General features: G+C 35.7%; 2 protein-coding genes and 1 non-coding gene across 3 annotated transcripts; 1 reads left to right on the forward strand and 2 right to left on the reverse strand.

The window, feature by feature from the left end:
* Positions 1-5087: 5087 nt before the first annotated feature.
* Positions 5088-6554, reverse strand: LOC132313988 (aldehyde dehydrogenase family 3 member F1-like). Its single transcript, XM_059812916.1, has 3 exons — positions 6273-6554; positions 5927-5995; positions 5088-5171 (listed from the first exon to the last, which is right to left on the reverse strand). Exons 1-3 carry the CDS (start codon positions 6468-6470, stop codon positions 5088-5090), a joined length of 351 nt encoding a protein of 116 aa, XP_059668899.1. The 5' UTR covers positions 6471-6554.
* A 21349-nt stretch (positions 6555-27903) lies between these two features.
* Positions 27904-28012, reverse strand: LOC132315272 (small nucleolar RNA R71). Its single transcript, XR_009483611.1, has one exon. It is a non-coding gene; the product is annotated as a small nucleolar RNA R71 (small nucleolar RNA).
* A 41824-nt stretch (positions 28013-69836) lies between these two features.
* Positions 69837-70241, forward strand: LOC132313990 (uncharacterized). Its single transcript, XM_059812917.1, has one exon. The coding sequence runs from the start codon at positions 69837-69839 to the stop codon at positions 70239-70241; it is 405 nt and encodes a 134-aa protein (XP_059668900.1).
* The last annotated feature ends 1848 nt before the right edge of the window (positions 70242-72089 follow it).

Here is a 72089-nt window from a genome sequence, read left to right on the forward strand (position 1 = left end):
CAAGCAAACTCCTAAACTTGTGAAAATCTGCAAACTTGAGGGGCTTAGTGAAAATATCCGCAACTTGATCTTGTGACTTGATGAACTTGAGCTCCACCTCCTTCTTAGTTATACATTCTCTAATGAAATGAAATCTTGTATCAATATGTTTGCTTCGTTCATGAAACACCGGATTCTTGGCCAAAGCAATTGCTGATTTGTTGTCCACAAAAATCTCCGTTGACTTTTCTTGTAGCATGTGTAATTCCTTCAACAAATTCCTCAACCAAATTACTTGACAAACACATGAAGTGGCTGCAACATATTCTGCTTCACAAGTTGAGAGGGTGACAATGGGTTGCTTCTTTGAACACCATGTAAAAGTAGTATTTCCCATGAAAAAACAATAGCCCGAAGTACTTTTTCTATCATCCAAATCTCCGGCCCAATCGCTATCACAATAACCCACAAGCTTGAAATCATTAGAAAATGAATAGAATAACCCAAAATCAAGGGTACCTTTGATGTAACGAAGAATCCTCTTAGCCGCCTTGAAATGAGTTATGGTGGGTCTTTCCATAAACCGACTAACAAGCCCAACCGCAAATAATATGTCCGGCCTTGTGCATGTTAAGTATCTCAAGCTTCCAATAAGACTTTTGAAAAATGTTGGATCCACCGTCTCTCCATCTTCATCTCTTGACAATTTAATTCCAACTTCCATGGGTGTGTTCACCAATTTACAATCTTCTATCTTGAATTTCTTAAGAATTTTCTTAGCATAGCCTTCTTGGTGAATGAAAATTCCATCCTTCATTTGCTTGACCTCAATGCCAAGATAATAAGCCATGATGCCAATATCTGTCATCTCGAACTCTCGAGCCATAACCTTCTTGAAATCTTCAAACATTTTTGGATTGCTACCTGTGAAGATTAAATCATCCACATACAAGCAAACAAAAAATACATCTCCATTCTCACTTACTTTGGAGTAAAGAGCATGTTCATATGGGCACTTTGAAAAATTATTATCTTAAAAATATTTGTCAATTCGCTTATTCCATGCTCTTGGTGCTTGCTTCAAGCCATATAAAGCCTTCTTCAATTTCAAGACTCTGTTTTCTTGACCCTTTACAACATAGCCCATGGGTTGTTGAACATACACCTCTTCTTCAAGAAACCCATTCAAGAAAGCCGATTTCACATCCATTTGGTGGATTCTCCAATTGTTCTGGGCTGCCAAAGAAATTAACAATCTAATTGTTTCCAAACGAGCTACGGGTGCAAATACCTCATCATAGTCAATTCCAGGCTTTTGGTTGTACCCCTTGGCGACCAATCTTGCTTTATATTTTTCAACTTCACCATTTGCATTATGCTTTACTTTATACACCCACTTGACACCAATTGCCTTTTACTCTTTTGGAAGTGTAGCAAGCTCCCATGTGTCATTCTTCTCTATGGATTTAATTTCTTCATCCATAGCATTTCTCTATTTTTTATCTTGTGCCGCCTCTTCAAATCCTACGGGTTCACAATCCGCAAAGAGACAAAAAAGTGTTAGATCACCTAACCTTTCCGTTACCTCATCTGTTTCGTCATATATGTCACGAAGACTCCTCATGCGAAGTGGTGGTGTGTCACTTGAACTTGATGATGATGGAGTTGATTGATCTTGAATTGATGGCGGTGGAGGTGATGTTGGTGGAGAAATGGGCTGCTCCATGCCTTCATTTTCTTGCTCCTCATCAGAAATTGAAAAAATATTATAATCTTCATTTGGAGTGTTCCAATCCCATATGGCTTCCTCTTCGAATTCAACATCTCTACTAATGACAATCTTCCCATTGCTTGGATTGTACAACTTGTAGCCTTTGGAATTTGCATCATAGCCAATGAACACCATTTTTTCACTTTTGTTGTCTAACTTGGTCCTCCTTTCATCCGGCACGTGCACATGGGCAATGCTCCCAAAAACCCGCAAATGAGAGACACTTGGCTTTCTTCCGCTCCATGTTTCTTGTGGTGTTTTGTTTTGCACACTTCTAGTAGGACACCGATTGGACAAGTACACCGCACAATCAACCGCTTCAGCCCAAAATTCTTTAGGCATTTCCTTACTTTTTAACATGCTTCGAGCCATATTGAGAATGGTTCTGTTCTTCCTTTCTGCAACTCCATTTTGTTGGGGCGATCTCGGAACCGTTAAAGGATGGTGAATTCCATTTTCTTCACAAAATTTTTTGAAATTATTTGATGTGAATTCACCACCTCTATCGGATCGAAGAGCCTTTACATCATAGCCACTTTGTTTTTCAACAAGTGCTCTAAATTTTTTAAAAATTTCACACACCTCCGATTTTTGTTTAAGAAAATACACCCATGTTTTTCGGCTAAAATCATCAATGAATAATAAAAAATAATTATTCTTACCAAATGATGATGGAGAAATTGGACCACAAACATCCGAATGGATAAGTTGTAGTTGCGCCGTAGCTCTTGTGGTAGCTTCTTTAGGAAAACTTTTCCTTGATTGCTTTCCAACGAGACATCCTTCACATAATTGATTTGGATTGCTAATGAAAGGCAATCCCTTCACCATCTTCTTTTTGGCCAACAACTCTAATCCTCCAAAATTCAAGTGCCCAAATCTCAAGTGCCAAAGCCAAGTTAAATCATTAACACAAGCCTTCAAACATTTAGCCTCGTCGGCTTGAATATTTAGCAAAAACATCCGGTTCTTTGTCATTGGAACCTTGGCAATCAAATTACCCAATGGGTCTCTTATCGAAAGACTACAATCCTTCATGGATATATTGTAGCCTTTTTCTAAGAGTTGTCCCAAACTCAAAATATTGTTCTTCATATTAGGCACACAATAAACATTAGAGATAAATTGATGATGCCCATTCCTCAAACGAATCAATATTTTACCTTTCCCTCTTACCGGAATTTGTGATAAGTCTCAAAATGTTACCTTGCCATTTATTGATTCATCAATATCAACGAACTTCTCTTTGCTACCACACATATGGTTGCTAGCACCGGTGTCAAGATACCACACATCTTCTTGATCACTCCTTTCACATTTGTATGCTAACAACAAAGTAGGCTCCACTTCTTCATCAACATAATTCGCCTTTTCTTCAACATCGTTAGCAACATTTCTACATTCCGAAGCATAATGACCATACTTTTGACAATTATAACATTGAATTTGAGACTTATCATACCTCCTTCCATATGACCTTGAGTAATTTCCTTTACCACGACCTCTTATTTGTTGTGAGTCATGGATTTTTTCTTCATTGTTGGTTGTGTGTTGACCGCTTCTTTCTCCTCTTCCACGGCCTCTTCCTCTTCCTCGGCCACGTGCATTTCCACGTCCTCGGCCCCTTTGATTTCCTCCATGTTTTTCGTCTCTTTCATTCAACGAAAACTTTGTTTGTAGCACTCGCTCCAATGCTTCTTGTTTCTTCACCACCTTTTCTTCATGAGCTTGCAACGAACCCATGAGTTGATCAACAGTCATGGAATCCAAATCCTTTGACTCTTCAATGGCTACAACAATGTAGTTGAATTTGGAATCCAACGACCGAAGGATCTTTTCAACGACCCTTGTATCAGTCATGGTGGTTTCGCCATATCTCCTTAGTTGATTTACAATAGCCAGGACCCTCGAAAAATAATCTGAAATTGATTCAGATTCCTTCATATGCAATGCTTCAAATTCACCCCGTAATGTTTGGAGGCGAACCTTCTTCACTTTGTCAACTCCTTGGAAGGAATTTTGAAGAATCTCCCATAGTTGCTTTGCATTTTCTGCACTATCAACTCTTTGTAGCATTCCATCATCCAAACATTGATGGATGGTCATCACCGCCTTTTGGTCCTTCTTTCTCATGGCTTGTAAAACATCTTTTTCGGCTTGAGACAAAGTTGCCTCATCTTCTGGCTCATCATAACCTTTGGAAACAACTTCCCACACATCTTGTGCTCCCAAAATTTCCTTCATACGGATACACCAATTTTCATAGTTATCTTTGGTGAATCGAGGTATTTGAAATGGAACCGAATTGTTTGCCATTTCTTCTCTCTCTCACAAACTAGCTCTGATACCACTTTGTTGAAAATAGTGGCCTAGTTACACACACAACACTATACTATTTGGAAGAGAATAGAAATGGAGGAAAATACTTTTTATTTCACTTGATTGAAAATGAGTACAATGCATGGGTTTATATAGGCTTCAAAACATAAATGTAAATGAAACTTAAAACCCCACTAACATATCATTTAGTAGGCAAAACTCCCACTAACCCACTAACATGACCATTTAGTAGGCAAAACTCCCACTAACCCACTAACATGACCATTTACTAGTTGTAACTCTCATGCCCCCCACTAACTCCAATAAAAAACTCACATAAATATAAAACACCAAATAAAATAAAGTTTAATTTCTAACAGGTTTAGAACTATTCTTAATGCTAGGTAATGGGCAATGCGATTTGACAGGCAATGAAGGCTGCGAAAGATGAAAAGGTGTATGGTGAGGGGTTTGGTCACATTGGGTAGTAAGTATAGGGGTGTCTTTGACAGGTAATGTATGGTGAGGGGTATGGTCACATTGGGTAGTAGGTATAGGGTCAGTAGAAGATGAGCTAATCTGACAAGGAGAAGCATAGTGTGTAAGTGAAATACCTGGTGGTTCATAGGTCTGCGAAGAATTCAAATTCAAATTTGAATTCAGCTGTGCATTGCCCTCGAGGTGGTTAATGTGACAGCTATGGTTGCTGGTGGAGGCAGTGGTAGTGGTGTGATGGAGATGAGGCGCATCAGTGGCTTTAGGATGATTGCAGAGTGAGGCACCTTGGTGATCAGAGTTCTACATTTCAGAGCAAGGTTTTAGAACCACTACATTTCTTGCAGCTATTACTCCAATCAATGGTTCCAAGGATAATCCTACATATATATATATATATATATATATATATATATATATATATATATATATGCATATGGCGCTCTCAACTATATGTATATATATTGGCTTTGATGTATCAACAAACTCTCTGAAGTGTCACTTTCTTACCATAGGGGAAATTTCAAGACGAGAAAACAAGGACAAGGCCAAGAGGCTCAAGAACCAATTCTGCTGTAGCAGGAAATGCTGCTAGAGGTAATTTAGCCTGTAAACTAAAAAGATACATGATGATTAAAAATCAAAATAGATATTCAGATTTGGTTCAAAATGTTTTTCTTTTTGGGTTATGAAAAATCAACTCAGCCGCTAGCTATGAAGCATGGACGCTCCTTCTGACACATGCCCGAACATTTCTGTGAAGTGTCCAGAAATTATTTTTTATTAGACGTGGGGTGGAAACAGATGGGACACGCGGAGGACACGTACTGGACACGGCGGAGTATATTTTATAATTATTTTTTTATTTTAAAAAAAGGAGTACCTAATGTAATTTTAAATGTTTAAAAGTAAAATTTTGAAAAATTTGAAAAACATACACTGATGAATGAAGAATGTTAAACTTGTTGGAAATGTATTTGATCTTATTTGGCTAGTTTTGTTGATAACTTTGCTAGGTTTTTAATTGCTTAGATGATGAATTGAAGTATTTCTTTTATTGCAATATTTTTTTGGGAAAATTAGATTTATAGTATTGTGGATTTTGAATGTGTACATATATATTATTTTATTGACGTATCCCTAAGACCATGAGCAGAAAGGTTACGGAGCTCAGCGTGTTTGTGTCCAATTTTTTTAAAATTTGTCATGTGTGTAGTGTCGTATCTGTGTCCCGTGTTCGTATCAGTGCTTCATAGGCCGCTAGTCATTTTGGACTATCACATAGTTTGGAAATTCCAAATACGCACAATATGAATATTATCTAGAAGAATAACATATAATTAAAAGAAAAAAAAAGCTTACCTTTTTGCTTGACATCCATTCTTTTAAGCATCCCAAGGCATAATTTATAGATTTTGTCAACGTCCCACTCTGCAGAAATTCACATAAAATAATGAGAAAGTAATAATTATAGTGCCGACATGCCATGTTGAGCTTTCTTTGGCACAATCAGATCAAAATGTAGACATCTCAATGTGCTCTACAATTAATGCCTTGTTTCTTAGTACAGTATCAGTCATGGACTTGTCCCGCCGAAAACTGTTAGTAGAAGTTTGAGAGTTTTGAGTCTCAATGGAACAAATATATTATCAGTGCATGTTTCTGACTTATCTACCAATACATATATATGTATAACTAATTCTCTTACCTCATCTCTGTAGGCCTCAGCAGGATGTTTCCAAATATCTGGATGAAGAGCCTTGAAGATATCATCTTCTCTTTCCTTGAGGAGAGTGAGCAAAGCTTCAAGCTGTGACCTCCTCCATGATGCTTCTTTTGTCTTCCCAGACCTAAAAGTCTCTCTCAACACCTCTAATTCTGTCTTCAAATCTTTCACACCTTCCATTGATGAAGAATAATAGTAAAGTATGTTTCAGTTTATCAAGAATTTTTAGTGGTCCAATATATATATATATATTCCTACTACTACTAGTATTATCACGTTTGTTCAACTGTCCCCTTATTTGCTAGTTGGGCTTCATAATGGTGCTTACCAAGCACAACTATTCAATAAAAAACATAAACACTTGTTTTGATTATTATTATTATTATTATTTGCCAAAAGTGATATTTTGCACATAGATTTTATTCTGTTATGTATACTTTATTTGATTTTTTTAAAGAAGATTCTTATTGTAAACTCTAATAATATAAAATAAAAACGAATAGATAATAAATATGGTGCAATGTGTTTTTCTTTTTTTGCCCCCTTTGTACTAATTATAGTGGATATATGCATTCACTCACAAATTACACATATCTTTTAAATCAGAGTGTTTTTATATCTTATGAGAGTCGAACTCCCGACCTCTAAATTTACAACTTGTCTCTTGAGATCCCTTAACCACTAGATCACCCGTGCGGTTAAACATTTGTATTTTTTAACATTGTGCTTGTGTGTTTCTTTTATTTTTTCCGCCTTATATTTGCGTTAATCTTGTGACAATATTACTTAACCTCTCTTTTATGTATTTGTTTGATGTTATTCACTTTATATTAAAACTTGACTTTTATAACAAGTTTTTTATTTTTATAATTTTATCTTGGTAAAAATTCACTCATTTGTGTTGGAAAATTCTAGAATATCGATCCTGGGGTATCGTACTTTCGAGACTTTCGGACATTAGATATGATGGTGAACCCACTTATTGGATGAGTTAATGACTGAAAGCTTCTGAGAGTATGATATTCCATAGCATTGCAGAACTTCTCCATTTGCGTGAACCTCAACATTTTATTTTGAACGACGAAAAAATACCATCGGTGATACAATTGGATAGTAAACTTTGATACAAGTAACACATATCGTTATTTTATACTCCCTCTTCCCAAAAAAAAAAATGTCCCGTTTGGGGAACTGTGACAACGTTGTCACACCAAAAGGGACATATATATATATATATATATATATATATATTTGGGATAAAGGGAACACAATTTACTCGGATAATTGGTTCACATTAATTGTACTAACTGCGGCAAAATGACTAGAATACTAACTACATTTATATCCAAATTATGAATGGAGAACGTACAACAAAATATGAAGGGTCAAAACATGAACGGTTAAAATTATACCATTTGAAAGCACTGAATGAGCAATTTAGGATTAGAATTCAAGAAAATTCAATTCAAATTTTGAACTAAGTTACTTCAAATTTTGAATTTAGGCTCTGTTTGTTTTGACGTAAAATATTTTATTTGTAAAATATTTTCATGTATCAGCTTTTGTGCACAATTAACTCTCTCTTTATTTAGTGTTCCATGAAAGAGAATAGAAAATTAACAAAGAAAGAAGATGGACAGAACTAGGATGGCTTCGACTGAAAACGTGAAGAAGCCATCTAAATAGTATATTATGTGAGATATAATTTTTGTAATTGGCTAATTTCGGTGTCAAAACAAGTCCAATCGAGTTGTAATTTTCAAGTTACCAAATCAAGATCGAGATCAACTATGAAATTGAAAAGTTGTTCAAGTTTGATAAACTATGATCTACGAAAAAGTTATGAGCATCACTTTAGGAAGTTGTTTCCCACTTAGGACATTATACATACATGATATGTTCTTCAAAGTTACCAAAACATGATTTTTCCAGAAGTTTTAAACCTTTCCATTTGAAACTATCTTTTGGGAACTGGTACTAAGTTTGGCTATCGGTTCAAGAACATGTGCTTCAAAGAATTGCATTATGTTCTTTGGGAACCGGTTCCAAAGTTGGCTACCGGTTCCACTTGCTGATATAGTTTAGGATTTTAGTTTCCTATTCTGTTTAAACTTTCTATTTAATATAGAATACTTTCTGTAAGTCCTATGCACGAAAATTACCTTTTTCCTATGCATATCTAGGTCTTTGAAATTCTATATAAACCTTGATTTTCATTAAGGTTAATTTCGCTTTTGCATTATATCTTCTGATTCTTAAAAAGTCTATTTGAAAGATATTTTGTAGAAAATCAAATCTAATTTTTCTATCTTTATTTCTAGAACATACACATAAACACAAGAGTGATTTTAGAATGTTTGTTTAAATCCTGATCGTGTTCAAAGTTTATTGATTCTTGCATCTACAACGATAACAGAAGCATATCTGCTTCTTCTACATCAAATTCAGATCTTGAAGAACAAAGGTGAAGCAATCACACTTTGAAAGAGTCAAAGCATTCAAGGAGTGTTGTTTGATCTACCAACAATCTTTCTATAGAGATCAAGAGTAATCTAGAATTTAAATGTATATTAGGCATTCTGGGATTTTAATCCATCCATGATAATCATTTAAATTGATTAAACTAAGTTACAATGTCATCTGAAATCCAAAAACATAGAATTCAACTTCCAGACTAACTAAGTCGACTCATTCTAGAATGAATCGGCTTAGTTCCCAACTGAGTTGACTCATTCTAGAATGAGTCGGCTTATTCTACAACTGAGTCGGCTCGTTTCTGCTGTGGGTCGTCTTCTCCATTTTCCAGCCTTTGCAACTCCTTCGAACTCCATTGATATGGGTCCCAATGATTTATTTAAGACGATTATACATGTTTACAACAAGATTAATCAACAAATCATGCTTTCAATCACAAAATCATACAAATCAAGAATACACACATATACACATATTTAGTTTCTATTTTGATCCGATTAAAGCATGCAAACAGGTTCATTAATCTTCTATAATCATCCCAAAGTTGTCCTAAACATGTATTGACCCCTAGATCAAAGAAGAGGAGTAGAATATAGAACTTGCCTTTAAGGATTTCGGATTGAGACCCAACTTCTTATTCTCCAGTCAACTCCTTGACACCTTTGGATGCCGTCGTCCTCCACTCTATTGTTCTGGTTAGTCACCCACAGTAGCCTTCCTCCTCATGGCCTCCCTTTTCCTTCTCTCAACTCTCAGCTCTCTGTTATCTCTAAACTTTGTCTGCTTTTTGTCCCTCTCCCTCTAAATCTCATGTAAGAAACCTTCTAGCAGACCCACGTATAACATATATATAGGCTACACCAATACCTAATCCAAATCCTACCCCAACTTAACCTTCTGACTTAATGGAAAAGAAAATAAAATGCAAATGATAATAGTTAGTATAATTATTATTACTTTAATTATTTTATTTTCTTTTCCATTAAGTCAGAAGGTTAAGTTGGGGTAGGATTTGGATTAGGTATTGGTGTAGCCTATATATATGTTATATGTGGGTCTGCTAGAAGGTTTCTTACGTGAGATTATATATATATATATATATATGATTCCTCCATTCCTCCATTATATAAAAATAATAATAATAATAATAATAACAACATTATATATATATACCATATATATACAAAACTTCCATGTATTATTAATAATAATAAATACTAATAATAATACATATCATAGTAATACATGTATATACATATATACACATTAATATATATATAGCTGCTCCATCCATTATTATTAATAATAGTAATAATCATACTAATAATAATGTCCATATATCTATATATACACACATACACACATTAATATATATATATATATATATATATATATATATATATATATAACTAATATCCATGGGTCGTAATCCTTACACATTTAGGCTTCCTATAACTAATATCCATGGGTCGTAATCCTTACACATTTAGGCTTCCTATCTAAGTAGTACATGTGACCCATTTGGTTGGTCCATTACTACTATCCAAATCCATTCCTTTTAACATAAAATAAAATAAAATAAAATAAAAATAAACAATTAAACATTTAACTAACACATAATTGCAAACAAGTACACAATCAAGTCACATAGATCATATCACACAAATACACACAAACAAAACCCATAATACACATCAAACAATTAAATCATATAAGCATATAACATAAAAACATATAGCCATGTAAGCACATTGCTAGATAATTAAATAAAATGCAATAAATAAATAATGAAATCTAATTTATATCTTTTTGAAAATTAGGGGTACTACAGTTGTGATGGAAGGTAATAGTGGTGGTTTTTGTGGCGGTAGTGATGGAAGGTGGTGGTGGAAGTGATAGTGGAAGATGGTGGTGACGACAGTGGAAGGTGGTGGTGGAAGGCGGTGGTGAAAGATTCTTGTGGCGGTAGCAGTGGTGGTGGTGGTGGTGGCGGGTGGTGGTGGTGGCAGTGGTGATGGAAGGTAGCGGTAGTGGAATATGGCTATGGCAAAAGGTGGCGGTGACCGAAGACGACATGGAAAGTGGTGGTGAAAGGTGGCGATGGTGGTGGTGGAACTATGGTAGTGGCTGTGATACCCCTGGATTTCCAGATGCGAGTTGGCAGGCCCACGCCCGAATACCTGAGGATATAAAAAACAAATCGGTAATAATTGAGTACAGAATACAAATACGATAACTAAGAACAGATAAATTGTTGAAAGAAACTAAAATGATAATCCATTAATTGAAACCTCAGAATAAATTTTCATAAATAATAAAATATTCTGGTACATCCAATCCTCTAATAATAATACAACTCGGGAATCCACACTATGTGGACCCTTAGAAAAACCCAACTGAACAAGTGACAGCATAGACTATTTACGTCAGAACACTGAAACATAAAGGAACTCCTACGTAGATAATCCGGAGGAGTGAAGTAGATTGATCCTTGCTCAGCACGAACAACCTCTACTCCTGACGAACACCTGAAAAATAATGGTGGGTCAGGCCCATAAACAAGTTCTACTCTACTACAGTTCAAGCAGAGATCCGATACACGTATATATCCTAGTTAATCCAACAATAACTAGTAGTTCGTATATATATATAGATACACACTAAGGGACTCTCACTGGATTACAATGCGGTTTAAACCTGACTAGTAGGCAACATGCAAAACATACTTGAAGTGGGCATGAGTACCTAGGCCTAATAGGGTACACCACTAACTATCATAGCTAGCTATGCATCCCACTGCATATATGCAACCTAACCATGATCTTGAGACTCAAGCTCATATCATGGCATCATAATCATATATATATATAATCCATCCTAATCCAGAACATAAAATAAACATCCAGTATGTCATCCAACTGATTCTGTTGGATTGACATGAATATATGTAGGATTTAACATTTTAATTAATCCATTCCATTATACATGAATAGGTAGGACTTAAAGTTTTTAGTTAATCCGTCTTTAATATGCCACTGTCCTATACCTGTAACACCCCCACAATTTCCACGCATAAGTTGATCAGACTTATACACGAAAAATGAGAGATATCAAAAACATTTGGTAATATACAAGCATGGAATACAAAATGATAATAATAAAAGAACTTAGACAGGAAAGGAAAACTCGATAATAAAACATCCATCCATCCTTTATTAAATACAATACTCTGTTATACAACTTGGAAATCCTATGTCAAGGATCCCTATATAAAAACTTGAAAGTTCAACGTCGGAAGTAAATAAAACTGAAAACTAATTAATACATGAAACTTCTACCCTGAACAAGACCGTAAGAGTAGATGAGTTCGGATAGTGGTCCCACACTGCCAAGCCTCAACCTGGAAACGGGTACTGACCGTGTCCTGAAATAACAACAATGGTGGGTCAACCCCACGAGCAAGTCCTCTCTACTATGACCCAAATCAGAGAATCAAATAAATTAATCATTAATATTCGGCAGTATACTATACCTGTATACACCCTAATGAAACTATACCATGTATAATATGACCTTAACCAGAATAGACGGTGATCACTTAAACTCACACGAGGTGGTTAAATGTCTCCTTTCCCTACCTGGGAAATCAACTATTAATACAAGGTGCAACGATACTGACAACACAGACTATAAGTCATACACAGTGGTAACACATCTCAAGGCACTAATGCATATACTGAGCATATCACTTAGGCAACACATGCCAATAATATTAAACCACATACCCCGACAGCCATACATCTGTCTATCGCAACGAATGCATAAGATATAAATGAGTCTCAATTTATTAGTCAGCTCACATGGTTCTATATGGCAACACATCCATATAATATAAATGCGACATAAATTTATTTAGCAGTCCATTTACCTCCTGAAATGCACACAGCATGGTAATAATTATTTGTATATCATTAACAGCATAAATAATCCCGTAATGTATACTGGACAATTTATAAAACCATGAAATCATTTAATTGAACATTAACGATTAATACCATTTAATAAAAGAAAAACACAATCAATACTTAACAATGTCATTAAATTAATTACATCTGTTTAATAGCGACCCGTACAGAAAATGATACAATTAATATTTAGAAATAGTAATCGGACATAATAATAATTAACGGGTAGTACAATAATAATTTAATGTCCCACTAACCCCGAAAATACCAACTCGAGGCCCAAAAATGCAAGTTGAAGACTCTGGAAATTACAAATCAGTCCCTAGGGGTATTCTGGACTTTTCCAGCAGCTGCAGAGACCCCACACGCGCCCTCATGCGCCTCCCAGAGCTTCCTACACGCGCCGCCACCTTCCTCACACGTGCACATGCTTACACGCGTCACCACGTGCGTCTGGCATCAGCCACGCGCGCGCACGCGTTGCCACGCGCGCCCTAATGCGCCCTGCTGATGTGGCATGTCCTGATTGGTCTGTTGTAACGAACTCCCATGTACGCGCTACACTGGATCAATTTGTTGACCAAAAACTAATCTAAGGGCTGCGGATGTAAGCACACACTAACTACAGTGCGCCACATCACACCGGATCACTCTGGTCATCTTCCTCACTGCCGGTGGCTGGAAATACCGCCGGAGTCTCGCTGGAAATTACAGAAAATTCCCGAAAAATTCTAGAAAATTCTTAAAAAATCCTTAAAGCTTTAAATAAATATTTTAGCTATAATTAATTATATAGGCTAATAAAATAATATCTAACCCTTAAATAATTAATATTTCACTAATTTAATAAACTAAAAAAATGATAATTTATTAAAATCCTAGCATGCTTTCTATGCTCCAAAGTAACCGAAATAAATTAAATAATTAATTTATGGATTCAAAGGGGAAAAGTAGATAATAACTTACCTTATGGATTTGAAACAAATCCGCCGGTTGCACGTAGTCGGGTAAAATAACCTACACCGATCCAAGCTTCCTTCTCTCTCCTTTTTCCTTTCACTCTTATAAAATTGCTCACTGTTATCTTTTTGTTTCCTATCCTACTTACGTGAATCCCCTTCCTTTGATAAGTTAACTAACATAAATATGTATACTAACTTATATAATATAAATAATACAAATATCTAAATTTACATTAACTATCAAAACTTCCTACCTAATTTAATTCAAGGCAATTAAATCTAAGTCAAATAATTGGCATAAAATTCTACCGTAGTAAATGAAATTCTATCCTAAGATTAAATTGACATCATGACATTGTTTGGATAATATTATTATTATTATTATACTACAATACAAATGTCATACTTTAATTAACTAATATTAATTAATATAAAACATAACCAATAAAATATATAAATCAACATTATAATAAAAAGAACATACAAATAATATTACATGCACAAATAAAGAATATTATTTTAATAATTTAGCATACACAATTAAAAGGTGAATAAATCTACAGATTAAATAATTAACCTAATACAAAATTAATTTAAATAAACTCTTTTAAAAAATACGGGGTATTACATTCTCCCCCCCCTAATAAAGGAATTTCGTCCCCGAAATTCACTACATACCTGTATGAAAGAGCTCGGGATACTTGGCATGGATAATATCTTCTCGTTCCCAAGTAGACTCTGTCTCACTATGATGACTCCACTGCACACGTACTAATGGAATAGTCTTCGTGCGCAGTATTTGATTCCTACGATTGAGAATACAGTAAGGTTGTTCTAAATTGGTTGCATCGAGTTGTAACTCAATCTCACCCATATCAATGTGTTGATATTTGTCTTCTTCCCGTAGAAATTTTCGCAGCATGGATACATGAAAGACATTATGTACCCTATAAAGATTATCTGGTAAAGCCAGACGATAAGTTACTGCCCCAATCCGATCTATAATCATAAAAGGACCCACAAAACGAGGCGATAACTTACTCTTTGATCCAAACCACATTACGCCCTTCATGGGAGAAACCTTAAGTAAAACCTGATCACCCACCTTAAACTCCAAGACACGAGTTCGACGGTCAACATAGCTTTTCTGTCTGCTTTGAGCTGTACGCATCCGATCCCTAATGATAGCGATCTTTTCTGACGTGTCCTTAATAAATTCAGGACCCAAAAAGCTCTTCTCGCCAACTCCAAGCCAACAAACTGGAGACCTACACGGTCTACCGTACAAAGCCTCAAATGGTGCCAAACCAATAGTTTTCTGATAACTATTGTTATAAGCAAACTCTGAAAGCGGCAAATATTCCTTCCAATTGCCCTTAAAATCAAGAACACATGCCCGCAACATGTCTTCTAAAATCTGATCAACTCACTCAGTCTGTCCATCTGTCTGAGGATGATAGGCAGTGCTAAGATGAAGTTTTGTACCCAAAGCCTGCTGAAAGCACCTCCAAAATCCTGATACAAAGTTCGGATCTCTATCTAATACGATGGACAATGGTATGCCATGAAGTTTCACCATTTCTGCAATATAAAGCTTAGCATACTGTTCTGACGTAAAGTTTGAACGAACAGGCAGAAAATGAGTGGACTTGGTCAATCTATCAACAATGACCCAAATAGAATTGTGATTATGATGTGAAGTAGGTAATCCCTCTATAAAGTCCATGGAAATACTCTCCCATTTCCACTCTGGTATGGGAAGTGGCTGTAAAGATCTTGGTGGTCTCTGGTGATCAATCTTAATCATCTGACAAGTGCTGCATTTAGAGACAAAGATAGCAATATCTCTTTTCATGCCGGCCCACCAAAACTGGCATTTCATGTCCTGATACATCTTGTCTCCCCCTGGACGTACAGAGAACTGAGAAGTGTGTGTCTCTCTCATCACAACATTTCTCAAATTGTCAGCTGAAGGAACAATTAAATGTCCCTTGTACCTCAATCATCCATCCGTACCCATAGAATAAAAAGGAACATCACCTGAAGCTAACTCCAAAACCCGATCAATACACTGTTGATCTGTGAGTTGAGCTTTAATGACCTGGTGAATGATAGAAGGAGTTACTACCACACATGCCATAAAAGCGTCTGTTAACTCATCAACAGCCTTCAAAGCATCCCACTCTGTTGCAAACAAAGCTGAAAGGCTGACATAGGGTCGGCGGCTGAGTGCATCTGCTACTACATTCGCTTTCCCTGGATGATATTGAATAGAGAAGTGATAATCTTTCACGAACTCTAACCATCTACACTGTCTCATATTCAGTTCCCTCTGGGTGAACAAATACTGTAAACTCTTATGATTACTAAACAATCAAAAAGTTTCCCCCAAAAGATAATGCCTCCATATAAGCAAGGCAAAAACCATTGCTGCTAACTCCAGATCATGAGTCGGGTAATTAAGCTCATGAGGCTTAAGCTTTTGGGACCCATAAGAAACTGGTCGCTCTTCTTGCATCAATACACAACCCAAACCCTTCAGAGAAGCGTCGGTATATACTAAATACTCGATTCCACTCTGAGGTGTGGCTAAGACAGGTGAAGAAGTTAACTTACTCTTTAATTCAGTAAAAGCAGTCTGACAAGAATCATCCCACACAAATGGTACATTCTTCTTGGTCAGATGAGTAAGTGGACAAGCAATTTTGGAAAATCCCTGGATGAACCTGCGGTAATACCCCGCCAATCCCAGAAAACTACGAACCTCTGTCGGTGAGGTAGGTTGTCCCTACTCTATAACTGCCGCAACCTTAGCTGGATCTACTGCTAACCCTTCTTTTGACACTACATGGCCCAGAAACTTGACCTCTTTCTGCCAAAATTCACACTTTTCAAACTTTGCAAACAACTGATGTTCACGAAGTGTCTGCAAAACGGTGCGTAAATGTTTGGCATGGTCCTTCTTCGACTTAGAGTAAACCAAAATATCATCGATCAAAACAATGACAAACTGATCTAAGTACTCTCTGAAAACTCTGTTCATCAAGTCCATAAAGACAACTGGGGCATTAGTTAAGCTGAAAGGCATAACACGAAACTCATAAGATCCGTACTTTGTGAGAAATGCTATCTTTGGAACATCTTATTCTCTGACTCGTAGCTGATGATAACCAGATCTCAAATCTATCTTCGAGAAGTAAGTAGCTCCCTTCAACTGATCAAATAGGTCATCAATTCTAGGCAACGGGTACTTGTTACGAATAGTGACCTTGTTCAGTTCTCTGTAATCAATACAAAGATGAAGAGATCCATCATTCTTCTTAACAAACAATACTGGTGCTCCCTATGGTGAAGTACTCCTGCGAATAAATCCCTGGCTGAGCAACTGTTAAATTTGATCTTTCAACTCTCGCATCTCCACTGGTGCCATTCTATATGGTGCCTTAGCAATAGGCATAGTGCCTGGAGCTAAATCAATGACGAAGTCTATCTCCCGACTCGGTGGCAAGTCTGGAATTTCCTGGAATACATCCTGAAATTCCTGCACTACCGGGATGCTGTCAAGAGATACCGCGGTCACTTCCTGTGAGTCCTCCTCAATAACGAATAAATAAGTGCTAGGCCCTCTATCAGGTTGTGGTACAATAATAAGATACATCTCTTGTCCTGGTATAGCAAATGTAATAGACTTTTCGTAACAGTTAATCTGAGCATGGTACTGAGATAACCAGTCCATCCGAAGTATAACATCATAAGAATGCATATCCAAAACTAACAATTTTGCGAGAAATCGAAGCCAGCCCATATCTATAAGAACATCACCACAACACTCTCGTAAAATTGCGCCTACTCCCAATGGTGTATAAATATTGAGAGGTTGGTCACAAAACTGAGTCACCATACCAGATAAGATAACAAAAGATCTAGACACAAAAGAATGTGATGCACCAGTGTCAAAGAGTATACGAGCAGATCTACCATGTATAGAAAACATACCCTCAATAGCCTGAGGAGACTGCCCATTATGTGGCATGAAGTTATATACCCTGCCATGATGCAACTGTTGTGGAGGTTGTCCCTGAGGAAGTGGTGGTGCTGGAAGAGCCGGAAAGTTCTGAACTTGCCCACATGGTATCTGTGGGGCCGGTAAAGGTAAGGGCTGATTAGGTCTCGGCTGCCCATACTGTCCCTGCTTAGCTTTGGGACACATCTTAGCTGGATGCCCAATCTCCCTATAGTGATAACAATGTCCCTGAAAAGGACCTGTCTGCCTCCTCTGTTGATTTCCCGAAAACTGTTCTTGTCCAGTCTGAGGTACCCCAACTTGCCTACCCTGATTAAAAACCCCATCTCTCTGCACATCTGTGTTTCCTTTGTTTTTCTTCCAAGGTTGATGTCCTTGAACTCTGCCCCGGTCATTAAACTTGGTACCACTACTGCTTCCCCTCTCCACTGTCTGGTGAGTGAAGTCTCGGTCAGCCCGCTTATCTCCCTTGGATTTTCGATAATCACTCCTTATCTGGCAGTGTTGTAAAGCGGCATTAACCACCTGTATGTAAGTAGTATATGCAGGACTACCTACGATCACCATCTTAATTGGCCATATTAACCCCTTAACAAAACGGTACCTCTTTTTTTCTTCAGTGTTCACCTCCTCTGGTGCGAATAAAGACAAATTAATGAACCTCTGTTCATATTCGGCTACGGTCATATCCCCCTGCTGTAGATCCAGAAATTCGGTCTTCATTGCTGATCTTACTGACAAGGGAAAATATTTGCTATCAAAGCGAGTCTGAAATTCAGCATACGTCAATCTGGTCCTCTCTTCAATAGTAGTGATAGACTCCCACCACTGTAACGCATTGCCTATTAGCATAAAAGTAGCTAGCTTCTGTTTCTGCACTTCGGTACAGACTACCATCTGAAGATGACGTTCGCTCTCCTGTTTCCACTGATATGCTAACATGACATCTGTGGACCCTGCAAATGATGGTGGATTCCCTCTGATGAACGAGTGACGAGTTTTGTCCCATGACATTGGTTGTGCTATCGGTTCAGGAGCAGGCGCCATTTGAGGAGGTTGCTGGTTTCGTAAAGCAGATGTTACTCCTGCTGCCACAGCTCGTGTAATGATATCAGCAACTTGAGGAGTAAATTCCTGATTCTCATCTTGAGTTGGGGAAATACTGCGATTTCTATTCGCACTCCTTGTCCCACGTCTAACCATTTTTCTGTCGGATTAGAAAAATCTAACATCAGTACATTATAATGGACCGACTAAAAAAGTACAAAGAACCCTAATACTTAGGCTCTAATTATCAGAATACACAACGCGGAAGTATAGTAACCACAAATCCCTAGGACACTCGAATCTGGAATGCTCTGATACCAATTGTAACACCCCCACATTTTCCACGCATAAGTTGATCAGACTTATACACGAAAAATGAGAGATATCAAAAACATTTGGTAATATACAAGCATGGAATACAAAATGATAATAATAAAAGAACTTAGACAGGAAAGGAAAACTCGATAATAAAACATCCATCCATCCTTTATTAAATACAATACTCCGTTATACAAATTGGAAATCCTATGTCAAGGATCCCTATATAAAAACTTGAAAGTTCAACGTCGGAAGTAAATAAAACTGAAAACTAACTAATACATGAAACTTCTACCCTGAACAAGACCGTAAGAGTAGATGAGTTCGGATGGTGGTCCCACACTGCTAAGCCTCAACCTGAAAACGGGTACTGACCGTGTCCTGAAATAACAACAATGGTGCGTCAATCCCACGAGCAAGTCCTCTCTACTATGACCCAAATCAGAGAATCAAATAAATTAATCATTAATATTCGGCAGTATACTATACCTGTATACACCCTAATGAAACAATACCATGTATAATATGACCTCAACCAGAATAGACGGTGATCACTTAGACTCACACGAGGTGGTTAAGTGTCTCCTTTCCCTACCTGGGAAATCAACTATTAATACATGGTGCAATGATACTGACAACACAGACTATAAGTCATACACTGTGGTAACACATCTCAAGGCACTAATGCATATACTGAGCATATCACTTAGGCAACACATGCCAATAATATTAAATCACATACCCCGACAGCCACACATCTGTCTATCGCAACAAATGCATAAGATATAAATGAGTCTCAACTTATTAGTCAGCTCACATGGTTCTATATGGCAACACTTCCATATAATATAAATGCGACATAAATTTATTTAGCAGTCCATTTACCTCCTGAAATACACACAGCATGGTAATAATAATTTGTATATCATTAACACCATAAATAATCCTGTAATGTATACTGGACAATTTATAAAACCATGTAATCATTTAATTGAACATTAACGATTAATACAATTTAATAAAAGAAAAACACAATTAATATTTAACAATGTCATTAAATTAATTACATATGTTTAATAGCGACCTGTACAGAAAATGATGCAATTAATATTTAGAAATAGTAATTGGACATAATAATAATTAACGGGTAGTACAATAATAATTTAATGTCCCGCTAACCCCGAAAATACCAACCCGAGGCCCAAAAATGCAAGTTGAAGACTCTGGAAATTACAAATCAGTCCCTAGGGGTATTCTGGACCTTTCCAGCAGCTGTAGAGACCCTACACACGCCCTCACGCGCCTCCCAGAGCTTCCTACACGCGCCGCCACCTTCCTCACACGCGCACGCGCTTACACGCGCCACCACGCGCGTTTGGCATCAGCCACGCGCGCCCTAATGCGCCCTACTGACGTGGCGTGTCCTGATTGGTCTGTTGTAACGAACTCCCATGTACGCGCTACACTGGATCAATCTGTTGACCAAAAACTAATCTAAGGGCTACGGATGTAAGCACACACTAACTACAGTGCGCCGCATCACACCGGATCACTCCGGTCATCTTCCTCACTGCCGGTGGCCGGAAATACCGCCGGAGTCTCGCCGGAAATTACAGAAAATTCCCTAAAAATTCTAGTAAATTCTAAAAAATCCTTAAAGCTGTAAATAAATATTTTAGCTATAATTAATTATATAGGCTAATAAAATAATATCTAACCCTTAAATAATTAATATTTCACTAATTTAATAAACTAAAAAAATGATAATTTATTAAAATCCTAGCATGATTTCTATGCTCCAAAGTAACCGAAATAAATTAAATAATTAATTTATGGATTCAAAGGGGAAAAGTAGATAATAACTTGCCTTATGGATTTGAAACAAATCCGTCGGTTGCGCGTAGTCGGGTAAAATCACCTACACCGATCCAAGCTTCCTTCTCTCTCCCTTTTCCTTTCACTCTTATAAAATTGCTCACTGTTATCTTTTTATTTCCTATACTACTTACGTGAATCCCCTTCCCTTGATAAGTTAACTAACATAAATATATATACTAACTTATATAATATAAATAATACAAATATCTAAATTTACATTAACTATCAAAACTTCCCACCTAATTTAATTCAAGGCAATTAAATCTAAGTCAAATAATTGACATAAAATTCTACCGTAGTAAATGAAATTCTATCCTAAGATTAAATTGACATCATGACATTGTTTGGATAATATTATTATTATTATTATACTACAATACAAATGTCATACTTTAATTAACTAATATTAATTAATCTAAAACATAACCAATAAAATATATAAATCAACATTATAATAAAAAGAACATACAAATAATATTACATGCACAAATAAAGAATATTAATTTAATAATTTAGCGTACACAATTAAAAGGTGAATAAATCTACAGATTAAATAATTAACCTAATACAAAATTAATTTAAATAAACTCTTTAAAAAAATACGGGGTATTACAATACCGGTGTATATAATGCATATGATCCATAAATGATGCAACATCTAAAGTATGCATCAGATAAATCCACAGTTGATGCAATAATCCAAATACATCAGATATCCAAGAATAAGCATAGTAAAACTAGACCAAAAACATAACCATACTATTTTGCCAATGTATAATTAAAACCATATAACATTCATATTAATTGCTAAGTTACTTTTAAGCAACTAATTCCTCTATTCCATCCAGTAATTGACGAAATACATTAATGCATCAATTAAAATAAGCATGCTCAACATTAGATAAATACATGACTAAATTATACTGATAATCCATAATTTAAATCATTTAACATTCATTTAAATTGCTAGATTAATAATACGCAATTTCATCCTTCATTAACAATATCCAGATTTATTTAAAACATTATATTGTTCATATCCATGATAAATTAACATAATTAAGTTATACATTTAGGAAAATAATTATGTCAATTTAAATCATTCCAACCATTCATTATAGCATAGGTAGGTTTTAAACCCTTCTGTAATCCAAAAACCAAGCCCAAACACGCCCTAACCATGTGTCCAGCAGAGGAGCCGCCTCCCTAACAAAGGAGCCGCCTCCCTCATGCATGGAGTCGGATCCTTCCTAAAGGAGCCGCCTCCATTTACACTAAAGTCGGCTCCCTCATAAGGGAGCCGCCTCTTTTCAAGAGGGAGCCAACTCTCTCCCTGTTTTACGCTATCTTCTCCATCTCCGGCGACTGTGGAACATTCCGTTCTCCTCTGTTATGGTCTCTAAAGTCCTGAACTAAGTTGTAATACCCCTAGTTTCCAAAAGGATAGAATGGGAATTTAATTTTGATAATTTTGAGTTTTATTGCATTTTTAATATGTGAGCTATGTGTTTTGGTTTGTTTAATTGATTAAGTGTGTATTTATTTTTAAATAAATGATTTACTTAAATTTGTTTTAATTAATTACTTGAATAATTTGATTGAGTTAATTGTTTTATTTGAATTAATTGGCTTCTTTTTGGTTTAGTTGCATCTTCGTTTTATTTGACTTAAGTTATTTGATGTAGTTATTTAATTATGGAAATTAAGTGAATGAATTATTTTAAAACAATACGTTAGTTAAACAGTAGGGTTAAGAAGGTTGTATAGTGAGCCGCCGTAGATTAGAACTGAGATAGTTCATGGGCCGATTAGGATGGGGATTAGGGCTTAGTCTTTGATTATTCGTGGACTAGGGTATTCATATACACCTATAAATATAAAGCAAGATATGGTTTAGGGTTTGAAGAACAAAATAAATTACGTTCTGTAAACCACAAACAGAGCCCTAGATTGGTAGTGAAAACCAGAGAGATACAGGGAGAACCGGAGTGGGAGGTTGAGTGGTTCACAAAACAGAATCACGGAGGGAAGTTTGGTGTGTGTTACTAGACTACAATAGGAGCAGCAAGGGTGGTTTAATACTCAGAGACGTGGGATTAGCTTTGCAAGTTTGAGTTTCAAAGGCAAGTTTCTGATCTTCTCTTTCCCAGGAATTTGTGTTCTATGCATGCTTAGATAGCCTCCAGGGATTAAATTAAGTCTTAATTACGTCTCTTATGCATGTTTAATTTGTATTTAATTTCATGAAATAAATCTGTTCTTAGTTTGCTTTACAATGTTAACTTGAAACCTTGCTGCTGTTGTGTAACAACTTGTGTTTAAATTCAAGTTTTGGTTGTATGTTCTTGTTCTGTGACCAATATGGAATCTAGGTGGACCTTAAAACATGTATTAAAAACTACTACAGAGGATTGGTGATCATCAGAATCGGAGAGGAGGAAGATGAAACGAACAGAGGCTGCTAAGAGGAGGGAGAGAGGGCTCCCAAACCTCTTAGAGACGGCTCCCAAAGGGGGGAGCCGGCTCTTGGTGTTCTCGGAGCCGGCTCTAAGAGCCTAGAGCCGGCTCTAGATGAAAAGTAGAGCAGGCTCCCAATTTTGAGAGCCTGTTCCTTCTTAAAACGCACAGGAACGAGTTTTAGGGACTATTTTGGGTTGTACAGAGTTTTCTTAAATGGTTTAATTGATTTTCTTGGATGTAATTAATTACTAGGAACTTATAAAACTATTGGAAAACATTGGTACAGTATGGTATTAGGAGATGGAGTAGCATTCAGTTTAAGAAACCTTGCAGTATTGCAATTTTTTTTGCTAGGTCTATATATTGGAACTTATCAAGGCTTTTAAATATGATTTAATTATAAATATAATCATGTTTTCCATAGTGTTATAAGAATGGTGAATTAATTAAATCAACTATACCTAGTATAGATTTAATTGGTACTCCAATTGTATTAAACAATAGGGAAACATCAATTCATAATTGGACTAAGGAATGGAGTAAGTTGAATTTGGGGGAAAACCTGTTGGTGGTGCACTGTTGTAGTTAAGAAACCTATTTACTGTACTTGGAGATTGTTTTATTTATGACTTAGTGCTGTAAATCATATTTAGGTGGAGTTATAAGTGTAGAGATTTACCTGAAAATATCTATGCTTGGTTTGGATTAAAAATTGATATACGTTTGTTATTTAACTGCATCAATTTATGGGCAAGTTGGAGAATGTAAATGCTTAGATTATTTTAGCAGTTTATATTATTGGAAGGTTATTTTTAGGCCCTATAGTGAATGCCTAATATTCATATATATGTGTTAAATTATATTGATGCATATTTTGGAGAATGGTTGTTGAATGCATAATGTTATTTTATAAACTGTGCTCTTGGGAGGATTGTATGCACCGGTATGGGACGGTGGCATACTAGGGACGGATTAGTTAAAATACTAACTCCTACCTATTTTGGAATAAGTTGGATTAACTATAAAAGTTAAGTCCTACTTATATGGATGTATATGCACCGGTATGGGACGGTGGCATATTAGGGATGGCTTAGTTCAAATACTAAGACCTACCTACTCTGAAATAAGATGGATTAACTATAAAAGTTAAGTCCTACTTATAACTATGTGTCAGGTCAATAAAATTTTTGAATGACACACCTTGAACGGACATTATATATTTATGTTATGGTGCCATGGTATGAGCTTGAGTCTCAGGACCATGGTTAGGGTGCGTATATCACCTAGGATGGATAACTGGACAGTGGTTTTGTTCCCTGGTAGGTCTAGATACACATGACCACATTACGTGCGATTTGCATGGTATCTCTACTCAGGCTGAGACATACTGATGAGCACTGAAAAGTGCGCATTTAAACCCGTTAAGCTTAAGCATTCTAGTACCTTTATCTATCTTACTTTGCCATTTTAGACTTATTACGTGTTATTTATATTTTCAGGCACCAATCCCAAAATTTAACTAACTCAGCCAAATAAGAGCTTAATTGAAGCAATCCTGAGATAAACCAAAGGAGGGAGCAAAGTGGAGAAAGAAATGAGCAAAAAGGAATCAAGTTGTGCAGCTGAAAAGTTTGATCGATCCAACTTAGAGTTCGATCGATCAAACATCTATGATCGATCACAGTACTTCTCGATAGATCCAACCTTGGCCTTTGCTGAAATTCCAAGTTCGATCGATCGAACATCACCTTCGATCGATCGAACCCTATTTTGTCCTATTCATATGATTGATCTTATCCACAGCTGTACACCTACCAACCACTTTTGTCTTTTTCTCCATAAATATCTTAAAAATATCCCAGCCTTGTCATTATCCGGAGGAGTCAGACCACTTCGGTCGATCCAAGATGCAGTTCGATCGATCAAACCCATTTTCGATCGATCCAAGTTAAGGTTCGATCGATCGAACTTCCTCCAGCGAGAAAAAGTTAAAGTCCAGCTCATTTATTCCGTCCTTCATCCAATGATTAGAGAATATGCCTTGCACGACCACAGCTCATCATGGGGTGTATTTGACCTACCTATATAAGGAATATGATACACTTTTTGAGGGAGTCTCTTGTCACACATTGAAAATTGATCTTAGAGGTTATTCTTGGAGAGGAGGAAGGAGGGAAGCTAGAGCACCATTGGAAGAGATCTTCACCAACAAGGAGCAGCCATGGAGTTAGCCCTTGAGGGTTGGATCATCACTACCATGAGTGGCTAGACATCCTCTTGGGGCTAGAGTTAGCCCCAAGCATGCTTTCTATACTCTAATCTTGTGTATTATTGAGGGATTAGTGTTGTATGATACATCTTGATATTCATGTATATATAAATCTTGATTATTTCATGGTTTGTATGGTTTAATGCTTCCAATTGACTATTCTATTTTATCAATATGTCTATGTATGCTAGAGTAGGATATTCATGTGCTTATCCCTAGATTTAGTGTTTTTGATGCATGTCCATGTGTATTGATGCTATAGATCTAGAGATTATCAAGATGATATGCTTAATGAATGCTATTTTGGTTCATTTGATGGTTTATGCCTATTCTTGATGGTTTGTGCCTCTCCCCTAGTCTAGATAGCTTTATTTTCATGCTAGTAGTGTAGATTTAGTGTAGTGGTAGTGTAATGTTAGATGGGAGGACAATCTACTCTTGATGTTTGATGTTCCATGCTTGTGAGTCCAAATGACATATTCCTCTAATATTGTGTTGTATGTGGATTGTGAGCTTAATGAATGATTAATGACTTATTTTGATCTATTGTGCTATCCCCATGTTGTCTAGACAATATATGCTCTATTGTTTAGATATATTGTGCTCTTCACATGATGTTTAGACAATACTTGCTTGATTTGTCATCCTTGCCAATTGAATCAACCTAATGCATGCACACCCTTATCATATTGCAACACCTCCATTACCTTTAATTGATCACTTGTTAGTAGTATAGAAAAGTATTGCTTGGTGGTGATCTCTACACCCCAAGACCTCTCTCTCTCTTGTTTACTTCATATTATTTTATTTAGTTGAATACAATTTAGCTTAATTAACCAACCAATCAATTGTGTGATCATTCGACCTACTAACCCTAATTACCATAGTTTCACAATTCGATACACCATTTAATCCCTTGGGACAATCCCTACTCGCCCTATCTATATTTTATATAGAGAAAGGTAGTAGTGGCTTTCTATAAATGTAAAACTTGGCCACCTCCTAAATTCACAACTCTTCAAGCTTGACTTGGTATCGCGACCCTTTTAAAGGACTGGTCAGTTTTTGGCGCCGCTGCCGGGGATTTTAAATTGGCAACGTCGAATTGTGAAATTCAATTAGGATTAGTACTCTTTTGATCGTGTCTTTACTTTCTTTTTATTTTTTGTTTTTGATTGCTTATTGAATTTTTTCTCCATTGACTAGGTGCATTGAGCAAGGAGCTAGCAAAGTAATTCCAAGCTAAGGAGCAAAGCAAAGCAAAGGAAAAGTGCTTAAAGTGAAAAATTGTTAAGTAAAATTGCTAAGCTAAGCTTTTAATTTTGGAGTTGAAGTGCTAAAGGACTATTGTGAGACCTTCTTACTCAATCTCCTTAGTTAAATCGGGGGTCCACGTGGAGGCATTTATTTGACATACATTGCATTTGAAAATTGTGGTTGTGAAGTTTAATTGCATTGTTGAGAAAGTTGCTTATTCGTGTTGCATTGTGCATGCATGGTCGTCGTTCATTGAGACCTACTCTTGTCCCTCTTGATTTGCATTTAGAATCCACTATTAGGAATCCAAGGGGAAGAGGAAGTTCACATAGAACCAATCTACCAATGGACGCTCTCAATGATGATCATGTTGAAGACCTTGGTCACATAGACCAACAAGGCATCCTTCATCCTAATGTGCAAAATGATAATATGCAAGTTCCATTAGGCATGCCTAGGCCATACATTCATCAACCTCCTCAACAACAAGGCCAAATTCCAATGGGAATTCCAAGGCCAATGTATGCACCACAACCCCCCATCATTAATCAAGCTCAATATAACCAAGGTGTCCATGTTGCACCTCAAGTTGCTAATCCACCACTCGCATTGAGAGATCACTATGTGCCTAATGAGTATAATGCACCCACATGCATTCAATTGCCACCATTTAGAGCACCCCATTATGAGATTAAAGCATAAACTATCCAAATGCTACCTAACTTTCATGGACTTCCTAGTGAAGAACCTTACAAGCATTTGGATGAGTTTCTTGAAGTTTGTTCTACCGTTCGATACACGGACATGCCGGAAGAAGTTTTAAGGCTGAAACTTTTTCCATTCACCCTTAAAGATAAGGTGAAGTATTGGTTTAACAACCTTAGGCCTTTTTCTATAACTTCTTGGGCAGAAATGCAACAAGAATTTTTGAAAAAGTACTATCCGGTTTCTAAGACCAATGCTATGAGAATCGCCATTAGAGAATTCACACATGGGAAGGGAGAAACTTTCCACGAGGCATGGGAACGTTTCAATGAATTGCTTAGGAAGTGTCCTCACCATGACATGCCTAAATGGCAATTGGTCCAATTCTTCTTTGAAAGCTTATCGGACAATTATAAAGGCATGGTTGATGCTTCAATGGGAGGTTCTTATATAGACCGGCAAAAGGAAGACGTGTGGCATCTTTATGAGAGCATGAGTGAAAACTCTTTGCATAGAACATTGTCATCTAGGAATGGTAGAAATTCTCAAGGTAGGAAGAGTGTTGGCTTGCATCAAGTTGACCACTCAAATGATATAACCGCCGAGATGAAGTCTTTATCTCAAAAGTTTGATCAATTGATCAATCAAAACTTGGCGAATCAAGTGTCTTCCTTTCCTAACCATTCTCCTAGAGCTCAAAATGAATCATGTATGACTTGTTCTAGTGTTCTTCATTCTACTTCTAATTGTCCTCATGGACAAATTCAAAATGAACCCATTGAGCAAGTTAATGCAACATTTGTGAACCAAGGGAACAATCCTTATGGTAACCATTACAATCCTGGTTGGAGGAATCATCTTAATTTTTCTTGGAAAAACCAAGGGGAGGGCTCAAACTCTTCCCAAGGCGGTTTTCAAGGGAAATACATTCCACCTCCACTTCAAAACCAAGGATCCCAAGGTTCAAGACCATATAACTGACAAGGAAATCAATTTGCTAGTTCTCATTTTCCTAACCAATCATATTCTCAAGGAAATTCTAGAGGTTCCGCTTTTAAGGAAAAGGTTTTAAATGCTTTGGGCACTCTAGAAGCAAATACTCAATTGTTGTATTCTCATTCTCAATCAATTGCCAAGCTAGAAACCTAAGTAGGGCAAATAGCTGAAACACTTAATGCTAGAGAGAAGGGAAAGATGCACATGAATGCCCCAATCAAACAACAATGTGTTGTAGAAACCAAATCCTCATTAGAAGGGCATAATGTTGAGCATGTCAATGCGGAAACAACCTTGAGAAGTGGTAGGGTAGTAGACAATCAAGTTAGAATGCCTAATGAAGAGAGTGAATCGGTACAACCTCAAGTTGTCACCCGTCCCGTTCCACACACTATTCCTCCTTCATTGCATGTGCATGATCTTGAGAATGAGAAGCCCTCAAATTGTGAGTTGAAAGATGATTTCCAAAGAGATTCATTGAAAATAGTGTTGAAAAATGTGTTTGAGAAAAGTTCTTTGAAAAATGTTATTCATGATTCTTCTTTGAAAAGTGATTTGAAATCCAATGAATTGAACAAGTCCAATGCTGAGAATTCTTTGAAAGAAAATGCTGAAAGAGTTTTTGAAAAAGCTCCATTTCCGGACGCCTTGAAAGGGTCTATTTCAAAAGAAAGGCAAAAGACCAAGAACAATGAGATAATGGATATGTTTAGGCAAGTCAAAGTCAATCTTTCACTTTTGGATGCAATTAAGCAAATTCCGGCTTATGCCAAATTCTTGAAGGTCTTATGCACCCAAAAGCGGAAGAACAAGAGCCAAACATCAAAGAAAGTGGTCTTAACCGAACAAGTGAGTTCCATTCTACAACACAACACTTTGCCAAAGTTTAAGGACCCCGGTGCACCTACAACATCTTGTATCATTGGTGAACATGTCATCAACCGGGCACTTCTTGACTTAGGGGCTAGTGTTAACCTTCTTCCCTATTTGGTTTATGTCAAATTGGGCCTAAGTGAATTGAAACCGACGTCGGTGGTTTTACAACTTGCCGACCGATCCATTAAGAAGCCTAGGGGGATAATTGAGGATGTGTTGATTAAGATTGATAAGTTCTTCTTCCCGGTTGACTTTGTCGTCATTGACACGGAACCGGTGCCTAATCCAAAGAACCAAATTCCGGTTATCCTTGGCTGTCCTTTCTTGGCAACCTCAAATGCCAACATAAATTGTAGGACGGGGATAATGAAGATTTCTTTTGGGCACATGAGAGTGAAGTTGAACATCTTTAACCCCACACCCAATCCATTTGACAAATATGAGGAAGAGGTTAATGTGGTAGAGGAATATCATGATCTTGCTTATGAAAGGAATGAGCTTTTGTGTATGAACAATGTTTCAAAGCCTTCATCTTCATCTTCAGCATTGCATGCAAGAAAAGTGATTTCGAACTCTTGTTGTGAAAAGGCGTGGAAGCCCAAGGAAAGTTTTGACAAGGAACACAAGACGTCTTTTGAGTTTACCCCAACAAGTTCTTCCAAGAACCATTTGTTGGGAGTGACTCGAAACATCTCTCATCCCAAAAAGGAGGGGATGCATTGCAAGATCTTTGATCCGGGTTAAAAGAACCCTAGGTCTTGCTAGAGACGTTAAAGACTAGCACCGAAATTCGTAGGATGTCAAAACCCTATTCCTCCCTCATTTCTATCTTGCATTTTGATTCTTGCGAAGTCTAGATACTGTTTTGTGGTTCATATACATTGGAAGGAACTGAGTAAGGGATTGCATGAGCATTCAAGTCATTTTGAGCATTTAGGCATAATTTCGATCGATCCAAGTTTTGGTTCGATCGATCCAACTATGGACTCGATCGATCCAGCTCTCATTTTGTACCCAACACTTAGAAAAATTTTGGACCTGCATCCAAATTCCAAAATTCATGCTCTCGGGATCTCCAAATTTTTGAAAGTTCGATCGATCGTAAACCATTTCGATCGATCGAACTATCTTTCGATCGATCCAACATGTGGTTTGATCGATCATGAGTCCCAACACTTAGAAAAATTTTCAGGCCTCATCTATTTTTCAAAAATGTATGCTCTCGGGACTTTTCAAAATTTTTCATGTTCGATCGACCGAATTCCAAGTTCGATCGATCCAAGGTTCCAACACGTGTCAACTCTTGAGCCCTTAAACTTATACATTCTTTATCCTCTTCGATCGATCGAAATCTTTCTTCAATCGATCAAAATTTGCATCTGATTAATTTAATTTCCTTTGATTTTTCAAATTTCAAAATTCAAATTCAAAAATAAAAAAAAAATTTAGAGTGGAGACCTAGGTTCGATCGATCGAACTTAATGTTCGATCGATCGAACTCTGCATATCGTGTTTTTAAAATAAAACCGAATTGGATCGATACACTTGGATCGATCCAACCTCGAAACAAACCCTAACCCTAAGTCTCCCTTTCTCTCAATCTCAAGCTCAATCCGGCCAACCTCATCCCAATCATCTTCCCCATCTCCGGCGAGCCAATTCCGCCAAGGATAAGCTCCATTTTTATCGCGGCTTTGCCCCTTCTCTCTCATCTCATCTTTCTCAGTTTAGAGGTAAACCGAATGCAATTTTCTTGATTCCAAGCTTAAATTGATGCATGTTATTGATTGTTTATGTTAAATCCTGTTCAATATGTATGAATCATTCATTGTTGAAGTTTCAATTTCATGATTACATGCTATACATACATACATGCATTCGGCCAAACCAAAATTGGGGGTTTTTGATTTGATTTGAAGTTGGGGAGTGTTTGGGTGTTGTTGATTGTATGAATGGTGTGTATATGGGCCCACAAACACGTTTGTGTGGGCCCCGTACTCTAGATCTCACAGATCTGCGACTTTTCAAATTCGGCATTCGCACAATTCGATTGATCGAACTTGTGCTTCGATCGATCGAAGTAGTGAACTTCATTTCACTACCTTCGATCGATCCAATCTTGTGCACTTTCATGCTTCGATCGAAAATTTTCGGTGATCGATCGAACTTAAAGTTCGATCGATCGAGCTTTCAAAGATCACACATACACACTCCATTCATCTTGTGTCGTCTTCATGCTATCTTTATATGCACAATGCCTGTGATATTCCACATTGGATGCATTTCATACCTACATTGCTTAGCATGATTCACATTTCATCATTATCATAGATTAATGTCATCCATATTTTGTCTATCTTATTTGACATACATGTTTCTATTATGCATTTAAATTCTTATATATCTGGCACTGACTTATGTATTGAAATTTTCTTGTCTCTTTACAGATCATGCCTCCACAGTTTAATACAGTAGCCAGGCGATCTTCCGGGCCACAGCGACCCCACAGACATATACGGCCCAGGATAGAGATGGTTGCAGAGCCATCTCATGCTCAGGAGGAGCCCGCACAGGCTACTCCCCCTCAGTCCCCATCCCACGAGGCTGAGGAGGGAGCTGACCACGTGCCATCTACATCCCAGGCTCCTCCAGCCTTCACACCATCACCTTCTCCTGCGTGTCATCAGGCAGATGCAGCCGCCATGCCATCACCGCAGCCACCTCTACTGGCTCAGCGCCGTGACCAGTTGCTGCCGAGATATGCAGCTATGACTGTGGCTCAGGAGTCGTACTTTGATACTGAGTACTTCTCCGAGTCTATCTTGACCCGGTCTGGCTATCAGGATATCATGCAGCGAGGCCTCTCAGCCATCCTTACCCCAGTCACCGGCCTTGTATACCCGCGACTGGTGCGGCTATTCTTTCAGCATCTCCGGCCCTCGCCACGATCTACCGCGGAGATGATCACTACAGTGGACGGCCATGAGATTGTCATCACAGTTGACACTCTGGCCCGTGCTTGCCGGTGCCCACACCGGTGTCCACCTTGCATAGGCCTTCATTTTCTAACATGGCTGTCTCCTTGACAGGCCATCATGCCAGTGGTCATACATTCGCCACCAGGACCTTCTTGCCTGACGACCTCTAGTTCATCGACACAGTTCTCTTCCAGAACATTTACATAGCGGGCCACAAGATCCAGAGGCGTCATGACTACTTGACAGCTCTTTACGCTTTTTACACGGGCTGTTGGGTATCTATCCCAGTCCTCATCTGGAGCGTGATGAGGTTGCTGTATGATTCTTTCATTTCCAGGGAGGACCCTAAGCGGTCCAAGGTCCTACTCTTCGGATACCTCATCACGCAGATCCTTCTTGACCAGCGCTACAGAGTACCCCCAGATGAGGAGCCCCTTGCACGGTCCAGCTTCTATGGGAGGAGCGACTGGAAGAAGAGCTACAATGCTCTTATTCGGAGTCTTCAGGAGCCAGCTGTAGAGGCAGCAGCTGAACTAGAGGAGGAGGAGGTAGCCCAGGCACAGCCGGCACCTCCAGCAGCAGCAGATATCACAGCGGACGACGCACCAGTCGGTCTGGCTGCCGATCGCATGGACATTGACCTGGAGCGACCTGCGGAGGAGTATGCCGATGCTGCAGATGATGCTGATGCCGATGATACCAGTGATCGAGTCGCTGCTTAGGAGCGAGTTCGGGAGTCTTCTTCAGAGGCATCTCTGCCTGAGTCTCCAGTTCCCACTCCCGGATTCGGAGCACGCTTGCAGACACTGGAGGAGGACGTAGCAGCCATGCGAGCCGACATCACTGCCCACCGAGCTGAGTTCACCTCTTTCAGGGCGGATGTCATGGCTTGCTTTGCCAATCTCTCCAGCCGACTCCCTGCACCTGCACCCGCACCTGCACCTCCAGCCACTGCAGATCTTCACGATCAGGCCTCCTGAGACTCCACTTCCAGTTGTTCTATGCTTTCATTTCTTTTATTCTGGATCTGTATTATACTGTCAGTGTTACTGTATTATACTTTGCGGCCGGTCTGTCGGCTTTATTATTTTATTGATGTACCTGCACTTTATATTCTCTATATATTGCTTTTTGATTATGGATGTCTCTTAGTATCTCATATTTGTATGTTTGACTCCATCAGGTACACCACAGTGACTTCAGTGAGAGAGTGTTGCCCAATTTTTCAGGACCACTCTTACACCTCTCTCTCTATTCTCTATTTATCCCATTTTACACTTGCATGTCCACTGTGCACTGATTATCCTATCTTGTTATCTAATGAGTTTATCCGAGTGCAAACTTTTCAGGACCACAGTTTATCCCAAGTTTGGGGGGGCCATGCCACCCACTTTGGATACTTCTATCCCGATCATTCATGTCTAAAGCACTGGTATCCTCTTTCCTTTGTTCTCTTCACACATTGAGGACAATGTGCAGTTTAAGTTTGGGGGTATTGGTGTATGTTTCAGTGTTGCTTTAAAATTCAAATTTTGAGCATGTCTTGTGTATTTGAGGGATATTTCTATACTTGGTCCATTTCTAGCTATGATTTTGATCTTTTGAGGACTATATTGCTTAAAATTTAAAAATTGCTTGACTTGAGAGTCCAATACTCCTTGTATGCCTTTTGAATGCCATTTAGGAGTAAATTTTTCAAAAAAAAAAAAAAAAAAAAAGAAAAAAAAAAAAAAAAGAAAAATAAAATTTAATATCATGCTTGCACTTGTGGTCCACATCATCTTGATTCTGTGATTGTTTTGAGATTCATTCTAGGATTCTACACTAGCACCGGCGCACGCTAGCATTCAATTGTGGGGTACATGCTTTGTTGATTATTGAATTGGTTATATCCCAATTGGGCTAGTAGTGCATTGAAAGCTTTCATTCTTGATAAAGGTGGATAACAACCCATTTTCATTGAATAGCCGGGATTCTTGCCTCATTAAGCAGTGAACTTCTCGCGCCGAAAGGTGGAGGGACCAAACTCTAGGTTAATAATTGATTAAAAAAAAGAAAAAAAAAGAAAAAAAAAAAGAGAAGAAGTTGCAAAAGCAATAAAAGTGAGGACTTCTCCCAAAAGGCGAGAAGTGGGAAATGATTAGATGGTCGTTGTCTTGATTTGTAGCCTAGTTGATTTGAGTTTGTAAGTCTGTTGGGGTGTCTTAACACCTAATGCCCTAAAGCCATTTGGTTTGGGAGTCATTGACCTAAAGCTCGCTACATGAATCTTCTAGAAAGCTTAAGAGATTAACACATTGCACAGTATTTCCATCTTTGATCCTCAATAAAAAAAAAAGAAAAAAAAAAAGAAGAAGAAAATGAGTGAAAAGAATAAGCACACCTAGAACAATAAAGCTTTAATAAAAGGTCCACTCTCTTATCTTGATGATCGGTACTAGATTTGTGTGCTAGTTTGAGGGTAAGGATGTGATTACTTCTCTAGTTGGCTAAGATAGCAACACACTTGATGCCGGACCTCTCACATGGATTCTAGACTTGTTTTGATTTTCATGATCATCTTCTTGATATGTGGAGGACCATACTTGCTTGCTTGATATTGAAATTTTGGGAGATTGCTTAGAAACGGTTGAAAAATTGCATACTTGAGGTAGTTTTCTCCCAATGCTTGTTTGCAATATTGGTGCCTCTTTTGAAAGAATGAGCTTAATGTTTGTGGGTACTATTTCTGGAAACCCTCACGAGACTTTACTCGTCCACTAGGGGTAACCTAGGGGTTTAAAAGGCTTGTTGCATATGCTAAATGCAATCGTGTTCCCTACAAAAATGGTGTTATCATTTTACTTGCTTTCCAGTTTATACTTGTATAGTTGTTTATTTCATTCATTTACTTCTTAGTTCATTGCTAGGGACTAGCAATATTTAAGTTTGGGGGTGTGATGAGCACTGAAAAGTGCGCATTTAAACCCGTTAAGCTTAAGCATTCTAGTACCTTTATCTATCTTACTTTGCCGTTTTAGACTTATTACGTGTTATTTATATTTTTAGGCACTAATCCCAAAATTTAGCTAACTCAGCCAAATAAGAGCTTAATTGAAGCAATCCTGAGATAAACCAAAGGAGGGAGCAAAGTGGAGAAAGAAAGGAGCAAAAAGGAATCAAGTTGTGCAGCTGAAAAGTTCGATCGATCCAACTTAGAGTTCGATCGATCGAACATCTATGATCGATCACAGTACTTCTCGATAGATCCAACCTTAGCCTTTGCTGAAATTCCAAGTTCGATCGATCGAACATCACCTTCGATCGATCGAACCCTATTTTGTCTTATTCAAATGATTGATCTTATCCACAGCTGTACGCCTACCAACCACTTTTGTCTTTTTCCCCATAAATACCTTGAAAATATCCCAGCCTTGTCATTATCCGGAGGAGTCAGACCACTTCGATCGATCCAAGATGCAGTTCGATCGATCGAACCCATTTTCGATCGATCCAAGTTAAGGTTCGATCGATTGAACTTCCTCCAGCGAGAAAAAGTTAAAGTCTAGCTCATTTATTCCGTCTTTCATCCAATGATTGGAGAATATGCCTTGCACGACCACAGCTCATCATGGGGTGTATTTGACCTACCTATATAAGGAATATGATACACTTTTTGAGGGAGTCTCTTGTCACACATTGAAAATTGATCTTAGAGGCTATTCTTAGAGAGGAGGAAGGAGGGAAGCTAGAGCACCATTGGAGGAGATCTTCACCAACAAGGAGCAGCCATGGAGTTAGCCCTTGAGGGTTGGATCATCACTACCATGAGTGGCTAGACATCCTCTTGGGGCTAGAGTTAGCCCCAAGCATGCTTTCTATACTCTAATCTTGTGTATTATTGAGGGATTAGTGTTGTATGATACATCTTGATATTCATGATATATAAATCTTGATTATTTCATGGTTTGTATGGTTTAATGCTTCCAATTGACTATTCTATTCTATCAATATGTCTATGTATGCTAGAGTAGGATATTCATGTGCTTATCCCTGGATTTAGTATTTTTGATGCATGTCTATGTGTATTGATGCTATAGATCTAGAGATTATCAAGATGATATGCTTAATGAATGCTATTTTGGTTCATTTGATGGTTTATGCCTATTCTTGATGGTTTGTGCCTCTCCCCTAGTCTAGATAGCTTTATTTTCATGCTAGTAGTGTAGATTTAGTGTAGTGGTAGTGTAATGTTAGATGGGAGGACAATCTACTCTTGATGTTTGATGTTCCATGCTTGTGAGTCCAAATGACATATTCCTCTAATATTGTGTTGTATGTGGATTGTGAGCTTAATGAATGATTAATGACTTATTTTGATCTATTGTGCTATCCCCATGTTGTCTAGACAATATATGCTCTATTGTTTAGATATATTGTGCTCTTCACATGATGTTTAGACAATACTTGCTTGATTTGTCATCCTTGCCAATTGAATCAACCTAATGCACACACACCCTTATCATATTGCAACACATCCATTACCCTCAATTGATCACTTGTTAGTAGTATAGAAAAGTATTGCTTGGTGGTGATCTTTACACCCCAAGACCTCTCTCTCTCTTGTTTACTTCATATTATATTATTTAGTTGAATTCAATTTAGCTTAATCAACCAACCAATCAATTGTGTGATCACTCGACCTACTAACCCTAATTACCATAGTTTCACAATTCGATACACCATCTAATCCCTTGGGACGATCCCTACTCGTCCTATCTATATTTTATATAGAGAAAGGTAGTAGTGGCTTTCTATAAATGTAAAACTTGGCTACCTCCTAAATTCACAACTCTTCAAGCTTGACTTGGTATCGCGACCCTTGTAAAGGACCGGTCACATACCTATTGGACTAGTGAGCGTCCTATAGTGTATAATATATACATATATGGACTACTCTAGATATTGTTAAGTCTATCTAAGATGTATCTGCGTATCGGATTCCTGTTTGGATCGTAGTAGATCAGGACTTGCATGTGGGCCTGACCCACTCTATTATTTTTCAGGTGTTCGACAGTACCTGGCTTAGAGCTTGATCGTGTTAATGTAGATACAGACACTCACTCTTCCGGTTACATAGGATTTTTCTTTCTATTTTAATTTTGGATTTTAATTCTGTAAATTTATTCAAGGATTTGGGATTAGGGGTCCACTAGGTGGATTCCCGAGTTGTACGGTTTTAAATTATATTTATTATTTCAAGTTTGAGGATTCTTATTTTAGATTTCTTTCAGCGTATTATTAATTTATTCTTAATTCAGTTTTTATTTCTACTTGTTTACATATTAATTGTTTGGTATCCCTTGGATCTGTGCTCGGACTTGATCACCCGTGGCTCTAGAATCAAGGGGTATCACAGTTGGTATCAGAGCACTCCAGGTTCTAGTGTCCTTAGGAGTGTCTTTCGTTAGAAGTCTTCCGCGTTGCGTCTCTTAAAAACTTAGAGCCATATTAGGATTCATTGTACTCTTTTACGGTTCGTTAGGAGGAGCAGCTGATGTCAATTATATTCCATAATTATGGAATGGTTGACACTAGAAGGAGGATGGGGTCCGCGGCGATAGCGAATCAGACCGAAGGAGTAGAGGAGTACGTTATCGAGTTCTCTATCAGAAGCAGAACTCGAAATCGAAGGTTTAGTCCCGGTTGGCACTACTTTTAGAAGTATAAGCCAAGGAAGGATTTGGGAGTGTGTTTTAGGTCACCGCATAAAGGGACCAACACGATTTCAGTGTTCTCTTAAAGGAGACAACCGAGGAATAGGAGTCCAAAGAGGACTCTAGGGGAGGAGTTTTCAACATACTCAAGAAAGAGGGTATTGAATCTTGGAAAGCAAGGATCACGCGAGAGTGATATTGTTCGCTAATAGTATAGTGAACGATACTAGTCGAGTTGGCATGTATCGACCTACAGATAGTTAAACTCTGGGATTACCTTTAGAAAAGGTAGATAAAGTGAACTTTTTAGGAGATTAGGATCGGATGGAGTTCTTTTCTGACCGAGGCGATGATTTTATATCACGTTCCGAGGAGTATGGGGATTAGGTTGGGACGTTCTAAGTTGCTTTACAAAGTTACTTTGGACAGTTGGCATTTCGTGTATAAAGAGGATGAAGGTTAAGCCTTTGGAATTTGCTGAAGCAAATGGATTGTGTTGAGTTATGATTTGAGCTTAAGTTTCGAGGTTGGATGATTTCCTCTGAAACTGTAAAAAGAAAATTGTGAACCAATCAGGTAAAGTTGATTTTTAAAAGAGATTTTCTTTGCTAGGAGGAACAATGTTTTACGTAGGGTTCTATTGTGTTTTATTGTGTTTCATTGTGTGTGCTTTGTGCGTTTCCTTTTTCGTTAATTATTCAGGATCGAAAATACGGTTTAGATGGGGACACAAGTGAGTGAACAGTCAACTACCATTTTGGAGGAATAACGTTAATTACGCTAGGATTTTAGGCATGTAGTCATAGGATTTGGTAAGTATATCTAACGTTAGCTAATCTGATGAACCTAGACATGCGTAGTTATAGTACGTTTTCAGGATGGGATAAGTAAACCAGCAGTTCGAGTCAAATGATATAGATTCATTTGCTAAACTGTAACGTCACGATGGTTTATCGGAGGAACTAACTTGGCTGAATATCTTCTTGGAAATTTTTTTTAAAACAGGTGTTTCCAAGTCAGTAAGAGGATTTTGGGTACTGGTTTAAGTACTTGGGAAATGACACCGACTGAGGATAGTAGGCAGATTAACTATTCGTTAGTCTATCCTTAAATCAAGAATTTGGTTCATAAAGGTATGTCGTTAGGAGTAGTTACCGGAGTTGCATATCGAGGATGAAACAGAGTCTATTCATTTGCACAAATAATATGGAAATTTTTTTTTTTAGGTAATGGTTAGCAACAAATAGTTGTTGCTCAGAAATTGTTATCTATTTAGAGGATGACAAGATTCTATATGAAGTTGCGTTTGGATAGGATGTCTATTAGACACTTACTTGTATTAGAAAAGTAGGGTGTTGAATACTTAAAGGTGGGACCGAACACCTAAATCTGGAAGCTGGTGTTACCGGACTAACGATACTTTCCTTAAACAAATTGGAAGGGGAATGTACGGACTGAGGTTCGTAACTCTTAGTTTTATTGCGCCTGAAGGAAACAAAATGCTTCATAGAAGGAAGCAGATGTTTGGAGGGAAGGTAGGAGGAGAGACATAGAGATTTGTCTCAAAGTCTGATATCTAGAAGGCCCGTCAGAGATCATTAGATCCTTGCAGCCACTTCTCGTTCTAGAACGGGAATGACAGAGTAGTTCCCACGGATTTAGATGAGAGATAGCTGATTCTACACAAGGGTTAGGATTCTGGTTGGAATATTATTTGACTAATAAAATTAAATTAGCTTCGTTTTGTCTATTGTGGAACTAGTAAGATATCAGTTCCTACGAATAACACGGATCACGAGACGGCTTAGATGGATAGCTGTGGTGATTCTCACTTTGCACTAAGTTGCGTCTAGTGGAGGTAATAGGGAGGAGGATGATTTTACTAACCGCTATGGTGATTGAGCCTGTGGTGGTTCTTTTGAAGTCAGTTGAGTTTAGCATGTGGAAATAATAACACTTGCTGTTACCAGGGAAATGGTCGTACTTTACTCAGATGAGTTGAGGGCACTGAAGGAGGATTGGTAGTAGTGTTTTTGATTCTATGTAGGCCGAAGTGACTGAGATGTAAACTTCATAACTTTTACGGTGCAGTCAAATGGATAGAAGCTACAACACGACTTACCACGATCGTTGTGGTGAGCCAGTATGGATAGAGACATGTATATCACTGTCTCTAAGTGTCACCTGTTAACAAGGTGGAAGGTTGATACTTGGATATCCTTGGAGGTTTTAGCCACTTCCTATATCGAAATGGGAGTAGGACTAATCAGGAGGGGATAGTTGGTAGAAATTACCAACATTGGTTGGAATTTTAATTTCATATGGATTACGAGTAGTGGATAGAGCAAGTTCGCTTATGGACTACACTTTAGTGGTGTTTACTTTGGCACTTCTTCTCAGTTCTACATTGCGCTGATAACGGAGTTATAGCATGTGGTTATTCAATATGGAAAATAACCGGTGCTGTGTCAAAGAAGTTTTCTGCCGATGTTGGAGCAACAACTATGCTTCGCATCTCTACATGGGAAATGTGATCGCAATATTATATTTAATAACGGCAAATATACTTAGGATATATCCTAGGTTGGCATGGGTAATTGGAAGCGTTACTCAACTTTTCAAATATTATCTATGCTATTGTTGGCACAAAGGGGTTCATGCGACAATGTCTGGGATTTTGGATAGTAGGTGGTGCCAATCTCTCACTGGTTGGTTCGGCCTGGAAGCGAGGTTATATGATAAGACCTTGATTTATGTAAGGATACATCGGAGAAATATATTCTCTTTTGGTAATGGGTGTGTACGGTTTGGAGGCGACAATCGGATTTTGTAGATAGTTAAACTCGTACATAAGAGTTCTTTATCAGGAAATGGTTATTTAGAAGGAAGGTTAGTTTTCTGTATTACACTGCCTTTTCACGGATTTTGCTGATCGAGTTAGGCAGTTACTTATATTATAGCGTTACCAACTTGTTAAGCGCTGCATGCATAAGAATTCTATGAGTCTGTTCTATGGAACATGGAGGAATAGGGATCATTACCCTTCACTAAATATTGGGTACGATTGGATTGTTAATAGATACAATCTCAGAGTTGTACATATATGTTATTTCTTATACATGGAAACTGAGTATATTGTTGGATCTGTTGGAATTTGGTGGAGCTCATCTAATGAAGCTGTGCCACACGAAATCGGAAATGAATTTTGTAAAGTCATTAATTCAGAGTTTCGTGAATTCCGAGGACGGAATTCCTTTTGTTAGGGGGGGAAGAATGTAATACCCCTAGTTTCCAAAAGGATAGAATGGGAATTTAATTTTGATAATTTTGAGTTTTATTGCATTTTTAATATGTGAGCTATGTGTTTTGGTTTGTTTAATTGATTAAGTGTGTATTTATTTTTAAATAAATGATTTACTTAAATTTGTTTTAATTAATTACTTAAATAATTTGATTGAGTTAATTATTTTATTTGAATTAATTGGCTTCTTTTTGGTTTAGTTGCATCTTCGTTTTATTTGACTTAAGTTATTTGATGTAGTTATTTAATTATGGAAATTAAGTGAATGAATTGTTTTAAAACAATACGTTAGTTAAACAGTAGGGTTAAGAAGGTTGTATAGTGAGCCGCCGTAAATTAGAACTGAGATAGTTCATGGGCCGATTAGGATGGGGATTAGGGCTTAGTCTCTGATTATTCGTGGACTAGGGTATTCATATACACTTATAAATATAAAGCAAGATATGGTTTAGGGTTTGAAGAACAAAAATAAACTACGTTCTGTAAACCACAAACAGAGCCCTAGATTGGTAGTGAAAACTAGAGAGATACAGGGAGAACCGGAGTGGGAGGTTGAGTGGTTCACAAAACAGAATCACGAAGGGAAGTTTGGTGTGTGTTACTAGACTACAATAGGAGCAGCAAGGGTGGTTTAATACTCAGAGACGTGGGATTAGCTTTGCAAGTTTGAGTTTCAAAGGCAAGTTTCTGATCTTCTCTTTCCCAGGAATTTGTGTTCTGTGCATGCTTAGATAGCCTTCAGGGATTAAATTAAGTCTTAATTACGTCTCCTATGCATGTTTAATTTGTATTTAATTTCATGAAATAAATCTGTTCTTAGTTTGCTTTACAATGTTAACTTGAAACCTTGCTGCTGTTGTGTAACAACTTGTGTTTAAATTCAAGTTTTGGTTGTATGTTCTTATTCTGTGACCAATATGGAATCTAGGTGGACTTTAAAACATGTATTAAAAACTACTACAGAGGACTGGTGATCATCAGAATCAGAGAGGAGGAAGATGAAACGAACAGAGACTGCTAAGAGGAGGGAGAGAGGGTTCCCAAACCTCTTATAGACGGCTCCCAAAGGGGGGAGCCGGCTCCTGGTGTTCTCGGAGCCGGCTCTAAAAGCCTAGAGCCGGCTCTAGATGAAAAGTAGAGCAGGCTCCCAATTTTGAGAGCCTGCTCCTTCTTAAAACGCACAGGATCGAGTTTTAGGGACTATTTTGGGTTGTACAGAGTTTTCTTAAATGGTTTAATTGATTTTCTTGGATGTAATTAATTACTAGGAACTTATAAAACTATTGGAAAACATTGGTACAGTACGGTATTAGGAGATGGAGTAGCATTCAGTTTAAGAAACCTTGCAGTATTGCAATTTTTTTTGCTAGGTTTATATATTGGAACTTATCAAGGCTTTTAAATATGATTTAATTATAGATATAATCATGTTTTCCATAGTGTTATAAGAATGGTGAATTAATTAAATCAACTATACCTAGTATAGATTTAATTGGTACTCCAATTGTATTAAACAATAGGGAAACATCAATTCATAATTGGACGAAGGAATGGAGTAAGTTGAATTTGGGGGAAAACCTGTTGGTGGTGCACTGTTGTGGTTAAGAAACCTATTTACTGTACTTGGAGATTGTTTTATTTATGACTTAATACTGTAAATTGTATTTAGGTGGAGTTATAAGTGTAGAGATTTACCTGAAATTATCTATGCTTGGTTTAGATTAAAAATTGATATACGTTTGTTATTCAACTGCATCAATTTATGGGCAAGTTGGAGAATGTAAATGCTTATATTATTTTAGCAGTTTATATTATTGGAAGGTTATTTTTAGGCCCTATAGTGAATGCCTAATATTCATATATATGTGTTAAATTATATTGATGCATATTTTGGAGAATGGTTATTGAATGCATAATGTTATTTTATAAACTGTGCTCTTGGGAGGATTGTATGCACCGGTATGGGACGGCGGCATATTATGGACGGATTAGTTAAAATACTAACTCCTACCTATTTTGGAATAAGTTGGATTAACTATAAAAGTTAAGTCCTACTTATATGGATGTATATGCACCGGTATAGGACGGTGGCATATTAGGGATGGCTTAGTTCAAATACTAAGACCTACTTACTCTGAAATAAGATGGATTAACTACAAAAGTTAAGTCCTACTTATAACTATGTGTCAGGTCAATAAACTTTTTGAATGACACACCTTGAACGGACTTTATATATTTATGTTATGGTGCCATGGTATGAGCTTGAATCTCAGGACCATGGTTAGGTTGCGTATATCGCCTAGGATGGATAACTGGACAGTGGTTTTGTTCCCTGGTAGGTCTAGATACACATGACCACATTACGTGCGATTTGCATGGTATCTCTACTCAGGCTGAGACATACCTATTGGACTAGTGAGCGTCCTATAGTGTGTAATATATACATATATGGACTACTCTAGATATTGTTAAGTCTATCTAAGATGTATCTGCGTATCGGATTCCTGTTTGGATCGTAATAGATCAGGACTTGCATGTGGGCCTGACCCACTCTATTATTTTTCAGGTATTCGACAGTACCTGGCTTAGAGCTTGATCGTGTTGATGCAGATACAGACACTCACTCTTTCGGTTACATAGGATTTTTCTTTCTATTTTAATTTTGGATTTTAATTCTGTAAATTTATTCAAGGATTTGGGATTAGGGGTCCACTAGGTGGATTCCCGAGTTGTACGATTTTAAATTATATTTATTATTTCAAGTTTGAGGATTCTTATTTTAGATTTGTTTCAGCGTATTATTAATTTATTCTTAATTCAGTTTTTATTTCTACTTGTTTACATATTAATTGTTTGGTATCCTTCGGATTTGTGCTCGGACTTGATCACCCGTGGCTCTAGAATCGAAGGGTATCACATAAGTCCTAAACAGTCTCAAATAATTATATGAAAGTAATATGCATCATTAACATGAATCAAAACAGGTTGACAAGCAAGAAATTCAAGATTTTCTTAAGAACACCATCAATAATAAAAACCAATTTTAATTCAATTCAAGCATGCATATTTAGTCAAATTAGTTTCTGATAAATCCTAAAATTAACTTAGGCATGTATAGAAACACGAAATTTAAGGGAGAGAGTTAGAAGAAGAACTCTACTCTAGGTTTCGGATTGAAACCTTAATTTCTTCTTCCTAGTTTTTTTCGGCGATCCTTGGCCGTCGTCAAAGCCTCCAACTACTCTAGTTCTAACCCTTGAACAGCCCTCAACCTTTTTCCTTGGTCCAGCCTAATTCTTTGGCCAAAACCCTCTCTCTTGTCTCTCGGTTTCTTTTCTCTCCTCTATGTTACTTTTCTTTCTCTTTCTCTAGGTATAATACCACTCACGTATAAACCTAGCCTCCTCCTCTACAGACTTATATATATATATAGGCAATAAGATTTAACCCTAATCCTATACATAAAACAAGTCGGCTTATAAAGAAAAAGAGAAATAAATAATACTACTATATAGTAATACTAATACTGCCATGCAGTATTACGTATTTACATATAAATATAACCATTTATAAATATAATATAATTATATATATTTATATAAATATATATATATAACTGAATCCTCTTTATCGTTATTAATTAGAACAATAATAATAATAACCTCCAGTACCCATGGGTCATAACCCCTACCCATGTAGGTCGATCCAAGTAACCCATGTGACCTATTTATTTGGTCTATTTCTACTATCAAAATCCAACTCTTTTTAAAATTAAAATAAAACAATTAATCATTTAAAACTAACCAATAATTTACAAGAAATTTCACACAATTAAACAACCAATTCTCACACTATCAATCAATTAAAACACACAATTAAATCACATATTTCTCACATATTTCAAATAAATAATTAATCAAATAAACTCATAGTCACATAAGCACATAGCCACATAATCAAATAAAAACGCACATGAAATAAATAATTAAATTTCAATTATATCCTTTTAAAAATTAGGAATATTACAGTGGCAGTGGAAAATGGCGGTGGTGATGGTGGAGGAACGAAGGGCCAAGAGAGAATAATAATAATAATAATAATAATAATTTTTGAAAAATATTTTACGATGAAACAAATAGAGCCTCAATGAGGCAAATTTGTGATGGAAGGACCAAAACCCTTTCTATTACAATCCAAGTCTAATGTACTTAAACCCTGTTTGGATTGGCTTTTAAAATATAGCTTTTGGCTTTTGGAGCTTAAAAGCTATTTTTAACAGTGTTTGACATATTTTTTTATAGAAGAGCTTTCAGTCTTGGAAGAACGTTTTGGAGAAGCTGGTACCCCCTTACTTATTTAAAACACTCTTCTAATAAACCATGGGAAGTTGATGGGTGCTTTAATGAAATGTTTAAAATTTCAAGTGTACCCTTCCTGCTTTTACTCACTAAAAAAATAAAATTCCAAACGTGTACTTATAAAAAGACTAGTTATTTTCTTGGTCACCTCATGCTATGCTGAAACCCTAGCAACAACATTACGCTAGGGGGTACCAGCTTCGACACAACGTTCATAGTTTGAGATCGAGATATTGGTCTGATAATTTGATATTGGTATAATAATTTGAAATTATTGAAAGGTTTTTTGTACGATATTTAGGGAATAATTACATAAAAAAATGTTTAACTACTTTATGTTGCCAAAAAGTTTGTTAGTCTGTTTTTTTTTTTTTTTTTATAAAAAATAATAGTTGCCTAAGGGCAAAATAGTTATTTCAATTACAAAATAATAGTTACCAAAGGTCAAAATTGTTATCTCAATAGTAAAAAAGTTTCAACAAATGTTTTACCAAACTGACGTAAAATTTCTTCTGCCGCTCTTCAAAATACAGTTCACAAATATTAACAAAAGCTAAATGAAAGTGATTATTATTATTTTTATTATTATTATTATTTAGTTAGTTATGCCGCCTTAGACATTGTCCCACCCTCACTGTGGAGTGATTTAAGGATAGGAAAAATTGATTCTGTTTCTCTCTTAATTTCTTGGTTCCCTGAGAGTGATGCATACGGATTGTTTTGGACCATAAGGCTAGGACTAGTGGGACTACTTGGGAATTTCTATGTGTGCAATGATAACTGAATATAAATGAAGTGGCCCTCTTATTTTTAATGTAAGGTAGCCGGACCTCTCCGCAGACTGCACTCATAAAGTTGTATCAATTATATTACATTTTTCTCTCGCTCTCTTTCAATTTAGAAAATTTAAGAGTTATTTTGTAACGTTTTAGTTTATTTCTTCATGTGCTATTTTGATATATATATTTATATTTAGATGTTTTTGTTTATTTTGCAGTTTTTAAAAAATAGAATCAAAAACATGTTTAGTAAATATATAATTTGAATAATAAGTTACCGGAAACTTTTAATTTGAATTTTCTGCAGCTATAAAATTCATTTCTATTGGTTTTCTCGAGATATATATATATATATATATATATATATATAGAATAACAAAAAAAAAAGATATAAAATTTAAGAATTTGTCAAAAATAGAGTTCAAATACATAATAATGAGAATGAAATGGTTGGTGGAAATGCAAGAAATTTTATATATTATCAACATTCTTGTGATAAACATTAATATACATACCATATATATATATATATATATATATACAGAATTGTCATGCCAAATGCATGTGCAATTGCATACATATGTATGCAATATGTATGCAATTAATATAATTGTATATGTATGCATGCAATTAATATAATTGTATATGTATGCAATTAATATACATACCATATATATATGTATGCAATTGCACATGCATTTGGCATGACAATTCTGGATGATAAGGGTGGACAGGTGGCACGTAGTGCCTTTTCCCTGACATTTTGGTTGCAAGTTGCAACTAATGATCTTCTCATAATATGGTATGGCTGTAGAGGGTGGTAGGTTAAAAAAACATAAGTGGTCCATTATTGTTAAGACTATATAAATAATTTAAATTTGAATAAATTAATATGATGTTTGTGAGCATTGAATTGATGTCTTATATTAAAATTTTGAGAAAGTTTAATTCAAAATTTGTATTAAACTTTTTTCAAACCTAAATTCAAAATGCTGATTCGATACCATCAGACATAATATAAGTAATTTTGATAACATAATATGAATCACACTTAAAAGAATAAGTGTCACTGAAAAAATATATATATACATAAAGAAATTTTCAATTTATAACTAACAAATATAAAAACCTATCAGTGATTGGACACTATTAAATGTTCTGAGGTGTAAGGACTCCTTTGTAATTTCATTTAAAAAAAAAAAAAAGGAAAAGTAGAGCTCCTTAAGAATTTTAGTACAGAGCGAATATCAGCTCCTACTAAAATTCTTCTACTAATAGAATACTAATAATTCTATATCAACCTATTAAGTAATAGAATGCCAATAATTCTATACGTACATATCGGATATATACAGGTTAATTTATGGATATGGATATAGACTTGATAGTGTTTAATTAAAATAGTTGTAATTAATTAATTATATATATAAAGTACTTTATGTATGAATTCATGATTTTTCGTTGGGACCAATCAGTTACACAATTATTTGACGAAATGTCATTGCCTATTTGAATTAGAATAAAAATGGAATTGCAAAAGAAATTACATAAAGGAAATAAAGTCTAATAGCATAATATGTTTGGCAAAATAAGGTGATGGATGGTATAGTCTGATAGAATTCTCTACAGATGAACTTTTAAAGATATATATAATTATGTACATGAAATTCAAGTTAGATATTCAATTTCAAATAATGTAAAAATTATTAGTCAATTTCCTTGTATATTAATTTTTTTTTTCATTATTGTGTTATTGGGTTGCTTTTTCAATTCATATTTTTATCTTAATATTATATTTAAATGTGTATTTATTTATATGTAAATATTAACATAAAAATCATACTTTAATTATTTTTTTTTTCATTGAATCATTTACTAATATATGTGTGTGTTTAATTAATAAAATCAAAGCACTATCTGATTTTTTTTTTTCCCTGATAAATCACTATCTGATTGAATTACCTTTATTAAGTCAACAAGTTACGGATTTGGGTCATTATCATATTATTAGATTTTTCTTTCCTCGTGGGATGAAAGTCCAAATCCAGGTCTAAATGCAATGCACTTGAATAGCATCTACAAAAATCCATGTCAACTTCAACTTTCACGAGCACAATTATCAGTCCAGCTCACAATTCCGTATTAGGCTGATGGACATTAAAGATGAGACAATTACAAATACAACACATATGGCAAACCCTATTTCAATTATTCAACATCCAACAACCCAAAGGGTCTAAACCAGTTTTAATATCGAAATGTGATTGATTAATAATATACCAACTAAAAGTGGGACCAATAATGAAAGAAATTTCGTGTTAAATAATGCAATCTTAAATAATTAACTAATATTATAGTTTTTGACAGCAATATCATTAATTGTTCTTCATAAATAACCTACATTATATATATTATCTACTTTCCTTGATAATTTATCTTAATACAGCTTTCTAGGTCACACAATTTACACCCCATCAACATCATCATCATTCAGTTGTTGGAGCTTCACACTACATGGATTTCACCACTGACTCAAAAGTTCATCGGAATCGTCTTACTAAAATGACAATATATATATATATATATATATAAAAGTTGTGTTACGGTCGAAGTATCGATTGCAATCGTAATATAATGAACTCAAACAAAATTAGTGTAAATTGATCGATACAAATCGTATAACGAACCTAAAAAATGGTCACGTATCAACCGATACATCACCTATCCAACAATACGACAAATCATGAAAAATGGCCGCGTATAACCTCCATTACATATATTATTTACTTTCCTTGATAATTTACCTTAATGCTGCAGCTTTCTAGATCACAATTACACCAACATCAACATCATCATCATTCAGTTGTCGGAGGTTCACCCACTCAAAAGTTATGGAATCGTTTTACAAAAATGACTATATATATATATATATATATATATATATATATATATATATATCATGATTTGCAGTAACGGTCACGATTGTAATGTAACAAACTCGAGCAAAATCAATATAAACTAATCAATATAAGTTGCTTGTCGGACTTAAAAAATGGTCCCGTATCAGCTGATAATTGTATATATAAGGGTGACAAAATTATTCATAACTTATCAACTCGTTTATATCAGCTAATTTTTAAATAAATTTAGGTGAACTATTTTAAAATACGAAAAAAAATGAATACCCATTCTAATAGAAAAATAAATAAATTGGATATGAATATTCATATTTAATTCATACTTCCCCCAATATATAAAAATTAATGAAAAATTCCCTTCGCTCTGAGATTTTTTCTTCAGTGTCAATATTATTTTCCAGCTACCAAAAAAAGTGAACAAAATTTATGGTCCATTTATTTGAGTACGTTTGTGTACAGAAAGGAAAAGGACTTGAAACATGGGCATTTCATTCATAATGATGTGCCTGTAGAATTTTTAGGAATATGATTAAATTTCAGTGTCTGTTAGCTTTAACAAAATAGAAATTCTTTATGTCATTGATTATGAACTCTGGTTATTCAGCACAGAGCCACCGACCCTATCATTAACATCCACCTCATCATTATTATTAATTTTTTTTTTTTTTCTTCTTTTTGGTAATTATAAAAGAGTTCTATAGTAATTTTCGTATATATAAGTGCATAAAATCTCGGACCGAATACTAAAGTCGAAACTAAGAATTCCAATGCCCGAACAGTCAATGAAGAACAATAAACGTGCTTTGTAATGCGAACACTCGAGAATCAACTTAAGCTTACTGAAATGGATCTGTGATAGATTTTTGACATTTAAAAGAGCAAACCCTAAATCAAATATGGGACCAACAATTATTATAAATTGTTGGTTGCCAAACATGGCTTGAAGACAACTTATATATATATATATATGTGTGTGCGTGCGCGCGCGCATCTATAGTATGCAAACAAAATTAACTATTCACAAGAACAAAGTACAAATTGTGGTCTCAAGGTTGTGGCATTAGCCAAAGAACCAGAACTAGGATACCAGACACACTCTAGGTTTTCCACAAACGTACCAAACATATATTGCCCTGTTTGGATTGGTTTTTCAAACGCTGCTTTTGACTTTCTGGGCTTAGAAGTTATTATGAAGGGTGTTTGGATAGTTTTATAGAAGAGTTTTTAGCTCTTAGAAGAGCATTTTAGAGAAGTTGGGGACCCCAACTTTGGTAAAACGCTCTTCTAGATACACACGGGAAGCCGTTTATGGGTTTAATGAATCTATCAATATGACAAGCGTACCCTTTTCTTTTAAGCATTGAAAAAATAAAATTACAACATCTGCCATTATAAAAGACATCATATTATTCCTAAACCCTAAGGACAACTTAAACGACAACTTCAGGAAGATCGTCACTTTCCTTTGAAGATCATCGCTTTAAGGATCTCTTTCGTTTCAGCTAAGGATACGACATCTTTTATTTTGTTGTATATGAATGATTGATTATATTTTATATATGAATGTTAGATTGAATGTATGGTGTGAAATTTGGAATGACTAAAATTTTGAACTAATTAATCGTACTGTTTTTCTTAACCAATTTTTTATTTATATATTGGAGAAAACTTTAATAATAATTAAAGTATCGAGAACAATTGTAATCTTTTATATGAATGATATATTTTATTTTGTATATGAATGTTTGATTGAATATATGGTGTGAAGTTTGAAATGACCAAAATTTTGAACTAATTAATCATACTGTTTTTCTTAACCCATTTTTTTATTTATGCTCTAATCGATCACATGAATGTTGAATCATTCCCGTATGAACATTGTTGTATGGATACATATATGTAACATATACATACATATATGTATGAACACTTAAACAACCATTTTTGTATGAATAACCATTTTTCCATGATATATGGATATATATACATAATATACAACATTATAACATTTGTTATAACTATGCTTTTTATACAATGTTTCAAATATTGTTATGAGTATACTTTTTATATTGTGCTTGAGATATTGGAAAAAACTTTAATAATAATTAAAGTATCTAGTCCAATGCTAATATGTGAGTAATCACCTCCCATTATTTATTAATTTCTATTCCATTTGTAAATTAGATGGAGGTTGAAGGAGAAAAAGTTAAAACAAAAGCAGTATGGGACTCAACTACACACGCGATTTTTGTTGATCTTGTTGTACAACAAGTGAGAGCTGGTAATAAAAATGGAACACACTTGAACAAAAAGGGTTGGAAGAATTTTATTGAGAATTTTAGTAAGTCCACCAACAAAAACTATGAAAGGAAACAACTAAAAAATCATTAGGATAATGTAAGAAAAGATTGGCAGCTATGGGAGGCATTATTAAGAGGAGAAACTGGAATTGAGTCGGATACTGAAAGACAGACTATAGATGCTTCAAGTGATTGGTGGGAGACAAAGTTACAAGTATGTATATGTGTATATATTTTTCATTTTTTAACAGTAAATTTAATGATAATTTTTATTTTCTAACTTCTAAATTAAAAAGTGCAGAAGTATACCGATGAGGCCAAATTTCGTTTGAAGGGTCTAGAGCACTCATTTAAGCTAGATGAGTTGTTTCGAGATGTGACCGCCACTGGAGCTAAGTCTTGGGCACCTACTTCTGGAACCATGCCTCCTTTGTATAATCAATCACCTACCATTGATGATAATGTTGATGAGGGAGAACATTCTGAAGAAAGTGAACAAGAGGAGACAAACTTTTGGTACGTGGAAGGTAAAATGGAGAATCTTACAAAATATGCCTAATTTTGAGTTTGATAAGCAAGTTGTCATTGTTAGTGCTTCGATGGCTCTCCATAATTTTATAAGGATGGAGGCTATTGCTAATATAGAATTTCAAGCATATTGAAAAAATAATTATGTACTCGATGAGGAAATTGGCCAATTCGATATTTCGTTCACAAGTGATGATACTACTGAGATGGGTGTTATCTGGGATAGAATTGCCACAGAGCTAATGCTTAGATGAATATTTGATATTGTTAAATTAATGACGAGATGACTGTTATCCGAGATAGAATTGCTATGAAACTTATGATTGGATAAATATTTTGTTAGTTGATACCATGACATTTTGTATTATTTGATTATATTAAATGGGTTGTTATTTTGTTAGTTGATGCTTAATACAATGTAATATTTTATATACGGCATGAATTATTTGATTATATTGAATGAGTTGTTTGTATATGTCATGTTATATTATTTGATTATACTAAAGGGTTGTTTGTATGTGTTTAGAAAAGAGTTAGATATAAAAAAATAAAAAAAACATGTTAACTACTTTATGTTACCAAACAGTCCAAAAAACACTCAATTCAGGGGCAAAATAGTTATTTTAGTATTAGAAGAGCTTCAACAAATGATTTGCCAAACATACATTAAAAACTCTTCTAGCCTTAAAAGCTCTTCTAAAATACAGTTCCAAATAGTGACAGATAAGCTAAATAGAAGTGATAGCTTCTACTTCTCTTTTTCTTCTGCTTAAAAGCAGAAGCAAAAGCTATGACAAATGAGACCTGGATTGCCACCTTATTCACGAGAAAGATTGGGTTGATACAAACTTCTCATATCGATTCTGCTAATTAAATAGTCAATTTATTAAAGTTATTGGGAGAGATCAATTCCGACATCTATGTGACAAGTTGGGCATTCATAATATTCATACTCCAACATATATCCTAGTTTTTTTTTTTTTTTTTTTTTTTGGAATTTAAAGCAACTAAATTAATTGATAAAAATTACAAAGGAGGGACTTAGTCCAAACAACCCAAAAGGGGACACATTATAAGCCCATAGACCGATTATAAGCCCATAGACCGAAAGGGCTTAGCCCAATAAAAATACAGCAAGAACAGAACCAAAATTAACTAGCAAATTCGTTAATGGCGGTTAAACAGGAAGATATAATCCGGTGAGAAGGAACAAGAGCCGGAGCAATTTTGGCGAAACATTAATCTGGATGTCTTGGTGGCGGACGACAAGAAGACGGAGATAGGTTCTAATCTTTGAGAATCCTCCTAGAGGATGCACAATCATGAAGGAACCTTAATTTCAGGATTGAGGTGATCCAGTTACAAATTCGAGTAAGAACTGGTCTTTGCAAGGATTTCTTCCCTTTAAAGATTCGCTCATTTCTCTCTTCCCATGTATGGTATACCATTGAAGAAAGGCAGACCTTATGAAGCAAGTTGAAGGTAAAATTGACTTTCCATCTGATGCTAGACCATGAAATTAGGTTTCCCCAATTTGAGATGGAGTTGTAAAAATTGCCTTTATCTTTCATGAAACTCCAAATGGGTGAGATGAATGGGCAGTTGAAGAACAGGTGATCATGGGATTCTTGGTGGGAAAGGCATAGAGCATAAATGTTTACATGTTTTGCCATGGCTTTGCTGTCAAGGGTTGGGAGCCTTCCTTGGGCTATTAGCCAAAGATTAAATTTCATACGAGGGATAGATGGAGATTTCTAAACTAGGTTGAACCAATGTACTTTTAGAGAGTAACCTGCAAAAAAGGAGGTTGTGTGCAATAACCTGTATAGACCTGAGGATGAAGCTGTCCATAGTTTCTTGTCACTTCTAGATGGGCATGTAGGAAGTAAAGATGGTAGTTCTGGAATTGAACTTAGGAGAGTATGGGGAAAGGACCAGTGGTAGTTAACAATGAATGACTGTACTTTGATATCCAAGCTGAGACCCAAATCAAGAAGTAGAGCTGAAGAGAATTTGGAGCAGAGAGGACCACCTGGCACCCAATTGTCCCACCAGAAGGAGGTGCCACTGCCATCCCCAATGATATGCTTGATTAGAAGCCTAGCTGGATGTCTGAGTTGCAACATGTTCCTCTAGTTCCAAGAGCATTGGTGAGGGATGCAAATGGTCCATAAATTCTTAGACTTGATCAAGTGAGTATTACACCACCTAATCCATATTCTATCTGGATTTGCAGTTTGGAGCTTTTATATTCTTTTAAAAATGCCTCCTTTGTTAGCTAATTCTAGGTTAGGAATACCAAGACCACCTACTTCCTTAGGCAAACATACCTTGCTCCATGTAACTTTTGCCCTTGTAGCTTTCATTTCAGGACCAGACCATAAGAAAGCTCTGAAAATGGAGTTAAGCACATTGATAACTGACTTAGGGAGGAAAGATGCTAGACCAGTAAATTTGGGTTGAGACAAGCGCTGCTTTGATTAATTGCAACTTTCCAACATAGGACAGTGACCTAGAGGACCAGTGGGTAATTCTTTTGGTAATCTTATCAATCAATAGGCTACAATGAGAGTATTTAAGGTTGGTTGAGATCAAAGGAACTCCAAGGTATCTAACTGGCAGTGACCCCACTCCAATACCAAGAAGCCCTTTAATTCTATCTTCTGTATAAGGATCCACACCTGAGAGGAAAACTTCACTTTTGGAAAAATTCATTACAAGTCCGGACACAGTGCAAAAGTGATCCCGAGCACATTTGAGGACTGAGACTGAGGATATGTTAGCATAACAAAATAGCATTAAGTCATTAGCATAGCAAAGATGTATGATTTTGAGGGTATCACATCTCCAATGAAATTTGAAGGAATGCACTTTCTGAACAAAGTTGTCAATAATGAGAGAGAGAGCATCTATAAAAATAACACAAAGGAAGGGAGAGATAGGATCACCCTGCCTTAACCCCCTCTTACCTTTAAAAAATCCATGAAACTCCCCATTGAGAGCAATGGTGCATGAGGGAGATGAAATACAAACTTGTAATCAATCTTCTCTCTTTATCATTCATGCAACCAGCTCAAATATATTGGGTATCCCTTCCTAAAAATTAATGAAAATAATAGAACAAAGAGCAACAACTCAAATTCCTGTGAAAACATGGGCAAAAGTGTGTGTTGGCTTTATCATTTGAAAATAATAGAAATAATAATAATCATTTTTAATGGTAAAAAATGTAACACAATTGTCCCTCAAAATTGAAGCGTAAGACTACTTAGATTGCCTGAGTCAAAAAGATAATTATCATTTCGCTAAAGAAATTGAAAAAGAACATAACAAATAAATGTTGCAATAATTTTTTTTCAATTTTAAAGAACAATTCCAACCATCTTAGATTCTTATATCGAAGAAGAAAATGTTCTTACAAGTGCTAGACCTATTGCATGGCAAACAAAAAAATTTCACATTTGAATATATAATTTGGATTTAAAATTTTGATGCAACATAAAAATAATAAAAAAAAATCAATAAATAAAAGAAAGAAAGGAAGGAAAAAAGAGGATGGGCATAACATGGAATCAGAAAGTTCTAAAACTTGAATTAAAAAGACGATTCTAGTAACTTTTGAGTGGGTGAACCTCCGACAAAATTTTGTTATGTTCATCTAGACTTGTGTACTAGACTCGTAAAAAAAAACAAACAATTGAACTAAAATAATAAGAGCGTTTTATGGTTTTACCAAAATACAGATCAGATAGGATTTCCCATGTGTATGTATGACGTTGCCATCGTTTAATATCAGGATTGTATGCGGTTTTGAAATTATTCATTGAGAAGTGTCAAAAACCAATGGCAAAGACATTCAATTAAGAAATTTAATCATTGTAGGGAAAATAAGATGGAACCTAATTCAGTGCTAAAGAACAGTACAATAAGATAATACCAGGATATCGTTTTTAACATATTTTTATTCAAAAGACGAGGCAAAATAAATCATCTCATATGTTTACTCCATTATTTTTTTGGCCCAAGAAAAGAGGTTAATCCTAATAGGACTTGCCATCTTTAAAACAAAGGCCCACATTTTCCTGTATGGAATGAGTTTTACTATATATGGTGAGTTCTACCGAGCTTACTACTGTGGATCAATTCTTTTAAGGGATTGTTATCTTACCAAATATGGTAAAACCAAAGTTAGTTTAGCCTAAAAAAGGACAACGTGGGGTTGATTTTCTCCTTAATTTTAGGAGACTTCAATGATTATTTAGCTAAGTCAAACAATATTGCTCAAAAGAAGGAGACGTGGGAGTTTAATTTGTTTCTATAAATATATATGTGAAAATATATTTATGTGTTAGATTCAGCCCACGATGAAATAACCCACGATGTAAAATTCCATGAAGCCAGGATGGAAAGCTTAGCCAAAGAAGGATACCTAAAATTAAGGAGGCGTGGTCTACAGAAGAGAAGGGGCGTGGGATGATCTGTATCTATAAATATATTTATGCATATATATTTATGTCAGATATTAGTCCACGATGAAGAAGTCGCTAGGAAGAAGGGGCCACGACGCCATGAAAGCCAAGGTTAAACTGGAAAGTTCAATAGAGAGAGCTTACTAAAGAGAAGGGCAACGTGTGTCTACAAATAACTTCTATGTATATATATATATATATATATATATATATATATATAATTGTATAACAATGGAACTTCTGCAGAAGAAAGACTTTTGAAATCGTAGGACACTTGGCTAAATAAGGATACGATAATTGAAGGTGGTGGTATTTCATGCAACTGCTACCACTAACTGAAGAGAAGTTGTCGTAAATCATAGATGGTGAGGCTGATAAAATCGTGTCTGAAGGGGAAGATATTTACGACAGGAGAAAGAGAATGAGAAATCGTGGGGCAGATGTTAATTTATTAAAAGGACAAGTGGAAATTTAACTTCAGGGGTATATATAAATATGGGAATTATAAAGAACGTGTTTTGGAATCTTGCTTAAAAGATGTATACATAGCTAAAGTCTGCAACAAAGGAAGGAGAAAATGGAATGAAGAAGGTATAACTGCCAAGAGATCATGGGGCACTTGGTAGTCCGAAATTTGGCCATGTGGAACTCGCTGGAGTTGCCACATCAAGCTGCTGCATGCATGGAAAGTTATATAAATAGAGCACTTAGAGCTAGTTTGCAAACCCTGTTCAAATCACACAGCCTAACAACACTTCAATTTCTTTACATTCACGTATCTTTACATTCATGTAATGCACTTTCAATATGTTTAATTCAAGTCCTGCACTTATTATTCTTACTTTCCAGCACTGTAATTTGAAGTCCTGTACTTTCAATACCGCTTTCCTTTCCACTAGCCATAGTTCAATCCAAAAGTCCTTTTTCAAGGCAAAAAGAACCCTTGAAGGTGGTAATTCCAATCCTTTATACAATTGCCTGATCCTTGCAATCTCCTACTGGATAGTTGGTCGGATACTCACTTTGGAACGATAGTAGTTCCTACCGTGCCCGACATCCACTCCTACTTTCTACTCACTTGGAAAGTGGAACCTCAGTTTTTAGGAGCCGAACATTCTTGGCACGCCCGGTGGGACATTCTAGACAGACTGTTCAATAGCCGGTGAAAGAAGGTAAGGCTAGTTTGTTCAAGACCCTGTCGAACTAGAAGAGATACAAGCCAGTGAACTTCCAGTGGAAAGTTCACGATTTGCACCTGATGAAAATGATATGGTGGAAAAACTTACTCAAACAATGGCAAATAGACCCATCATAGATAAAATCCGTATGATGGCAATGTAGCAAGATAGGTTTGCACAAGACCAAGCCAAAGTAGCTAAAGACTTAGCCAGAGTTGCTCAAGACCAATCTAAAGCTGTTCTTTCTTAAGACTGGAAGTTTGAAGAATTGGTAGACCGAATCTCTCAAAGGTTCGAGTCTATGTTGGAACGGACCCTTGGAAGCTCAAACCAAGGTTTGGCCCCTCGGCCAAACCACTCTGACGGGTCTCAACAGTCGGCCTTCCAAGCTAGTAGGCCGGTCATATTTGTTGAAGGTAGTTCTTCTCAACAGCAAGCAGGGCTGTTCCCTTCAACTCAGCAGCAGGTGTAATCCTTTCCAACAGCACAGACCTACTTTCCAGCTATACCTGTGATTGCTCCAGTGGCACAGATGACTGTTCCACAAGCTGCGCCTATGCCAACCATCCAGCAAGTTTAGAATCCTCCACCAGTGGCATTTCCATAGCATACTTGGCATAATCAGCCTGGCTAACCATGGCCATACCTCAACCCTCAAGCACAACAGAATATTCCACTTGTGAACGTTCAGCCAGCCGCACTAGTTCCAGCAAGGCTACCCATGGTCATTCCTATGGCGGTTGGGGGGTAACCTTTTCGAAGGGAGCCATTTCTTGACCAAAGAGGAAGGAACCGTGGTAAGAATAACTATGCAGATGCCAACCCCTTGCTTATGGCAGGTGGGGGGCATCAAGTGGCTAATCCACCTCAAAGTTGGTCAAACAACATGTGATACCCCCGAATTTTCGAATGCGGGTTGGCCAGGCCCACGCCCGAATACCCGAGGATATCAAAACAAATTGATAATAAACGAACATAGAGTACAAAAGAATAAAGAAGAATAAATAAAATGCTGACAAGAAACTAAAATGATAATCTAATAATAAACCTCATAATATATTTCCATTAATTAATAAAATCTTCTGATACAACTGATCCTCCAAAATACAACTCGGGAATCCATACTGTGTGGACCCCTAGAAAATCCAAACTAAACAAATGACAGTAATCTAAAATAGGAAACTGAATCATAAAGGAACTCCTATGTAGCATCGGAAGAATGAAGTAGACTGATCTCCGCTCAGCACGAACAACCTCTACTCGTGACGAACACCTGAAAAATAATGGTGGGTCAGGCCCACAAACAAGTTCTACTCTACTACAGTCCAAGCAGAGATCCGATACACGTATACATCCTAGTCAATCCAACAGTAACTAGTAGTCCGTATATATATATATACACACTAAAGGAACCTCACTAGACTATAGGGTTGTCTCAACCTGAATAGTAGGCAACATGCAAAACGCACATATAGTGGGCATGAGTACCTAGACCTACCAGGGTACACAACTACACTATATCTAGCTACACATCCCTGGCGATATACGCGCCCTAACCATTGATCCTAAGACTCAAGCTCATATTATGACACCATACTTATATATATAAAATCTAGTTACCATCCTATCCAGTATAAATTAATCTTCCATAAGTCATTCAACTTGTTTAGCTGACCTGACTTGAATATAAGTAGGACTTAACATTTTAGTTAATCCATTCCCTTATATAATAAATTAATCCTCCATAAGTCATTCAACTTGTTCAGCTGACCTGACTTAAATATAAGTAGGACTTAACATTTTTGTTAATCCATTCCCTTATATAAAATAGGTAGGACTTAACTGATAAGTTAATCAATCCCTAGAATGCTACCGTCCCATACCGGTGCATTAAACCACACAATCCAACAATTGATGTAACAATTAAGGAAATACATCAAACATTCCATAAATAACTATGATAAATAAGATATCAAGTTATCACATAATAGGAATGACTTATTATTTCTTTAAACTTCCTATATCATATGTCCTACACAAACCGAATCTTATACATGATGATATTTTATTATACCGTTAAATAAGGATTCTCTATATCCAATTCATCCTACACATTTAATCTCAATTGCTAAAATATTTTAAAAGATTAAATCCATTCGTTTGTTTAAAACATTCAAATAGCAAGCATCATTATGATTTAGTCTGTTTAAATTTATTAAAACCCAAACCTAGTCCCTATTTAATGTTCAGGAATCCTAGGCATGTTTCTACGTTCTATCATTCCACAGATATGAAAAATACATAATTTAAATATGTAAAAATTCATATAAGAAATCAAATCAAAATCATGCATTTTATCAATTCATAACACAAGAACAGATATGAACCAATTTCATAAAACCTATGTTCTAACCCAATTAAACATGCATAATTATTTAATTTTATATGTTTAATAAATCCTGAAATTTCCTAGGCATGTACAGAAACACGAATCAAAGGGAAAGAGATAGAAGAAGAACTTGCCTTAAACTTTCGGATTGAAAGTTAAACTTCTTCTTCCTTAATATTCTCTCTCTAGGGTTTTTCTCCTCATTCCTTCCTTTTCCTCCTTCCCTCTCTAACATTATCTCTCCAGTATATATATCACATGAATATTTCTAACCCCTTTTTACAACCTATAGCTATATATTTATAGGCTAAATAAAATAACCCTAACCCTTTTCCCAATCCAAGTCAACTAAAAAAAAAAAATGAAAATAAAAATATTAAAAAGGTAAGCAAAATATGTTACGTATATAATTTATGTATATGTTTATTAAATAAATAAATTATACACATTCCATTATTTATTAATGGATTATCCAATAATATTTAAGTTACCATAATATTATAAAGTAACTTAAAACATAACACGTATCAAATCTATGTATATTTTTATTATTTAAATAAACATATACATCAGATTAAATATTACTACCCAAATTACCATAAAAGTAATTAATAAATTACTTTCTCTTTTATATATATATTAAAAAGGTAAGTAAAATATGTTACATATATAATTTATGTATATGTTTATTAAATAAATAAATTATATACATTCCATTATTTATTAATGGATTATCCAATAATATTTAAGTTACCATAATATTATAAAGTAACTTAAAACATAACACGTATCAAATCTATGTATATTTTTATTATTTAAATAAACATATACATCAGATTAAATATTACTACCCAAATTACTATAAAAGTAATTAATAAATTACTTTCTCTTTTATATATATATTAAAAAGGTAAGTAAAATATGTTACGTATATAATTTATGTATATGTTTATTAAATAAATAAATTATACACATTCCATTATTTATTAATGGATTATCCAATAATACTTAAGTTACCAAAATATTATAAAGTAACTTAAAACATAACACGTATCAAATCTATGTATATTTTTATTATTTAAATATAAAACATATACATCAGATTAAATATTACTACCCAAGTTACCATAAAAATAATTAATAAATTACTTTCCTTTTTATATATGCATATAATAGATATCTATATATACACATACATTATCCATGGGTAATAATTCATACACATCCAACCTCCTATCCAAGTAGTCCATGGGACCCAATTGGTTGGCCCATTACTACTAACCATAACCATAAAGAAAAATAAAATAAAATAATAAAAGAAAAGAAAATATTTAATTTACAATTAATCAAAACACCATTTGAGCACATAATCTAATTAAACAATTAACACATAGACAAATACCAAATAATACATAAACACATAATCAAATAATCAAGTAATACCTAATTCAATTAAACACATAAGCAATTAGTCAAATAATTAATTAAATAATTAAAAAATACAATTAAAACAAATAAATAAATACCGAGACTATCCTTTTAAAATTAAGGGTATTACATTCTTCCCCCCTAATAAAAGGAATTCCGTCCTCGGAATTCGCCCTTACTTTATTCCATTATGCTTGGAAACTGTGAGCGAAAAACATCATCATATTCTAAATAGACGCAACCTCACTATAAGGGCTCTACTTAACTCCAATATACCAAGTGGTATACAGAGTTCCTATATTTTAAGAAACACAATAATCATACAATGCATAGGTTGTATCAATTAACAACGTAATCCTCCTATGTCGACAAGGGAATGATCTACATACCTCCAAGTGCCATAGAATATACGCACAAACTCCTATGCACCCAGCACTAATAATTTGGTAACACTAATTCAGAGGTGACTGCCTCAATTGCGAAACACAATCTTCTAAAAGTCAATGTAATAAGTAAAATTGACCTTTCTCCAAAAATCGCCTTTCTTCCTACATAGAAAACAGAACAAGCAAACTACTCCCTGATAGAAAAACTCTAGTATACGAGTTCAACTATTTACAACATCCTACTGTTGCTTCCCAATCGCGCGCAGTTCAATATAAAGGGAAGTATCTATTTCTGACATATTTTTAAATGAAGTCAAGGTCTGATTGTACAATCCATACTTCCATTTCCAACCAACAAATGAGAGGTATGCATTGTGAAAGATACAAAACCTCCAAAGTTGTCACACTAACCTCCTTGTGCCAACAATATCACAGATAAAATTCCGACAAGTGAAGTAAACACTTCCAACTGTCCATGAAAATCTAGGATATACACCTCAAACATATCCTTTATGGTCTAATTTAATCTCTCGATTAATTCCTCCGTCTATAGATATGAAGTAGAGCTGCTGCTCCAAAATCTTCATAAAGCTTCTTCGAAATAGCACTTTGCATCCACTAATATGGACATCCACATGTTATAACACCACTATCACTGAACTATAGAACTACTATGAAGTTCTAAAATAAGTATCACTTAAATTTATGTCCTCAAACGATCTTTCTCAATCCACCACTCAGATTCCATATGGAAAATTGAAATTCCAAATCAATGTCGATCCTTCCCACCAACTATCATTCCTGTTTAGTTCAACTTCCATATTTATTATAGGAAGTGGCTAAAGATTCCTATGATATCTAATGATCAACTTTCCACCTTTGTAGCAGGTTTTACACTTCGGGCAATTATATACACGTCCCTATCTGTACCTGTTCACCAAAACTAACATTTGATGTCGTGATGTACCTTCTAACCGTCTGGGTGTACCAAGAAAAATTATAAATTTCCATCTCAGTCGCTCGACAGTTATATCACTATTTATAGAAACTACTAACTCCTCTTCTAGTACCTTAAACTCCATCTGAGTAAGGTAACACCTTCTCTAGGGTCAGCTCCGATATTCAAAATTGACCTCCTGAACTACCTTGGTAATAACAAGTGTTATTATTCACACTTTGCATCCATCTAAGCCGTCTCGTGATTCGTTATATTCGTATGAACTGATATCTTACCAGCTCGATCAAAATAGACAAAATGAAACTGATTTAATTTTATCAGTCAACCAATATCCCATTTAGAATCCTGACCCTTGCATCAAATCAGCAATCCCTCAACTAAATCCGTGAAAATGCTCTGTCATTTCCACTTCAGTATAGAAAATAGCTGCAAAAATCCAGTGATCTCTGATGGTCCATCTCTACTATTTAATAAATATTAGACTTAGAGAAAAAAACACTATATTCCTCTTCCTGCCTGTCCTCCAAACATCTGCTTCATACTGTGAAGTATCATATTTCTACTAAGGTGAATAAAGAACTAAGAGTTGTGAAACTCAATCCTTGCATCCTCCATCAAATTTGTCTACAGAAAGTACCGTTAGTCTGGTATCACCAGCTTTCGTCTGTACCCATTGTTTAAATTGGAGCATCTTCAAAAGCAAATTCTGTAACTAAATCTATCCACCACTGATCCGTGATAAACTTGCCGATATTAAAAATCAATCGGTAATTCAATTTATTAATAGTTAACTATGACTTTAACTCAACAAAAGTCAACAAACTATGACCTTTCCATACATACCATGCACGTCATCTTTATATAAGTATTTGGTCTCACCATCTTGTCTTTGACACACCCTGCTTCTTTAAGACAAGTTAATGACAATCCGACTTCTTTATCTAACTTCAAAAGAATATGAAATCTTCCCATCCTCTACATAAGTCATCAATTTCCTTGCAACAGCTAATTGTTGCAAATTGTGACTAAAAAAATAATTCCATTTTATTTATAAAAATGAAGAGACTTAGTTTCCTCCTCCATGTGCAACACCGGCAAATTCCTCCCAATGACACATCCTCTTGAATGAATTCTTGATTAAGAATTTACTGATGAATATTTATTCAGTCTCCTATCCTCACTCGGTGTCATTCTAATAAGTACTTAATCTAGTACTAAATCCTCATTCTGACTTGGTAACAACTTCTGAAATTTTCAAGAAGATGTTCAGCAAATCCAGCACCTCTGATATATCATCATGGCATTTTAGTGATCTTTATTTACCACTACTTCATGCATACCGAAACATTAACAATCACCAATATCATGACGTTGTAATATGATACGAATCCATACCTAACGTAACGTATATCAAATTAATCGTTCTAGATTGTTTGACTCGTAGTGATGGTTTAATTATCTCATCCCAAAACACACCATAATGACACATGTCCAGGTCCAATAAATTGGTTAGATTTATGTGTATCTACCAAATCCTATGACCATATGCTCACAAATTTAGCGTAAATAGCGCTATGACTCCATGTTATTAAAACAATAATTGGTTGATCACACACTTATGTCCCCAACTAAACCACATACCAAATCCCGAGTAATTAACAAAAAAATAAAATAAAACACATATGATAAACACAATAGAACAAAATATAATCCTACTTAGGACATCGTTCTTTCTAGAAAAGAAAGTCTCCTTTGAAATCAACATTACTAGATTGTTTCAAAATTTCCTTTTATAGTTTCGTAAATAATCATTTAACCTTGAAACATATCCTTTAAAACATCGCTTAAAAGCACAAATGTTTTTCTAAGCAAATACCAAGGGCTTAACCCTCATCCTCCTTATATGCGGAATGTAAACTGTCTTACTTGACTTTATAAATCGAATTAGAACGTCATAACATAATACCAATGCCTTTTTGTATGTGATTTAAAAATAATGTATTTCGTTCTGATAAGAACACATCCGATCCCCAAACTCCTTAACAATACTTCTTATATACCTCTTTTAGAGATGATAAGAAAGATTTAATTATTTGTAAATTGATCAACCCCAATTCTACTAATAACAATCGCTATACTACTAGTAATTCAGATCACCTCGTGCAATCATCCCTCTTCAAGATTTAGTACCCTCTCTATTGGATACACATAAATCTCCTCCATTAGGATCCTCTTCGGCTCCTACTCCTTGCTTGTCTCCTTTTTGAGATCAACTGAAGTCGTGTTGGTCCCAATATGCGGTGACCTATCACGTACACCTAAATCCTTCCTTGGCTTATACTTTTAAAGTAACGCCAAACGAACCTAAACCGTCAATCCTTAACTCTGCCTTCTGGCAACGAAATCGATAATATACTCCTCTACTCCTTTGGGTCTTTATTGCTTTCGCCTTGAACCCATCCTTTTTCTAGTGCCAACCATTCTATAACTACAGAATATAATTGACATCAGCTCCGTCTAACAAACCGTAAATAAAGTACAACGAATCCTAATATGGGCTCTAAGTTTTAAGAGACGCAACGCGGAAGTCACATAACGAAAGACACTCCTAAGGACACTTGAACCTGGAGTGCTCTGACACCAACTGTGATACCTCCGAATTTCCAAATGCGGGTTGGCCAGGCCCACGCCCGAATACTCGAGGATATCAAAACAAATTGATAATAAACAAACACAGAGTACAAAATAATAAAGAAGAATAAATAAAATGCTGACAAGAAACTAAAATGATAATCTAATAATAAACCTCATAATATATTTCCATTAATTAATAAACTCTTCTGATACAACTGATCCTCCAAAATACAACTCGGGAATCCATACTGTGTGGACCCCTAGAAAATCCAAACTAAACAAATGACAGTAATCTAAAATAGGAAACTGAATCATAAAGGAACTCCTATGTAGCATCGGAAGAATGAAGTAGACTGATCTCCGCTCAGCACGAACAACCTCTACTCGTGACGAACACCTGAAAAATAATGGTGGGTCAGGCCCACAAACAAGTTCTACTCTACTACAGTCCAAGCAGAGATCCGATACACGTATACATCCTAGTCAATCCAACAGTAACTAGTAGTCCTTATATATATATATACACACTAAAGGAACCTCACTAGACTATAGGGTTGTCTCAACCTGAATAGTAGGCAATATGCAAAACGCACATATAGTGGGCATGAGTACCTAGACCTACCAGGGTACACAACTACACTATATCTAGCTACACATCCCTGGTGATATACGCGCCCTAACCATTGATCCTGAGACTCAAGCTCATATTATGGCACCATACTTATATATATAAAATCTAGTTACCATCCTATCCAGTATAAATTAATCTTCCATAAGTCATTCAACTTGTTCAGCTGACCTGACTTAAATATAAGTAGGACTTAACATTTTAGTTAATCCATTCCCTTATATAATAAATTAATCTTCCATAAGTCATTCAACTTGTTCAGCTGACCTGACTTAAATATAAGTATGACTTAACATTTTTGTTAATCCATTCCCTTATATAAAATAGGTAGGACTTAATTGATAAGTTAATCCATCCCTAGAATGCTACCGTCCCATACTGGTGCATTAAACCACACAATCCAACAATTGATGTAACAATTAAGGAAATACATCAAACATTCCATAAATAACTATGATAAATATGATATCAAGTTATCACATAATAGGAATGACTTATTATTTCTTTAAACTTCCTATATCATATGTCCTACACAAACTGAATCTTATACATGATGATATTTTATTATACCGTTAAATAAGGATTCTCTATATCCAATTCATCCTACACATTTAATCTCAATTGCTAAAATATTTTAAAAGATTAAATCCATTCGTTTGTTTAAAACATTCAAATAGCAAGCATCATTATGATTTAGTCTATTTAAATTTATTAAAACCCAAACCTAGTCCCTGTTTAATGTTCAGGAATCCTAGGCATGTTTCTACGTTCCATCATTCCACAGATATGAAAAATTCATAATTTAAACATGTAAAAATTCACATAAGAAATCAAATCAAAATCATGCATTTTATCAATTCATAATACAAGAACAGATATGAACCAATTTCATAAAACCTATATTCTAACCCAATTAAACAAGCATAATTATTTAATTTTATGTGTTTAATAAATCCTGGAATTTCCTAGGCATGTACAGAAACACGAATCAAAGGGAAAGAGATAGAAAAAGAACTTGCCTTAAAATTTCGGATTGAAAGTTAAACTTCTTCTTCCTTAATATTCTCTCTGCAGGGTTTTTCTCCTCATTCCTTCCTTTTCCTCCTTCTCTCTCTAACATTATCTCTCCAGTATATATATCACGTGAATATTTCTAACCCCCTTTTACAACCTATAACTATATATTTATAGGCTAAATAAAATAACTCTAACCCTTTTCCCAATCCAAGTTAACTAAAAAAAAAATGAAAATAAAAATATTAAAAAGGTAAGCAAAATATGTTACGTATATAATTTATGTATATGTTTATTAAATAAATAAATTATACACATTCCATTATTTATTAATGGATTATCCAATAATATTTAAGTTGCCATAATATTATAAAGTAACTTAAAACATAACACGTATCAAATCTATGTATATTTTTATTATTTAAATAAACATATACATCAGATTAAATATTACTACCCAAATTACCATAAAAGTAGTTAATAAATTACTTTCTCTTTTATATATATATTAAAAAGGTAAGTAAAATATGTTACGTATATAATTTATGTATATGTTTATTAAAATAAATTATACACATTCCATTATTTATTAATGGATTATCCAATAATATTTAAGTTACCATAATATTATAAAGTAACTTAAAACATAACACGTATCAAATCTATGTATATTTTTATTATTTAAATAAACATATACATCAGATTAAATATTACTACCCAAATTACCATAAAAGTAATTAATAAATTAATTTCTCTTTTATATATATATTAAAAGGTAAGTAAAATATCTTACGTATATAATTTATGTATATGTTTATTAAATAAATAAATTATATACATTCCATTATTTATTAATGGATTATCCAATAATACTTAAGTTACCATAATATTATAAAGTAACTTAAAACATAACACGTATCAAATCTATATATATTTTTATTATTTAAATATAAAACATATACGTCAGATTAAATATTACTACCCAAGTTATCATAAAAATAATTAATAAATTAATTTCCTTTTTATATATGTATATAATATATATATATATATACACATACATTATCCATGGGTAATAATTCATACACATCCAACCTCCTATCCAAGTAGTCCATGTGACCCAATTTGTTGGCCCATTACTACTAACCATAACCATAAAAGAAAAATAAAATAAAATAATAAAAGAAAAGAAAATATTTAATTTACAATTAATCAAAACACCATTTAAGCACATAATCTAATTAAACAATTAACACATAGACAAATACAAATAATACATAGACACATAATCAAATAATCAAGTAATACCTAATTCAATTAAACACATAAGCAATTAGTCAGATAATTAATTAAATAATTAAAAAATACAATTAAAACAAATAAATAAATACCGAGACTATCCTTTTAAAATTAGGGGTATTACACAACAACCCTCCACAGCCTATAGCGCTTGATAGAGGCCAATTTGCAGAATTCCTTTAACATGAATTTGGCCTAACTTGAAGGGATGGAAGGAAACTTATAGAATGCCCTATCCAGAGTTCATTGATGAAGTTGAATTTTCAAGGAATTTCAAAATTCCAGAGTTTGTAACGTTCAATGGAGAGGGCGAACAGTCTACCTTGGAACATATCAGTCAGTTCATTATCCAATGTGGAGAAGCCGCAGCCAATCCATGGTTGAAAGTACGTTTGTTTCCAAACATACTGACTGGATATGTTTTCAGGTGGTATTCCAACTTGCCAGCCAACTCCATCCAAAGTTTGCAACAATTTGAGGATTCATTCCATACTCAGTTCTATAGAGCAGAGCCTGAAGTGTCCATAGCAGATCTTTCCAGACTTCATTAACTACCTGGAGAATCGGTGATGAGCTTCCTTTCCAGATTTAGGCGGGCCAAGTATAAATGTAATTTGTCTTTACTGCTAGAAAAATATGTGAAGATGGCTACGGCTTAGAATTTGAACTTCGTAAGAAGTTTGAAGGTGTACAATTTCATGACTTATTTAACTTGGCATGCAGAGTGGCTAAGTATGAAGAGCTCATTCATGAGGAGCAAGACTGGAAGAGCTCTTCCAAGGGCACCTACTATCGTGATCCTAATTGTGAAATGTACACCACTAAACTGATGGGGAGTTGGAAGTAATTGTAGCCGAGCTCAACATAAAGAAAGCCTATACTTGTGAGGCTTTAGCAAAACCAAAATCAGCCACGGCCAACTTGTAGGCCACCTCTGGTTCCAAGTGGAAGGGCGTAGACCCTTCCAGAAGTTACTCTTTTGACATCTCTAAAGCCGAGTAAATTTTTTATTTGCTCATGGTTGACAAGTAACTAATATTCACAGCAGGCCATAAGATGCCACGACATCTGAAATGACCGAGAAAGACTATTGCAAGTTTCACAATTCGTGGAGGCATTCCACTAACAATTATGTTATTTTCCGCAATATTGTGCAGAAGGCAATTGAATATGGCAGGTTGAAGTTTCTAGAAAAAATAGAAGTCATGGGTGTTGATGGAAATCCTTTTCCCAAGGTCGTTGCCACAAATGTTACTTCCTTTGCCTCGGAACACCCTAAGAAGAAGGTGGACTTGACATGTCCAGCGGCCAGTGGAAAGCTGGAAATTCCTAAGGCAACAGCATCCATGGAGAGAATAGTGGCTCAGTTAGAAAGGCAACTCCGAGAGGCTCAGATTGCTTTAATCCAGCAAGGTTGTTACCCCAAGTGTAAAATTCAGAATGAAGGCTGTTATAGAGATGTTCCAAAGGAGAAGTAAAATGAGAAGCTGTTCGATGATGACTGAGGCCAAAAAAGGAAGGTCCATGACCGGCTGACTTTCCAAAAGGTGGAAAACACAGTTATTGTAACTATTCCAGAGAAGGAAAGTCAGGTCCATACAGAAAGAAGGGTAGCAGAAAGGAGATCAGAATTTCTTCCAAGGAGTTTGGAAAGGAATAGAATTTCTTATCAGGCAAGGCCTCGTCCTAACAGAAAGTATGAAAGTAGTAGTTGGCAAGGTAGCGGCTCTGAAGGTAACATGCATTCTAGGCCAAAAATGGCCTCGGAAGTATGGGTCAGAAGGGGGAATGAGTGTCTTTGACCAAGAATAGTTAAGCCTACTACCTCGCAAAATAAGAGTTGGAAGAGGCTTGATCATCCCAAGTTCCCTATTCATGATGATTCCTATATAACCCGTACACAAAAGCGAAGGCAGCAAAGGAAGAGGGCTGATAGTAGGAAATTATGGAAAAAAGATCATGGTTGGTCCAACTAGCCAAAGAAGATGGCTAAACCATCAGACTTATCTGAACTTCCAACTAAAGGAGGAGTTAGAGATCTTGATAATTTCTTGGATTTGGTTTTAGAAGTAGGAAATTCTTTGACTGCAGACGTCCCTCCTACAAAAGATAGAACAAACTTGAAAATCGCCAACAGTTCTAGCAGCAGTAAGAAAATCTACTTTTAGGAGCCTTCCAAGTGAATTTACTTACAATATGGTAGTGGTTCTTCCCTTATTTTTTGAGCCACAGCCAAATAAGCCAACTTCAATGGAAGGTGATGTAGTAGATACAAGTCCTCCCATGGAAAGCCCTGGATAGTCTAGTTTTGAATCATAATGGAACCGAATAATGGTATCCATATAGAAGAAGTTTTCGAAGATGAAGCTGAGTATTTTCAGAAATTAAAGGGAGTTGTGATTGAAGAAAACAGCCCCACGAAACCAAAAAAGATCATTTTGGAAAAACCACCATATGGTATGACTCAGCAGCTCAAACCTTTATATATAAAGGTACTGGTGGAAGGGAGACCCTTGGCAAGAGTTCTGGTGGATAATGGTTCAGTATTGAATGTTGTTCCAGTTAGTGTTATGTGTATGCTTGGAAAGTCGCCTGTAGACATCATTCCAACTGATGTATCCATTAGTGGGTTCATGGGAGGAATAGTGAAGACACAAGGCATTCTACCATTGGAATTAACTGTGGAAGATAGAACTTCCATCATAGCCTTCTTTGTTATTGAATCTACAACAGCCTATAACTTGCTTTTGGGCCGCGAATGGATTCACCAAAAATTTTCCATTCCATCCTCACTCCATCAAATGCTAATATTTTGGGATGGAGATGAGGTAAAAGTGGTGGAGGCTGATAGCCGGTCATTTATGGCAAGGGTCTACTATGCAGATACCGAGTTATATAGTGAAGAATTCATTCCAATCAGATTTATTAGAAAGGATAGCAAGGGCCATCTAAGGAAGGCTACCATGAGGAGAACTCTCATGGAAGAGGATGTAAGGGAGCTTTTCCAAGAAACACCAAGGCCAATAATTCTACCCAAGGCCGGTGTTCAGCACTACATTTCAAACAAAAGTTTTTATGGAAGAGAAACCTAATGAAAATAGAATACTTGGCCAGGCGGTTAACTGCTGCCTTGCCACGTTGAAAGCATATTTAGCCGAATTACGGCTAGAAGAGGTTGCTGCTGCTAGTACTTCATTTTCGACCAATGTTTTAAAGATTATGGAAGATACTGATTACAAGTTGGATGCTATCCAGCTGACAGACTTGAAGGCAGCACCTGATGAGCGCTGAATATATGCATATTCGAGCCCCTAATTACGTATAAG

The sequence above is a fragment of the Cornus florida genome, unplaced genomic scaffold (genome assembly GCF_030987335.1).
Source record: "Cornus florida cultivar Cherokee Brave unplaced genomic scaffold, ASM3098733v1 CherokeeBrave_3.0.0_Hap2_Chr06, whole genome shotgun sequence".
In the NCBI taxonomy this organism is placed as follows: domain Eukaryota; kingdom Viridiplantae; phylum Streptophyta; class Magnoliopsida; order Cornales; family Cornaceae; genus Cornus; species Cornus florida.

Coding starts and splice junctions, on each gene's coding strand:
- LOC132313988 (XM_059812916.1), bottom strand. CDS start 6,470: ATGGAAGGTGTGAAAGATTTGAAGACAGAATTAGAGGTGTTGAGAGAG. Junction 5,996..6,272: donor CTGAGGCCTACAGAGATGAG/GTAAGAGAATTA, acceptor GAATTTCTGCAG/AGTGGGACGTTGACAAAATC. Junction 5,172..5,926: donor AATGGATGTCAAGCAAAAAG/GTAAGCTTTTTT, acceptor TTTAGTTTACAG/GCTAAATTACCTCTAGCAGC.
- LOC132313990 (XM_059812917.1), top strand. CDS start 69,837: ATGACCGAGAAAGACTATTGCAAGTTTCACAATTCGTGGAGGCATTCC.